The sequence below is a fragment of the Perognathus longimembris genome, chromosome 3, assembly GCF_023159225.1.
Source record: "Perognathus longimembris pacificus isolate PPM17 chromosome 3, ASM2315922v1, whole genome shotgun sequence".
NCBI lineage: Eukaryota > Metazoa > Chordata > Mammalia > Rodentia > Heteromyidae > Perognathus > Perognathus longimembris.
Genome location: NC_063163.1, coordinates 104,281,043 through 104,353,131, shown reverse-complemented (window position 1 = coordinate 104,353,131; position 72,089 = coordinate 104,281,043). Strand labels below are relative to the sequence as shown.

Here is a 72,089-nt window from a genome sequence, read left to right as displayed (position 1 = left end):
GAGAAGGATCTGAGACAGGAAGAAGTAGAATCACCAGGCTGAGTCCCAGCATTGGGTGAGAACGTAGCAGTGTGGAGGATGGCTGTCTAGCAGAAAAGACTGGACCCCAAAAGGAACACTGGGGGAGAGAAGAGGGTGAAGCAGACATGAAGGGAAGGGAGTCAAAGCCAGTAATCCCAGTCTCCCTCTCACCTCTTCTTCCCGAATCTTCCCCTTCTCCCCCCAAGCCACGTATCTGTGGAGGAGAGCAAGCCAGAACACCACAGTATGACTTCGGGCACAATGGGATGTTGCAGGAACCTGAGCTATACAGTCTAAAGTGGGACAGAACTGTAGGCAGCACGTAACTGGTAATGAGTGAATGAATGACTGCAGGGATGAACGAATGAATGAATTCCTCACAATGTAAGCAATGCTGATAGAGAAGTACACAGATGAATCCTTACCCACCTCCTCAAGTGCTTTGAGTCCACATGCCCAGGCTTTGCTGGGGTGGAAATAGAGCCACAAGACTTGCTTGCTGACAACCTTGGAAAGAGACTGTTAAAAGCTGGGCCTGGTGGCTCACACTCTGTAACCCCAATGCTCAGGAGGTAGAGATTAGGAGGATCATGGCTTGAGACCAACCTGGGGAAAAAATGCAAGATTCTACCTCAAAAATAACCAGAAATAAAAAAGAAAGAAATACAGAAAGAGGTGGCTCAAGAGAGCAACAGGCTAGCAAGTATGAGTCTCTGTGTTCAAGCCCTAGAACCAGAGAGAAAGAAAGAGAGAGAGAAAGAAAGAGAGAGGCCTTTAAAGTACCTGAAGTTGATGGACATGACCTTCAAGCCAAGTTGAGATGACTGAGAGATTAATCCCCACATACAGGGCAATCTTCCCCCCTTTTCTTTTCCTTTTTTTTTTCTACAGGCAGTAATTCAATAAATAATTAATGCCTGTTAATCATTTAGCTATTTCTCCCATTGTAAAAAAAAAATTAATTGGCCTTCCATCACCTATCACATTGTAACCCTGCAGGCACCTGGCCCGGGTCCACCGCTCTGCTGTAACACGCCCTCCTGTTCTCTCTGCTCACCAAGTGTCAGACACTGGCAGGCAGGCCCCACCTGCAGGCCCACAGCCGGAGCTGGAGCACAGGCACAGCTGGGAGCTCTGCGCAGCACTTCCGCTTTCTTCCTGAACTCGGGGAAGTGTGCACACCTTCATTTCCACACAACTCCTCCCCAGGTGCTGAGACTGGTTTGGAAGAAAAGATCAGACACGATTTGTGATGGGGTCAGGGAGCAGCAGTCTCTCTCTCTCTCTCTCTCTCTCTCTCTCTCTCTCTCTCTCTCTCTCTCTCTCTCTCTCTCTCTCTCTCCCCCCCCCCCCAGCCTCTGACTCTCCTAGGATCTCTTCGGTGGCCACGGAAGCCTGCCTCAGTTTACCTGAAAAGGATGATCAAATCCATGAGAAATGAAATGGGAGGTTTTTAAAGGGAGGAATGACTCCCTAGATGTCTTGAATCCTCTAGCTTCAACTCTACAGTTTTCTCTCTCTCTCTCTCTCTCTTTTTCCTTCCTTCCTTCCTTCCTTCCTTCCTTCCTTTCTTTCTTTCTTTCTTTTTCTTTCTTTCTTTGTCATGGGGCTTGAACTCGGGGCCTGGGCACAATCACTGAGCTTTTTCACTCAAGGCTAGTGCTCAATCACTTTTAGCCACAGCACCACCTTGGGTTTGCTGGTTGTTAATTAGTGATAAGAGTCTCATGGACTTTCCTACCCAGGCTGGCTTTGAATCTTTTTTTTTTTTTTTTTTTTTTTTTTTTTTTGGCCAGTCCTGGGCCTTGGACTCAGGGCCTGAGCACGGTCCCTGGCTTCTTCCCGCTCAAGGCTAGCACTCTGCCGCCTGAGCCACAGCGCCGCTTCTGGCCGTTTTCTGTATATGTGGTGCTGGGGAATCGAACCTAGGGCCTCGTGTATCCGAGGCAGGCACTCTTGCCACTAGGCTATATCCCCAGCCCCCGGCTTTGAATCTTAATCCTCAGGTCTCAGCCTCCTGAGTAGCTAGGATTATAGGTGTAAGCCACCAGCACCTAGATCAATTTTCCTTGTTTTAAATCACCAACCCATTGTACCTCCCTTTGCAGAATGTTCTCTGGAAGAACTTCCTTCCCAGCACCCTTAAGTGATTAAGCTAATGACAAAAGTCCTGTCAATAGCTAGCTTGTCACTTTAGTTTTCTTATATTAGAGTTGAAGCATTAGTATGGCTGCAGAGTCTTCTAGAAGGATCTGGAGCTGGACTAGCCCTAGAGAAGGTCCATGACAACAGGTGAGTTAGCACCAGGCAGCTCTTGAACATGCCCCCACTTGAAAATTGCAGCCAGCTGGGCACTAGTGGCTCATGCCTGTAATCCTAGCTACTCATGAGGCTGAGATTTAAGGATTGCAGTTTGAAGCCAGCTTGGGCAGGGAAGTCTGTGAGACTCTTATCACCAATTAACCACCAGGAAGCTGGAAATAGAGCTGTGGCTTAAGGAATAGAGAACCAGCTTTGAGTAAGAAAAGCTAAGTGACAGTGTCCAAGCCCTGAGTTCAAGCCCCAGAACTGACAGAAGAAAGGGATGGAAGGAGGGAGGGAAAGAAGAAAAGAGGAGGGAAGGAAGGAAGGGAGGAAGGAAGGAAGGAAGGAAGGAAGGAAGGAAGGAAGGAAGGAAGGAAGGAAGGTTGGTTGCAGCTAGCCTGAGCATGCAAAGGACCAACACCATGGAGCTCACATTTGAATCCACAGCCTGCAGATCTTGTTGCATGTGTGGGGTGTATCAGCCCCCAGGATAAAGTCTGCAGTGGGGATCACATGCAATGATCAAATCATACACCATGATTGCAAACTTGGGAGCACTTAGTAAGTTACGTCATTGACTGCTTCCGGTCTGTGTGGTCCTCTTGCTATAGACCCATCTTCACAGACACCTGGCCCTCTTGCTATAGAACCATCTTCACAGACACCGAGTGCCCGCTTTAGATACAGCCTCCATTCTCATTCCCCTGCAACTGCAACTCTCCAGATCTCTACCTCCTAAGTAACTGGGGTTATAGGTGTGAGCCATTGAACCTGACCTGATATACAGGATGAAATGGTAGTCGTTCAACATTTATGCTTTCCCAGTTGAAGAATAGGAAAATTGGGCCATGAGAAAAAAAACAGAGGCAACAATGAACCTTTTATCAGTTAGTATTTATATAGTAAGTGTCTGTCTTTAAAGACCACGTTTAGCTTACAATATTCCTAGTAAGTACTTTTTATAGGTTTTGAGAAAAACATAAAGTTGTGGCCCTGAGTGGGGTATTGTACAATTTAGGTCTATATACATGTGATTTCTGCCTACTCTCTATAATGTTTAAGTCAAATTAAACTTATGATAGGTATCATAATACCTATCATCTATTTTTCATGAAAACACTCAAAACCCTCTCACCTAACTCTTTGAGGTACGAAGTATTCAACTGTTATCTATTAAGATGACTGACTTAGTACCCCATAGACCTTTCCCCATTTCCTTTTCACTCTGCTTTCTGGAGCCTCTAGAAACCACCCATCTACCAAACTGCCTGAATGTCTCCATCACTCCCGAAGGAAGGACTGCTGTGTACAAGCACGTGGTTCCGAGTGCTGGTGAGAAATGTTGGGAGAGGGAAACTCTCACACACTGTCACTGGGAACACAAATTAGTACAGCCACCATGGAAGAATTTACAGAAGTCCTTCAACAAATTATGTACAGCATTACCATCTGCATAGCCAAAGGAAATGGAGAGATACTGAATCACCATGTTTATTACAAGGCTATTCACAATTGTCTAGCTATGAAATCAACCAAGATGCCCATCAACTGGTGAAAAGATTGTGGCTGGCAGACACTGGTGGCTCATGCCTGTAATCCTAGCTACTCAGGAGGCTGAGATCTGAAGATCATGATTCAAAGCCAGGTTGGACAGATAAATCTGAGAGGCCCTTATTGCCAATTAACAAGCAAAAAAATAAAATAAAAATCCCAAAATGGAGCTGTGGCCCATGTGGCAGAGTGCTAGCTTTGAGTGAAAAAAGCTAAGGGATAGCACGCAGGCCCTGAGTTCAAGCCCAATACCCTCACTAAAAAACAAGTATTACCATGTGCCGCAGCTCATGCAATCCAGTCTCTTCTTGCTCTAATTTGCTTTTTATCAGGAGGATGCTGGTGACAGTGCCTGACCCTGAATGCATGAGGCCACAGCAAAGCAGTAGGTATGCAGAGGACCAGAGAAACAGGCCTGTTAGCCTGGTAGGGTCATGCCAGCACATTCTCCATGCATTTGACAATCCCGCCAGCCTGGGATCCACAGAGCTGAGACCCGGCCCTGGGTCTGGCCTTTATTTGCTATGTGGCTTTGGAAGGCACATCACGTCTCTGAATCTTGAATTGCTCTCCTGTGAACTTGGGGTCATAGTATCCACCCTGCTTACCTCACAAGGTTTCCATACATGAGGCACTGTAGGGAATGCTGTGTCATCTATAAAGTGAATACAAAACAACGAGCTATTATGATTCCTCTAGGTAGGCACAGAACTCCTCTGTCTACTGCCTCATGCCCTCAGCTGACTGATTGCAATCTTTTCTCTGCGCACTTGATCCTCTCTCTCTCTCTCTCTCTCTCTCTCCCTCGCTGTGTGTGCGTGTGTGTGTGTCTGTGTCTCTGTGTCTCTGTCTTCTCTCTTCTCTCGGTATATCATCTCTCTGTCTCTCTTCTCTGTTTCCACATCTCCCTATCTGTCTCACCTCTGTCTCTGTTTCTGTCTCTCTTTATCTCTTTGTCTCTCTCTTCTCTGTCTCTGCATCTCTGTCTCTGTCTCCATCTGTTTCTGCCTCATATCTATGTCTTTGTCTCTCTCTGTCTCTTCTCCCTGTCTGTCTCTTCTCCCTCTGTCTCTCTGTCTCTGTCTCCCCCCATCCTCTCTCTCACCTATGATGTTGGGTTCTTGCCAATCAGTTTGAGTCAACCATCAGGATGATCTAGGCCTCTCCTCTCATCTAAGACTCCTGGTGGGAGCTGGGAATGTGGCTTAGTGGTAAAGTGCTTGCTTAGCATGCACAAAGCCCTGGGTTCGATTCCTCAGAACCATATAAATAGAAAAAGCTGGAAGTGGCACTGTGGCTCAAGAGGTACCATGCTAGCCTTGAGCAAAAGGAAGCCGGGTGGGGAAGAGCAGGAGGTGGGGATGGGGGGATGTTAGAAGCCAGGGACAGTGCTCAGGCCCTGAGTCCAACCCCCAGGACTGGAAAAAAAAATAGACTCCTGGCCCAAAACACCTGAGCCTCAGACCCTTTGGGCCACCACATATTATAGAGGAAACACCTTGGTCGTGTCTTATGTGTTCTCTTCAGACCACAGAGTCAGTCTAGACATTATAGGAGTAAAGTTCTGACCAGTGAAATTCATCTTGCTATTCCTTTGTTAACTGTTAGAACTGCTGTTTGCCCAGCATCTTACGGTTCTGTATTCTGTAACACATTTTTTCTTGTATTCCATCCAGAATGGACTTGCCAGCAGCCCAGGGTTGCTAAAGACAGAAGGGCCAGGACAGAGAGACCTCCTAGGTACACAGAGACTCAATACCTACATGCTGAAAGAGAACAGAATGCATGTTTATCCCTTCTAGGGCCCCATCGCTGAGCTTCCTCCCTCTTTCTCCAAAGAAGTGATCACAGATTGAGAAATACCTTGATGAAAAACAGCCAGAGGGCACTAGCTTCATGGGATTTTGTCCAAAATCATTATGTCATGAAAAGTTTCTTTCCCCAAGTACATACAGGCTGTTTTCCAGTCATTATCCCAAATCACTTTTTATAGGGAGATGGGCTGAGGAGGAGGAGGAGGAGATAGGGGTTTATAGCCAGGGAAATACACAATCCCCCATTCATGCTTCCTGGCTCTAGATCACCTCACATGAATAAAGGGGTTATTCCCCAGCCTTGGGGCTCCAGGCTCTTCCTTGTCTGTCCTCCTCCTCCTCACCCCCTTGTACTCATTAGGCGAGAGTTTTGACATGAGATTTGCTAAGTTGGCATTTATCTTATTTTTCAGAGCCTTGCCTAGAGGAAGCCCTGTAAAGATGGAATGAAAACAAACTATCTCTATATGAGAGAGATAAGCAAAGGACTCAGGCTCATGAGAGTGGGGTATTTTAGCCGAGGGAGGATGGTGTGAGAGGATGAATATGCATCATCAGGAAAGGACACCTCACAGGATCCAGAATGAGCTCCCAAGTCTCATCCAGCAAAGTAATTAATTAAACTTCAAAACCCAGTGGGTTCTGAAAATAATCAAGCAGGTTCTGAAAATAATCAAGCAGGTTCTGAAAAAAAAATGGGTTGGGCCAAGATACATCTGAGTCTGATCAACAGGGTTCAGTTAATCCAACCTAGGCTGTGTTTTAGGAGCCAGAATTTGATTATTAGTCACAGAAGAGAGGTAAGAAGGATAAGAGGGCAGCTTGAGGGCTGGTGGTAGACATGGGGAGAGGCAGGTGTGGAGGATGGGAAATAGCAATTTTATGCAGGTGATTTGAAAGGCCTTGGGATTGGCAATCCAGATTGGGGGCCAGGTCCAGTGATCTGGATTAAACCAATCAGAAACTTGAGGAAACTGATGGAATCTCAAAAATGAGGTCACTGCCTTCCTGCTGGTAACTGGGAAGAACAGCAACAGCAGTGGGTTCTGAGAGAGCTGAGTGGATGGGGGCCAAGACTGCTTATGGTATAGCTATACACACTAGCGTATTATTCCATCATGAAGAAAAGCAAAATTCTGTCCTTCGCAGCAACATGAATGGAACTGGAGAGTATCATGTTAAACAAAATAACCCAGACACATAAAGAAAAGTATGACATGTTTTCTCTCATGTTTGGGACCTAGAAATGAAAGTAAATAAACTTTAGTAGATAATCTAGAAATACATGAGGAATGAAGCTTTGGCAGAGGGCAGGAAAGGAAGAATCAAAGAGAGAACAGGAGCAAATAAACATGGTCAATTCACCACATACACATATATGGAAACATCACAGTACATCTTATTAATTTATGCATTAAAAAGTAAAATTTTAAAAATAGTGGCTGAGCCAGGTGCCTGAGCCTAGCTTCTTGGGAGGCTGAGATCTGAGGATCACAGATTAAAGCCAATCCAGGCAGGCAAGTCCATAAGACTGTTATCTCCAATAAACTACTTAGAAAAGTGTGGAAGTGGTGCTATGGCTCAAGTGGTGGAGCGCTAGCCTTCAAAAAGGCTCAGGACAGTGCCCAGACCCTGAGTTCAAGCCCAAGACCATCAATAAAATAAAATACTAGGGGAATCTGGGCACTGGTGGTTTATGCCTGTAGCGATTGTGGTTTGAAGCCAGCCCAGACAGTAAAGTCCATGAGATACTTATCTCCAATTAATCAGCAAAAATCTGGGAGTGGAGCTCTGATTCAACTGATGGATCATCAGCCTTAACTGAAAAAGCTAAGGGACAGCATCCAGGACCTGAGTTCAAGCCTTAGTATTGACGCACACACACACACACACACACACACGCACGCACGCACGTGTGTGTGTGCGCGCACGCGCAAAGACCCCACATAAGAGAGTTGCATGTGGTCACAGGCAGCAGCAGAGAAGTTCCTTTTTTTTCTGCCTCACCTACATGAAGAATATCAGGTGCCAGCAAATTCCAGCTTATTGTGTCAGATTCAAAATTGATTTTTTTTCATCTTATGAATTAATTGATCAGTACAAACAGATAAGGCTTGTTCTTGCACAGCGTTGTGGGACAAAGACCTGACAGCTGCGTGTTTATCAACCTGGACAGACTATTGCTCCAGTGACCACATCCTTTTGGGGCTTAGCACCTATAGCAGTGGGGAATTCCCCCAGGTCTACTGTGGAAATGCTTGTGCTGATATGATGGAGATATCATTAATAAGTTTCCTGATTTCAACACTCCAGCACACGTAGGGAAAGTCCCAGAGACTGAACAAATTCTGGTGCCTTACTTCCTCTTTTCCTGCTGTTTTCAACTATTCCTTGCCTTTCTCCAAGGACCTTCAAGAACCTTCCATAGAAGATGAAAAGATGGACTCTCTCAATGGCTCCCAGAGGCTGCAAGATTCAGACCAAAGGGAATGGAATCCAATAGTTGGTCAGTTCGATGCTAGATGATGTTTTCCATAAACACAGACATTCCCTGACACCATAACTGTACATCATGTAAATAAAATTGATAGGTGCACATGACTACCATCTAACCCTCATGGCCTTTCAAGTTGTGCTAGCTTTCACAATAACTTCCAAGACTCCATACTGGCTGCTTTAACTGTCAGCCAATGTTTCCTGAGTCCATTGGAATCTGGAATCTTTTCCCCATCTGTCCTTGATTTTTGTGGTTGTGGCACATTTGCAGGTTATACGGCAGTAATTCTGTACAATGTTCCTCATGATTAGATTCAGAAGAAGCTTTGGGAAAGGATGAGACATGATTGGTTGGTCTGGTGTCGGCTGGGGAAGCTTGAATACTTGATTAGAAAGCATTGCCTGCCAGATTCCTGGCTCAAATATTGTTCTTTTTCTCTTCCTAGGGAAACTTTGAGATTAAGAAAGCACACCAATCCTCATCAAACCTTGGCCCTCTGTCCTCACACTGTAATGTTTCTTATCTAGATTGACTGCTGTGGTGCTCGCTGATTTCATTCTTTCTGAGAATATTCATTGATCTTCCATGGTAAGGAAGCACTTTCTCTTTTGCCTATTTTTAAAATCCATTCATACTTATTACATAGAGGCTTGTGGATGCTATTTTATTCAATGGTGCAACACTCGTTACTAACATTATTAATTCTCAGGGGCAAATTATAGCCGATTTGGACTGCTGGAGCCCTTTAGTGCTGGCTCTGATGTTTTTTTGTGCAGATACGGGGTCTTAAACTCAGGGCCTTGCATTCACACTTTTTTTTTCTCAAGGTTGGTGCTCTATCTCTTCTCTTGAGCCATAGTTCCACTTTTGATTTATTTCACTGGTTAAATAGGAGATAAAAGTTTTACCCACTTTCTCAGCCGGCCCAGCTAGCTTTGAACCAAAAACCTCAGGTCTCATCCTCCTGAGTTACTAGGATGACAATGAGCTGTTGATGCCAGGCCTCCTGTGTCCTTTTGCCATGTCACTATCATTCCCGAAGAACTTCCTGACTTTGCAAAACACACACACACACACACACACACACACACACATACACACACAACACAACACACACATTCTAGACTCTCTGGACTTATCCAAACACATCAAACCATGGGATCAAATGTTTTTCCAATAAGTCTCAGATCCTTTTAGTGGAGAATGGAATTTAGAGACAAAGATCTCTGCCCTAAGTATATTTATTACTACTAGGGTATTCCTGCTCTCAGATCCTTTCTATAGAGAGACACACACACACACACACACACACACACACACACACACACACACACGGTTACTTGCAATCTACTGTGACCTTGGCAGCACAGTGATTGGGGGATGGGCACTGGACAGAGCAGGAGGGAGGGAGGAGAATTACGGAGGTGAAGGCTTTAAGAAAAACCTTCGACTAATGGAGATCCCAAGCATACTTATCAAAGTGTACATTCTAGATAAGTACAGCTTATGTATGCAAATTATCCATGAATAAAGCTTTAAAGAAAGAAGAAAATATTAGTTATCGGGTAGGATGAAGAGAGAGTAGGTAATAAGAGTAGGTAATCAGAGATTAATGGGTAACTTTTGCTGTAGTTTCTGTCAATGTTCTCCAACCAAAAGCTACCACTAGGAAGTCACACATGGGCTTTGTTACTTGTTGAGGGCTAGTATGTCATCATGGAGCATCCCACGAAAGAGGAATTAGAAAAATTCATGAAAGCTGTAGGCTTTGAGGTGTGACTCAGAAGAGCATCTGAGGAAGAAGGGTTCACCCAAGATTGGGTGGCACCAGAAAGTGGGGGTAATTCTCTGACAAGGCATCTCAAGAAATCTTAGCTTGGGGCTGAGAATATGGCTTAGTGGCAAGAGTGCTTGTCTCATATATGTGAAGCCCTGGGTTTGATTCCCCAGCACCACATATATAGAAAATGGCCAGAAGTGGTGCTGTGGCTCAAGTGGTAGAGTGCTAGACTTGAGCAAAAAGAAGCCAGGGACAGTGCTTAGGCCCTGAGTGCAAGGGCCAGGACTGGCAAAAAAAAAAAAAGAAAAGAAAAAGAAATGTACTCATTCACTGCCTTACACATGAAATTATAACCCCTCTGTACATCACCTTGACAATAAAGAAATAAATAAAAAAAATTTTAAAAGAAATCTTAACTTGGGGAAGGAGGTGACCAGGACAAAGGCAAACCTAAGGTGGTGAAGAAGTAGCTCCCTTTCTTCCAACCTAGAGGGCGGGGGGATGGATGTTCAGTGGGAATCTCATGACTAGTGTCTGTGATTAGACAATGCTTTAACTCTGCTGACATGATCTCGGGGTGTTCTCTGAGCTGGGTGTGTCCAGTAGGCAAGTAGTCCCATTCAGCTGTGATCACCAGACCAGCTTCAGAATGTTGAGCTTCTCTTTCTTTCTGTTCTCATTTCTGTCGGCTGAGTCCCAGAGTGGTATGGAGGGTGTGGGTAGGAAACAAGGCATCAGAACATCGTAAAGAGACATCGATGGAGAATTTGCTAGGTTTGGCCTAAATACCAACCCACCAGCTCTTAGCCCACCATGCATTGGAGAATGTAGGAGAGACTTGACAACTGGTGGGTGGAGGCTGAAGAGAAGGATTTGCACACACACTGAGCTTCTCAGCATAGTGCTGGATCCATCACTCACAGAAGCAGGAGGTGCCTCTCCCCATTCAACCCACCCATGGCCATGAACACATCCAAAGGTGCAAGCCTTGCCATTCTCTGAAGGTAAAGAAAGGTTGGCCAGCTCCCTGGCTGCATAGACAGAGAACGACAGATAGGCTGCATGTGGTCCACATGTTCGTCCAGAATGGGGAAGTGACCTTGAGCTGGGAGCACCACCTTCAAGGCAGAGGGACCTAGATGTGTGCCATTATAGTACATTGCTGAGACCTAGCAAAAACATCAAAAGCAGACAGATGTTTGGGTGTGGTTATCACCAAGATTCTCTTAGTAACCCATCCATCCAAAAAAGTAAAAAAAAAGGGGGGGGGGTCGTATTTTGGTCATGGGCTCAATGAATGGACACTGAGTGAATGAAAATTTAACATGGTCCAAAATGGCCAAGCAAAGTAGGACCCAAGAGATCCTCTGACTGGAATCTTCAGTGATGCCAAAACATCTCCTCAAACTTACTGTGCTTAGTTCATTTTCCATTAGTTACCTGGTCAGGAGCACAGTATCAGTGACAGGTACCTGGTATAGAGGAATCTGTTAATATGGTCCACACAAACCAAATGATGTACAAAGAACAAAATTACTTTGTGTCATGGATTATAATTTTTCTTGTGTTTTTTTTTAAGTGACCAGACACAGGAAGACTAATCTGGGCCCACGAACATAGCACAGCACAACACAGAGACCTCATTGGAACAGATGCCCTCCCGGGGAGGACCAAAGCAAGATTGTCACGATCTTTCCAGAACTCCTGCTCCAGAAAAGGCCAATGCAGGATTCTGGGTGGAGAAAGAATTCCCAGGAATTCTCTTTCCTTACTGTGGATCTCCCAAACTGATCAGGCCCACCCTGGGGAGAGGATAGGAAGCCTTGACCTAGGTCAGAAATTGACCCTTCAAGAGGTAAACAGAGTCAGGGCACTGTGACTCATGCCTGTAGGCCTAGCTACTCAGGAGGCTGAGATCTGGGGATCACGGTTTGAAGCCAGTTCAGGCATAAAAGTCCATGAAACTCTTATCTCCAATAAACTACTTTTTGCCGATTACTTGGAAATGGATTCTCACCAACGTTTTGGCCCAGGCTGGCTTCATATCATGATCTTCCTGGCCTTAATTTCCTGAGTAGCCAAGACTACAGGCTAGAGCCACTGGTGTCCAGCAATATTTGGACTTTGAGGAAAGGTCTCCATGACTTTGCCTGGGCTGGCATGAAAGTTGTGATCTTCCTGCTTCCACCTCCAAGGCAGCTGGGATTATAGGCATGTCCTACTAGGCTTGACTTAAAGACAATTATCTTTTCTTTTCTTTTAAACAATATTAGGTTTATAGTAAAGATGAATGGAAAATATAGAGTTCCTGTATTCATCCCTCACTATCCATGTCTCTCTCTCTCTCTCTCTCTCTCTCTCTCTCTCTCTCTCTCTCTCTCTCTCTCTCTCTTTCTCTCTCTCTCTCTCTCACCAGTCCTGGGGCTTGAACTCAGGGCCTGAACTGTCCCTGGCTTCTTTTTGCTCAAGGCTAGCATGATATCACTTGAGCCACAGCACCACTTCTTGCTTTTTCTATATGTGTGGTGCTAAGGAATCGAACCCAGGGCTTCACGTATACGAGGCAAGCACTTTACCACTAGGCCATATTCCCAGCCCCCATGGTTTTCCTCCTTATTGTCATCTTATATTAATGCAGCGTTGTTGAAACAATATCATACAGTATTATTAACTAAAACTCAAATGGTTTATATTAGGGCTTGTTGTTTCTATTGTATTGGTGAATGAGATTTTACAAGAGCATAATGTCACGTATCCATCATTACATTAATCAAACAGGATAGTCTCACTGCCTTGAAAAACAAAACAAAACACTAGTCTCTACTTATACATCCTTCCCTACCTCCCCAGCCTTAGAAACCACAGATGTTTATGCTTTCCAAAAGTTCTACTTTTTCCAGACTGTTTTATCATTGCACTGCATAAACTTTTCTCAGTGTATACATGTGTAAGCTTCTTAGCACTGGTTTCTTTCACCTGACAATGAGCCTGTATCTTTTCTCAACTTGATACCACATTTTTTACCACTGAATAATATTCCATCATAGTGGATGGATGATCTACAATTTTCTCAAGCATTCATTTCAACTGAAAGACATTTTGTTTTTGCCAGTTTGGGGGCAACTATGAAAAAAGTGGCAATAAACATTTGCTTTGTGTGGGTGTAAGTTTTCATGTTCTTTGGATAAACACCAAAGAGAGTGACTTTTGAAACCTACAGTATGAATATATTTAGCTCTGTAAGAAGTTACCCAGTGCCTTCCAACATGGTGGTCCCATTTTGCATTCCCAACAGCAATGGATGAGAAATGCAACTGCTAGGTATCCTTGTCAGCATTTAATGCTGCCCATCTTGGGCTTTAGCCATCCTTATAGATATTCAGGGGAATCTTATCTGGTAGTTTGTGGACAAGTGTTTTCATCAGACTCTGCAGCAAAAGGAAAACTCTAATTTATGTATCAGTTTTCACAGTGCAGATACTGCCATTGTGGGAGTGTACATGGGCCAAAGGCATTGTGGAAAATTCAAAAAGTTAGGACTGATATTACCATAGGAGCCAGCAACCCCATTTCTAGATTTATATCCAAATGAAACCAACTCACTATTTCCAAAAAAAAAAATAGTTCTAGTTCCTGATTTACTGAAACTTTATCACCATTAAGCTATGGAAACAACCTAAATTGATAGATGGTACCATAAAAAAATGAACTATCTGCTACTTTTTGTGTTTTTGTGTATGTGCCAGTTATGGTGCTTAAACTCAGGGCCAGGGCACTGTCCCTGAGCTCTTTTGTTAAAGGCTAGCCCTCTATCATCTAATTGATAGCTCCACTTCTGTGTTTTGGTTTTGTTTTGTTGTTGTTGTTTTTTGGGGTTTTTTGTGTGGTTAATTGGAGATGAATTAGAGCCTCACAGACTTTTTGTGCCTGAGCTAGCTTCAAACAGCAATCCTCAGATTTCAGCCTCCTGAATAGCTAGGATTACGGGCATGAGCCACTGGAGCCTGGCTGCTCTGCTGCTTTTAAAATAAGCTTTATAGCAGATGGCCCAGCACGGGGGGCTCACACCTGTAATCCTAGCTACTCATGAGGCTAAGATCTGAGGATCTCAGTTTGAAGCCAACCTGGGCAGACAAATCGAGAGACTCTTATGTCCAATTCATCAATAAAAAGCTGGAAGTGGAAGTGTGGCTCAAATGGTAGAACATCAGCCCGTGAGCAGAAAAAGTCAAGGAAGAGTACAAGGCCGTCAGTGCAAGTCCCAGCACACACACACACACACACACACACACACACACACACACACACAGAATAATGAAAACAGCTTTGTTGTTATGGAGAACCCAGGTTAAGATAGCTGACTCATACCATAATAAAGATGCTCCAGACAGCTGATGGGGACCTGGGGATCATTCAGCTGTTCCTATCAATGCCCCAGGTCCCTACACATCTCCCAAGCCCTAGACATCAATTCCCAGCTCAACTAAAATGGTACAGGGCAGACAAGACAAAGCCCTGAACGCACCTTTTCCCCAATAGTCTTCATTTCATGGGAGCTGGGGGCGGGGGGGGGGGGGGTGGCTTCTCATTCCTCTTTTCTGTCTCACCTTTCTATATTTGTCTTGTCCTACATAGGGAAATTAGTTGGTCACCATTTGACTGTCATGTTTAGGCAGAGAAATACTGCTCCGGAAGTCCCCCTCCCCATCTCCCCCAGGGGGCCTCTTCCTCCAGTCCCCACCCCACTGTGCCCACCCATAGGCATTCTGAAGTCACTCAGTGGGATTCCCACGATATCTGATATAGGAACTGAGATTTCTGAAGAAATAGACAAAGAGGCAATGGGAGATGCTCATAGAAGTATCTGTTAAACCTCCAGGAGGCATTTCTTCTTTTAGTCACCAATAAGTGCAGTTGGTAATGATCGTTCAATGATTTATTAGTGCTCAGTGATGATTTGATCAAAGCTAAAATTAGCCTTTTTATGTGAGATGATGCTTTGAAGTGTGCCCAGATGAAACCAGGCGCCACCAGAATGAGACAGGTGCAGCCCTGAAGTCAAGCAGGAGTGGGCAAGCTGGACTCCTGGGTCCTGTGCCCAGTGCCCTCACCGTAATCCTCAATCCGCTTGAAGGGACTGGACTGCTCAACATCATTAGCAGACAGGATTAGCATTGGTGATCATCCCAAAGCAGTGAGGTAACTGGTCTAAAAGAAAACCGGCTCCCTTCAGCCCCCAAGGCCTGCTAAAGGCCGACTCCCTCGCTGCCATCTCCTGTCCTCCTGAGTAGTGGCTTGCATGAAGCCCAGGTCTGACCTTGGGTGTATTGCACAAGCTCAGTGAGATTTGTTTCCTGGTCTGTTACCTGAGACCACGAGGCTTTCATGATGGACAGGTGGTCTGGCTCTGAAGGAGCAGCCATGAGCTGGAAGTAAGCACCAGGGAATTTAAAACCAATCTTGTCTCCAGTTGGTGCCTGATGACCTTGTCTGAGCAGAGTACTCCATTTAATGTGATTTCTTTTCCACCACTAAGTAGGAATACTGAAGAGCAAGGAGGAAGACAAGATGGCCATTCTAACTCAATAGCCCACAAAAGTGTTCAATGGAAGCCAGGCGACAGTGGCCCAGGCCTGTAATCCTAGCTGCTGAGCAGGCTGAGATCTGAGGATTGAAGATTGAAGCCAACCCGGGCAGGAAAATAGGTGAGACTCTTATCTCCAGTGAACCCACCAAAAACCAGAAGTGGAGGCCAGGTGCTGGTGGTTTGCTCTTGTAATCGTAGCTACTCAAGAGGCTGAGATCAAAGGGTTGTGGTTCAAAGCCAACCTAAGCAAGAAAGGAACAACACACAGACACTGAGTTCCAGCCCCAGTCTCAGCACACACACACACACACACACACACACACACACACACACACACACACACAATCAAATATTAATAAGAACATGGTTATTCACAGGGTTAGACAAGAGAGAAAGGGGATCTTGGGACAAAAACCAATTTAAAGATCTGCCAACCAATTCTTATTAATAGGGGAGAAATAAGGATATCAGATAGCCAAAACTAGGGCTTTGAAAACAGTGTGTCTCCTACAGGACTTCTCTCTGTAGCAAAGCCTTACTTGATCTGGTCACAAGATGCATTGGGGCACAGTCACTACATACTGACAGTGGAGGAAGGTGGCAGATTATGTACGAGGTGGTCCAGGTAAATCAGATTGGCCATCAATCAGATTGACTGCCTTGCCTAAAACAGGGAGGAGAGGCTGATGGGAAAGTCTGGGAGACACAGATCCAAAGTAAGGCTGATGTTTAAATGCTATGTGAGGTCAAGCGCAACTACTATACCACTTCACATTTGCATAACACTTTATGGTACATCCAGGGCATTCCCTTACATGGTTTTATTTAGTCTGCTATATGGTGTACCTGTTAGAATTAAATGGCATCCACTGGAAGCCAGCCACATCGTGTGCTCTTCTGTGACTCTATAGAAAAGGTGTCCCTCTCCCCCCACCCAATGTCATCTCAGGTTCCTCCATCTACCCAGCGAAGATGCTCAAGATATGCATCTCACCGGGTTAACATGAGGACTAAATGAAGCACCCACTCATTCACTCATGTGTGCGTGCATGCATTTATCAGGTCATTCTGAGCATCTACCGTATGTCAGATATGGCTGTAAACACAGTAAAGGAATTATGCCAAAAAGCTTTCATTTTGTGAAATTCTTCATCTACAGAGGGAGACAGAAAACTGAGACCAAAAAAAAAAACCAAACCAAACCCAAAACACCAAGTTTGCTGACTTGCATTGTACGTGGTCACTGTGCCCTGGATACTCCCCTCCCCTAATAAACATTAGCTTACTGCTTCTGCCTCAGAACAGGATGCAAGGGACTCAGCCTGCATTTCATGGGTAAAAGGTGAGTGATTCAGAGAGGTTAACAACCTGCTGACTCCTCTTCAGACTCTTTCCCCAGTGCTCTCTTGCAGTCCCCTTCTGCGGTTTATAGTTTGGGGAGGCAGACAACAGGGGTAAAGGAAGGTGGTAGGTGGAGAGGGCTTGATCCCAGAAAATCAACTCTCTGGTCCCTCTCAGGCAGGAAGCAACTGGCTGCAGGAGCAGTTCAATCCTGCTCCTGGCAATTCCCCATCACCTTTGGGTTCTTTATTAAGGTCCCACAGTGTCCAGGCTGCCAAGGCACCAAGGAGAAATGCACTAGCTTATTTTACTGACTTGCCCCAGAGCTGAGACTGGAGCAAGACCTTGGTTCCTGGCTCAATCCCAGCCTGGGCACATCTCCAGTGCACGCCTGGGCTTGGCTGCCCCAAACAAGGCACAGACCTGGGATACATGTTGTCCAGAAGGGGCTGTCTATACTGTCTACACTGTCTATACTAGAATGGCTTAGAAGTTACCTTCCCCATGTTGGGGCTCTGACCCCTGCTGCATGCTGCAGCTTCTCTGCAGTGGAGGCCATCTGGCTCTGGTTATCCTGCAGGCCCCACTATGCCCCTGGAATCAAGCTTCATGCCTTGCTGCGGACACTGAACTAGCCTGGGCACTGGTGATCACGGATGGCTGGGGTCTGCCACCTTGCTCTTGCGTGTGCCTCTGACAACTGCCTCTTCTCCTCCATGCTCATCCCTTGAGGAAACCACATTTCCCTGGGACAGGCAGCTGCTCTTGCTCTTCCCAGCCCCTTCTCCATCCCTTCTGCAAGGCAGGACGATGGGGATGGGCTCAGAGGTGAGGGGGTAGCACAGGGAGGCCTTGGGTTCCATTCCCAGTGCTACTAAAAAGAAAAAGAAATCTGGCCACATCTGTAATTCTAGCTAATCGTGTAGCTGAGATCTGAGGATTTAGGTTCAAAGTCAGCACAGGCATATTAATTCCCCGGAATCTTACTTCCAATTAGCCAGTAAAAAAAAAAGTAGGACTGTGGCTCAGGGGACAGAGCACCATCCTTGAGCAAATAAAATAAAATAAAATAAAATAAAACCAACTGACAGAGAGCAAGAGGCCCTCAGTTCAAGCCCTAGTAACACACACACACACACACACACACATACACACACACACACACTGAGTGTAGGTACTCATATTAGGGGTCAGTTGTGTCACTAGGATCAAAGATTCTGTGACATCTTGTCAAACATCCAGGTGCTTTTTTAGATATTAGAATGAAACCACCTTGCTGATAGATGCCGGAATTACACAGTGGGTCATCTCAGAGTGACTTCCATGGAGGTCTACACACAGAGCCACATGGGCAAGGCCATGACACTGATAAAATGGAGAAGAATTAGAAGAAAAGAAGGAGAAGGAGGAGGAGGACGACGACGAGGAGGAGCAGGAGGAGAAAGAAAGAAAGAAAGAAAGAAAGAAAGAAAGAAAGAAAGAAAGAAAGAAAGAAAGAAAGAAAGAAAGAAAGAAAGAAAGAAAGAAAGAAAGAAAGAAAGAGAGAGAGAGAGAGAAAGAAAGGGAGAGGAGAAAGGAAGGAAGGAAGGAAGGAAGGAAGGAAGGAAGGAAGGAAGGAAGGAAGGAAGGAAGGAAGGAAAGAGGAGAAGCATGAAGGAAGAAGGAGGAGAAGCATGAAGGAAGAAGGAGGAGGAAGAGAAGGAGGAGGAGAAAGGAGTAAAAGGAGAAAGAGGAGAAGGAAAAGGAAGAGGAGGAGAGGGGAAAGGCAGTGGAGGTGGTCTCTGTAGCTCTAGAGGAAAAGCTGATGCGCTTCTATACTCTGTCCTTAGGATAACCTTCTAGTGCTGGCACTAGATTTTGAACTCAGGGCTGCACACTTGCTAGGCCCACACTTGAACCATGCTCAATTCATGTCCTTGTTACACTCACCATTGCTGTTGACAAATAAGGAACATTAAACTTTAACATCAAGAAACTCAGGGGACTTGAATCAGGAGGAACAGATTTGAGCCTAGGTCTTCTGTTCCCATGTCCAGACAGTTCCATTACACCATGTCGATTATGCAATCGATTGGCCATCTTCCACAGGAGTAATTAAGAAGCAAAACTAATTTGTTTTATGTTTCCATCTCTCTGTTCTAATTCCTTACCTCTAATCTCTTCTTCTTTGTCCACCCAGGATGCTTATCATGGAGAAGGAAGTAGAGGAAAGACAAGAAGACATCTCAGCAGCTGGAGAAAGGCCTATCTTAGAACAGGTACACCTGTAGATGTGGGGAGACAGGATAGAGGTCAAAAGGTCCCTTCATCTCCAGGAAGAAGACACATCCAGCCTTCCTTTCACCACCCAAGCATGTGTTGCCTTGGGTCTTGGTACTTAGAGAACTTAGGTAGGAAAAGAGTAATTCACTAGAACTCAAAGACAAGTTGAAACTGGGCCATGCTAAGATAGGGAGGGGTGTGGGGTGGAGAATTACATGCCTCAGTGAACCAGGAGTGAGCTCACTCGGTGTCATGGCTAAACACAAAGCCCTTCACTACCTATGAGGGACTGAGGCTGCAGCCTCTAGCTTCATGACGAAGGAGCAGACAGCAGTGGATGGACAGGAAAAGTAACAGTGTTGTGCCAAGTCGCAAGACCACCCCCAAGAAGACCACCAAGATTCAGACACTCCGAAATGCAAAAGCAAGGCTGCATCGGAAAAACTGAAGCTCACAGGCAATCTGAACTGCTTAAGAAGGCTGGGTGGGGGTCCCCCTAAAGTTCTTTATTGTGGGCTGTCACCTGTACATCTTTCCAGTGAGCTAAAGTCAAGTCCAGGGGAGTGGAAGGAACGTTCCCCATCATCCGTTTGTCAGTCAGGCATAGTGCAAGAAAGAAACACACAAAAATGAGCTATTTCCTTAACCTCCCTCCAGTGAGTTAGGATCAAGTCTAGGGGGCTACATGGAGGTCCTCAAGATAGAACGTTATCCATAGCTCTGATCAGATGTAATACAAAAGGAGGAAAACACACAGGCCTAAGAAAAGCTACAAGTTGGAGATCTCCCAAGCTGGCCCACAACCTCCTACAAGGGTGCAGAAGGAATGGACCCGAGTTGGCCCACAACCTCCTGCAAGAAGGAGTGGACCCGAGTTGGCCCACAACCTCCTGCAAGGGTGCAGAAGGAGTGGACCCGAGTTGGCCCACAACCTCCTGCCAGATAAGCAGAAGGAGCAGACCCAAGTACAAGGTGGGCGGGTTGACTCTCGTTTAGGAGGACCTCCTGGTCAGTTCCGGCCAAAAACCAAACTGACTCGCGCCCTACAAGTATAAGCAAAAGCAAAACAGACAAACAGACAAATTACAGGACAAGACAAATGAACAGCGCTGTTTTCTTACCTTCTGAGTCTGGGATCTCGGGGGTCTCTGGGGCCATCCCGGACGAAACCCCAAATGTTGTGCCAAGTCGCAAGACCACCCCCAAGAAGACCACCGAGATTCAGACACTCCGAAATGCAAAAGCAAGGCAAGGTTTTATTTAACGAGCTGCCAACTCGGGCCTCGTCCTACCCACCTACACAGCGGAGGTTAGGAGGAAGCCCCGAGCTGTGATTACACAGGGCTTATAAAGGCAAAGAACAAGGTTACAACAATCAGCTGTGCAAGCGAGATTAGAACACAGGTACAAATCTGATTGGCTCAGGGTTCGATTCTAAAATGGGGTTCACGTGGTGGGGCCTGACTTCAAAGTCTGGCACCTCAACAGCCTTGAGTTCTACTGGTGTTTCTGATTTCCATGGCATAAATTCATGCAGGGTCAAGTTCTACTTCCACTGTCATGTCACTGGCAAACTAAGGCAGCTTTGGGACTCTGCAGAAGGAACCTCAGATCAAGGAGGCAAATGGAACACCACAGAAAGAGGGACCTCACATCTTGAGTACCCATTTGGGGGCCACATTTTTCTCCTCTGTCTTCCCTCATCATACTGACAGGACTGAACACATCTGTAGCACTTAAGCAAGATGGCACAGGGGAGGGGGCCAAGGGTTGCTAGCTGAAAATCTTCTCTGGTGTTTGAAAGTCCTTTTTAAAAATGTATTCAGTCATGGGGCTTAAACTTGGGGCCTGGGCACTGTCTCAGAGCTTTTTTGCTCAAGGCTAGAGCTTCACTACTTTGAGCCACAGCGCCACTTCTGGTTTCCTAGTGGTTAATTGAAGATAAGAGTCTCACAGACTTTCCTGGCTAAGCTGGCTTTGAGCCAGGATCCTCAGATCTCAGCCTCCAGAGTAGCTAGGATTCTAGGCATGTGCCACTAGTGCCCAGTTGGAAGTCTTTTCTTAAAGAGAAATAGCCCCTTATCTCCTGCTGTCTTTCCTCTTCCTCTATGCCAAAATCTGACCAAGATGAGCTCGGATGCTGGAGAGGAGTTGATGTGACCCTCACCTCTGAATGCTTGGCTATTCCTACCCTGCCCTTCTGAGGGAGCTACCAGTTACTTCTAGGCTCAGCATAGGAATCCTCCCAGTAGAAAAATCCAATCATCTCACCTTTCTTCCTAAACCTTTCCACTCCTGACTCTTCACTCATTCAATGTCTATCTTCTCTACCAAAATACTAAGGTCCCTGAGGGCATGGGCTGTCTGTCTGGTTCATTGTGAGATTCTCCTGCCTCCGATGGTGCTTGGCACACGGCAGTACTCAATAAATATTTGTTCGATGAATCTCAGCCTGCTCCTTAAGAATGTATTCATGGAATATTTTTAAGTACCTCAACATGCAAAGAGCTGGATGAGGCTCTGGAGATTTAGAAATCAATTGTATCTGCTGACGCTGCAGAAGGCTCCCCATTTCTCCTGGTGCCCCGCCCATTTGGTCAAAACAAGTAGCCACTGGGGGGACTGTCTCCACCACTGGTCCTGGAAAAGCAACCAGGTGCGAAGGAGAAGCCAGAAGAAAACTATGGATTCCAGCTATAAATTATACCAACGCATGGCATTAAAAAATTATTTTAGCACATCAACTATTAAGTCATTCGTACGCACTGCAATTACTTTATCTGTCATCAGCACACTCGAGCTGGTGGTGGTGGTGACAGATGGGAAAGGAGTCCATGCCAATTTCTCCTGCAGGTGTGCATCTGAGCTGGAGGGGAGGGCCTGGTACGTGCAGCAAGGGAGGGGAAGGGAAGGGAAGGGAAGGGAAGGGAAGGGAAGGGAAGGGTTACTGAGGTTATGAAACTGGAGCTGATGTGAAAAGACTTGGCAAAATAATTTAAAAATTACCTATTTGCATCCTGGAAAGCTGCAGGGCATTGCTGGCCCTGGGAACTCAGAGTGAGGATTAAGCAGGCAGCTCAAAGGAGGTAAGCCAGCATGCTGCCTGCATGACAAAATTGAAAAAAAAAAAGAAAAAGGAGAAATCAAGGCCAACAGACTGAGGCCGAGCCTCTGTGGCCAGACCATGGGGGAATCTGGAGCCTCTGATGTGGAGCCCTAGTCCATTGTAAGGGGAGCAACATGAAGGGAAGGTGAAAATGAGGGAGCACAAGGTCGCTGTGGGATGACGGAGTCGCTGAGGCCATCTTGGGAGGGATGTAGGGCAGATCTTAATAAGATTAGGCCCAAAATATATGAGCAGGGCTAAATAATTTTCTAGGGGTCTTTAACTCCCATTTCATGCATGGGAAGCAGGAAATGTGTCTCTTTCTTCCTACTTTAACATTGTTAGAGGAATATAAACCCTTGCTAAAATGTTCCAAAAGGAGAATTTTCTAGCACAAATCCAGTATGGGATCTGAGACCCACTCTAGAAGAGTCTGAATGGGAGCTTCCATCTAGCATGTGGTAAAAAGTCCTTCTGCCCATAGGTTTGGAACATCTGCCCACATCTACTGCTCCCCTCTCCCTCCTTCAGATTCCCAGAATGTGGGGCTCCTTGCTCAGGAGGTGGCATCTTTGAACATCTTCTGACAAACGAGAAGGCCTACATTCACACTGAAGGGCTCAGCCTAGCTCTGCTGAGCTCATCATTGATCCACCCCCAGCTGTTCCACCAATTCACTGGATCAGTTTCAGGCCAGGCTCTCTTAACTCTGTTCATTAAGGTCGGTCTCAGAGCTCACACTTCCCTTCACACCTTCCCCTGCAAAGCTGGACAGTTTAAATGATTGAGCAGGAAGGCTGAACATCCCCTCTTTCCATACCCTAACCCCAACACACACACACACACACACACACACACACACACACACACACACACGCGCAGAGTTGTAACGTGGCCAGTCACAAAAGCAAATTCACTCTGCATTTTCCTTTGCTGAAGCAATAATCTGATGGCTGGGCACAAGATGAGGCTGGTTTTCTTCCATCTTTGCAGGCCAAGAGGAAGGGAATGAGTTAAATTAGCATGAACAAAGGGAAGTCATTAGGAGAAATAAATTCTGGCCCTGAGAGTTGCCTCGTCTGAGCTTAGAGATGTTCTTAATGTGCCTTTTTTGTGTGGCTATGGGGTGGGGTTTTCGGATGAGAAGAAATCTTGCCTGTAGAAGGACGAGTGGATAGTGTGTCCCATCCAGAATGTCCATTGCAGTGAAGAAGGGACGACCTGGCAGATAGCCAATTGCCAAATAACCAAAGAGCCCCCAGCACAAGGAGTTGTAGGCAACGTGGCTTTCAGATAACTGCCCTAGAGCCACACAGCAGAGCCCTAAGCAAGATAATGATTTCCAAGGCAGGGAGACTGCAAGTTAAACTAAATAAACTTACTTAAACCCTGCTGCATTGATTTTGCTTAGTAATAATACAAATAATGTGTGATTTTCTTTGGAAATGTCAATAGCATTAAGGATAGAGAAAAGGGGCACATGTTTAATCTTAGGAGAGGGTGTGAGATTTTAGACATTGAGAAACTTTGTTCTTAGATAACTTTGTTCTTGCATCTTTATTGGAGCAAAGGCTGGATTGAGATGGTTGCTTTATTCGTTTGCTCATTCTTGCAAGAAGTAGTCATCCAGCTCCTTTTGTGGACAAAGCTCTCGGCGAGGCCTGGGATTACAAAGATAAATCAGCCCAGTTTCCAGCCTTGAGAAGGGCATAATCCAACAGCCAGCATGAGAGCGAGTAATACACAGTTCTCACACAGGCTGGTTCTGGCATTTGGGGTACTTATGGGAAGGGGATGGAGAATTAATTGGGCCTGACGTGAGTCAGGAAGGAATGTTAGAGCAGGTTTGCAAGGAGCTCAACAAAAGAGGTTGAGTGTGCAATTTCATCATCCAAAGACCAAAAAATAATATGAACAAAAACAAACCCTGGGGAAGGCCAAAACATCATAATGTGTTCAAAACTCCCCCAGATGGCTCTGGTCCTCAGCAGCAATCATCAGACTGTAGGAGTTGACCCAGAGATGAGGGAAGGCAAGGACAAGATACAGACAGCCTATGTTCATTCCAAGCTACAGAGTTAGAGCCGCTCCAGTCCATTGGAAAATTGGAAGGAAAGGAGTAGCATAATTATATTGGGATCAGGAAAAAGAACCACAGAGAGGCAGGCAGGTGAGAGGGGGTGAAGGAGACAAATTGGGAGGCCAATGCAGCCATCCAGATGAGAGAGGTCAGTATTGGAATCTCCTCCTTGTCCAAACAGAAGCTACCTTCATAATCTGTTACAGTGGATCGGGAGCCCAACAATCTTAAACTTCATCTGGAAAGTAGTGGCTGGGAATAACACTAGGATTTTTTTTTTTAATGCAGAAACGAACTGGACACCCGTATCTCATGCCTGTAATCCTAGCAAAAAGAAGACAAAAGTTCAGAGACAGCACCCAGACCCTAAGTTCAAGCTCCAGGAAAAGCACAAAAAAAAATGCAGAAACTACAAGATAAACACCAATGAGATAAAAATCAGAAAATAAGAAATAAATGTAACTAGGTCCCAGTGACAGGCGCACACACCTGTAGTCCTAGCTTCTCGGGAGGTTGAGATCTGAAGATGGCGGTTCAAAGCCAGCTCCAACAGGAAAATCTGTGAGACTTTTAGCTCCAATTAACCACCAAAAAGCCAGAAGCAGAAGTGTGGCCCAAGTGATAGAGTGTCAGCCTTGAGCAATAAAACTCAAGAGAGAGTGTCCAGGCTGAATTCAAGTTCCAGGACCAGCACGCGTGCGCGCACACACACACACACACACTACAGAAATTATAAGACAAAGTGACACAAATGGATTAAAAAATCAATTTAAAGAAAGAACTCAAGTGAAAAGCACATGAAGAAAAAAAAAAAAAGAAATGTTATGAGGATCCAGTTACTGCCTAATCCTAGCTACTCAGGAGGCTATCTGAGGATTGTGGTTTGAAGCCTGCCTGGGCAGAAATGTGTATGAGACTCTTACTTCCAATGAACCAACAGAAAGCCAACTGTGTGGAAGAAGGTAAGCAAGGACCTGAGTTCAAGCCCAAGTACCCCACATACATATGTAAGAATAAAGAACTATCCCTCCATCCCAGAAAGAGCTATATCCTGGAATAAGACTTCGAATACTCTATGTGTTTCCAGGGTGGCTCTGGTAGAGAACTCTCCAATGTGATGATCACCTATACTGTGCTTCGAGGTCTCCAGCCCCCACGGAGTTCTCTGAACTGGCTGGCTCTTTCCATATGGGTCATGAACAAAACTGACCTCCCTGACTCAGCAAGCAGACAAGATCTCTGCCTCAGGAGGTCAGGCCTCCTGGCCATGCCTGGTGTCAAGAGAGGATGATGCATGGGTCCTGGATGGATGGGGCTGAATCGGGAGACCAAGCCCTCGTCAGTCAAATGCCAACAGGGCAGTTCTGAACCTGCCAAGCTGGCTTAGTCATCACCTTTATAAAACAAAATACCCCAATCATTAATACAGAGCAAATTAATTAAAGGAAGTGGAAGCCTTGCAGGACCCATTATGAACTAGGTGATAATTATTAGCAAACACAGGAAGAGCTTGAGTAAGTGCCCTGGCCTCCCGCTTCATTGGCAGTGAACTAAACCCTGAAATCCCATACATCGAAAGGTCAGGAACAAACAGAAAGTCATAGCAGAGCCCACCCAGTAACTAGGACTTCACCCACATGACCGGAACCCAAGAAGGCTGCCTATGCTAGCTCCATCCTTTATTCAATCATTCTTTATCCACTTGAGAATTTTTGAACAACTCTGACCCTCCGAGAATTACCACTCAAGCCCTCCAGAGGAATAACCATAGGTTTCTGCCTACATTTTCTGATGGAAAAAGCAAAAAATACGGGACTTTAATCCTCTGGTTCTGAGGCATTATCTTAGCTACTGGCTCTTGGCCTGTGTTTTGGTTGTTGTTGTTGTTGTTGTGTTGTTTTGTTTTATTTTGTTTTGGTTTGGTTTTTTGGCCAGTCCTGGGGCTTGACCTCAGGGACCTGGGCTCTGTCCCTGAGCCTCTCTGTGCTCAAGGCTAGAATTCTACCACTTGAGCCACAGTGCCACGTCCAGCTTTTTCTCAGAAGTTTGTTGAAGATAAGAGTCTCATGGACTTTCCTGTCTGAGCTGGTTTCTTACTGTGATCTGCAGATCTCAGCCTCCTGAGTAGCTAGGATAACAGGTGTGAACCACCAGCGCCTGGCTATCTCTTTGCCTTTTCAAATGCACTTCCTAACCTAGGATGACCAACCTTCCCAAATAAACACGAAGCCACATTTTTCTGGACCAAATTTGAAGGACATCTGAAAAAAAAATTATTAAGTGTTGCAAAAAAGAAAAAACCACCACCTTGTAACTGTTTCCTGATGTTTTCTGACTCTACTTTGTTTCACAGGGCACAGAATATTTTATATACTCTTATCTCTATGCTTCCTGTGACTCTTTCTACATTAACATGTCTGCCCTGGAAGGGTAGATTTCTTGACAAGCTCTAGCCCCTGCCATATCTGGCATCAGGAAAGAATGTTGAACCCTGCTGGGCAGATCAGGTGGCACTTGGAATCTAAGACCTCTAGAATCAGGGTGATGCTTTTAAGGCTGACCTGTCATGCTCCATTGGAATGAAATGAAATCTCCACATGAGAAAGGGTGTTATTTTTGTTTGTTTGTTTGTTTGTTTGTTTGTTTGTTTGCCAGTCCTGGGGCGTGTGTGGGACTTGGCCTGTGCACTATCCCTGGTTTCTTGCTCAAGGCTAGCACGCTACCTCTGAGCCACAAGGTCTCCTCTGGCTTTTTCTGTTTATGTGGTGCTGAGGAATCGAACCCAGGGTGTCATGCATGCTAGGCAAGCACTCTACCACTGAGCCACATTCCCAGCCCCTAGGGGTGTTTGTTTTATTGAGAGGTGTGTTCCATGAACTGAACTCAGTACCTGACCACTACTATAGACCCTCAATCAGTATTTTCCTGAAGAAGGTAATGCATAAGGTCATGGAACCCAGTGCTGGTGACTCACATCTGTAATCCCAGCTTCTCAGGAGGCTGAGATCTGAGGGTCACAGTTCCAAGCCAACTGAGGCAGAAAAGTCTGTGAGACTCTTATCCACAATTAACCACTAAAAAAAAAGGCAGAAGCAGAGGTGTGGCTCAAGTGGTAGAGTGCCAACCATGAGTGAAAAAGCCAAGGAATAGTGTGCAGGCCCTGAGTTCAAGTCCCACTATTGGCACAAAGGAAAAGCATGATTATGGTAGTTACCTTTAGGGGTCTGATCTGTAAATCCTGTAGAACACTAAGGAAAAAGTGACACTCAACAATAATCCATCGGTATTGCCATTGTCCCCAAATGCATGGACCCTGCTGCGAAACAGGAAAGGAGCTGTGACACGTGTTCCAATGGCAGGTGACCAGAGCAGGGCCTGTGCATAATCTGAGCCCCTGAGATCCTCTGGGGTTCTTGTGCTCTTGCCAGACCAAGTAAGGAGATAAGAATAGATCGTCAGACCTGGGTGTGTGACTGTACCAAGCTCTGGGCAGTTCTAGAGTTACAGGTCATGCACAACAAGACCCCATCCCTAGCACACTACCCTCCCGTTTGCTTCCCCACATGCTGACCCCAGGCTCTCTGAGCCATGGCCAGGTAATCTTGCATCCCGGAAACACAGTGAACCTTATGTCCCACCCATGATAGTAAACTTGTTGTTGGAGTTGCTCCCTTCCTCTTGGCCCCCTGTCCTCTGAATGCCTCTGCCCACTTCTGGGGCTGCAGCATAACTTGAAGACATGGAGCTAGTTCTTACATACTATTTATTTTTTTTTAAGTATTCTCCCCACCACCACCCAAGTGCAAGGCTCCCAGCCTCAAACTTGTTCTGCTGCTGTCTGGTGGAAAGAGCTGGTCTGCAAAAGATCAACAGATCACAGAAGGAAACAAGTGTTTCTTCAATGGAGTTGACAGCATTTTGCAACCCTTCTCAGTACTAGGTCCTGGGTCTCTGGGACCAGCCAAATGGAGTTTCAGCTCCTTCTTCAATGGGGCTGAAAGAACCAGAGTACTGATGCCGAAGCTGACAGGGTTCCTTAGATACAAGTGCGGGGTCTCTGTAGTTAGGTAGCCACACAGGTACAGCAACCGGATTCAGTAAGGGAGAAAGGATGTGTTTCTCTCTATTATCTGTATTACTTGAGTAAAACACATGATTCATAGGCCTTGTTTGTCAATACAAGCATACATTTGGAAACCAGGGCTCACCATCTCCTAAGGTGTCTCTCCACAACACATTAGTCCATCTTATCTCTGCCCTGGGTGATCACAATCATTCCAACTGCAGTCTCTCCCCACGATCTTGCTACCTTGTGCTTCTCCTCACTCCCACTGGAAATAAATCTCCTTAGACCCTTCCTTAAAGCCTTTCAGCTGGGCACCCGTGGCTCACACCTGTAATCCTAACTACTCAGACTGAGATCTGAGGATCATTGTTTGAAGCCAGCCCAGGCAGAATAATCTAAGAGATTCTGATCTCTAAACAGCAAAAAGCTGGAAATGGAGGCATGGCTCAAGTGGTAACGTGCCAGCCTAGGACAAAAATACTAAGCAAGAGTGTGAGACTCTCAGTTCAAGGCCTAGTACTACAGCAGGGAGAAGAGGCCTCCAGTGTTCTAAAATTTCCTGTGGTTCTCAACATTCAGTTCCACCTCCTCAACCCCCTTCCTTGCATACTTCTTCCTTCTTCCTGCTGTACTCTTCATATGCTAGCTCCTACTTGCCCTTCTAGTCTGCTGCCTTCTGTACAAGAACAACCTTTGTGGTGGCAGCTGGCCAGGTAAAAGAGCCCACTTTCAATTGTGTCATTTGCCTTACCAACTGCCAGGATCTTCTCGAATCAATGTTAGCTGTGTACAGAAGAAAACTCCCCATGGCTCACATTTGTCATCCTAGCTATTCAGGAGGCCAACGGCCCAGGATTGAGGTTCGAAGCCAGCCCAGGCAGAATAGGCCATTAGACTCACATCTCCAATCAACCAGCAAAAAAAGCTTGAATTGGAGCTGTGGATCAAGTAGTAGAGTGCTAGCCTTGAGTAAAAAAGGCTAAGGGACAGTGCCCAGTCCCTGAGTTCCAGTCCCAGTCCTGGCACAAAAAATAAGTCAACTCATTTTCATAGCATCTGTGAATCACAACTTCTCTGCTCCTTTCTCAACTCTTCTCCAACTTTAGGCTTTAGTTCTTCTAGGTTCCTGCCACCTCTGGGAGCCTCCTTTTATGTCTGTCTCTCAAGTCCAGTTCACCTGTTCTCTGGCCTCTTTTCCTCAGGAAACATCCGCTGTCATTTGTTTTTCTTTTTCCTCAGGAGCCCCACCTCAGATTCTTTCCCAAGGTAGTAATTTCTGTGCCACTTAGGAATTCAGATTTTCAAAACTATTGGAAATGCTCACAAAGTGGCACTCCACCTCTTAAAGCTGTAGAGAGGCCTGGCACGCCCCCTAGAGGTGACAGTGGAGAGCTTTGTAAAATTATCTCAGCCTTGTCCCCGGGGGGGCCAGCCATCACCAGCATCTCCTAATTAACGGCCACCTCTGTGGACAGATGGAAACCTGAGACTTGCCAGGCATGGTGGCGCATGTCACCAGGAGAAGAGATAAAGTGTGTTGGTAAGATGGTGGCCTCAAGAACAGAGACTTAGAAAGGTAGGAACTGCTCCTATGAAAATTCAGACTAAAATGATCTTTAGGAAATGAAAACCAGAGGATGTGTTGTTTGGTATTTTTCTTTTTTTAACCTCATTGTTACTTTTGTTTTCTTTCCTTTTCATCTTGTTTGTTCGTTTATCTGTCTTTGGGAGGGTAAAGGTAAGGATAGGCACAGAAATGGAGGGACAACGGGCGGACAAAGGCAGCAGTGGTACTCACAAGACACGATGTTAAAAATGAACTATATAACTTGTGGGTGGGAATGAGAGGGAGAAACTGGGAGAGACTGAGGGAAGGGGTGACATTGCCCAAAAAGAAATGTACTCTTTATCTGGCAGAAAATGTAGTGAGTTCCCATCTCAACCAATAAGTTGGTATGGTGGTATGTGCGTGTGATATTAGCTATGTATGAGGTAAAAGCCAGGCTGGGCAGAAGAGTGAGACCCAAGCCAGGCACTGGTGGCTCACTCCTGTATTCCTAGCTACCCAGGAGGCTGAGATCTGAGGACCAAGGTTCAAAGCCAACCCAGGTAGGAGCTTCTGTGAGATTCTTATTTCCAATTAACCAGCAAGAAAGCCAGAAGTAGATCTGTTGTTCAAGTGGTAGAACACTGCCTTGAGCAAAAGAGCCCAGGGACAGCACCCAGTCCCTAAATTCAAGCCCCAAAATTGGCACCAAACAAGTGTGAAACTCATTTTTCAAAATAACTAATAAAACAAAAACAAGAGCGAGGAACATGGCTCAAGTGGTAGAATATCTGCTTTGCTTAGCAAGTGTGAGGCCCCATGTTCAAACCACAGTACAACCAAAGTAAAAAAAAAAAAAAAGCAATGACTATGCATTTACTGTCTGTACATCTTGTCACTATTTGGGGGAAAAGAGGTTACTAGGGCTTGAGCTCAGGGCCTGGGCACATTCTCTGAGCTTTTCTTGATCAAATCTGGTGCTTTACCATTTGAGTCACAGTTCTGCTTCTGGCTTTTTTTGGAGGGGTGGGTATTTTGGAGGTAAGATCTTATGGACTTTTCTGCCTAGGCTGGCTTTGAACCTTGACCTTCAGATATCATTAGCCTCCTGAGTAGCTAGGGTTACAGGTGGGAACCACCAGCAGCTTCATTCATCTCTTGATTGCAATGAGAGGCCCAGGCTGACCTCTGTGGCGCTCGTGGATGCAGGTTGAGGCCCCAAGTCCCAGGCTGTGAACTGAGTGGAACTGAGTGGAACTGACCTCAGGGCTGCACTGGCACAGGGCACTGGTCATCCCGGGCTTAAGCGGGGCATCCACAGCCTTGAAGAAGTGCTCTCACCTTCCTTCACTCTAACTTGGACACTGGAGCAATGACCTTATCGCTGAATCAAAGGAAAGTTTTCTTTTATGTGAAGTGGTTTTGTTTTGCTTTGGAGTGGTATTACACTGGCTCAGATTTCAATGAAGAAAGCATAGTTACTGCACCTTGATTTTTTTTTCACTGACTATGCCTTGGATATCAGTCTTTGAAGAGCTTTTATTCTATTTCTATTTGTGTGTGTGTGTGTGTGTGCGCGCACGCACGCGTGTGTGCACCTGTACTGGGGCTTGAACTCAGGGTCTGAATTATAGCTCTCATTGGAGAATTGGGTTAACAGTGATGAAGGAGCAACACTGATCAAGATGCATCGTATTCATAAACTGCTTTGTTATATGGCTCCTCCTTTGTACAACTATTTAAAGATAATTTTTTAAATTAAAAAAAATAACCGAGAGAGAATGATGGAAGGGGTGACATTGTCCAAAAAGAAATGTACTCTTTACCTGACTTAGTAACTATAACCCCCCCTGTATACCACCTTTCTAATAACAATCAAAAAGCAAAAAAGCCCACAAAAAATAAAGATAAAATAATAATACTAACCAAAGAATTGCGCAGGACTTCCCTGCCCAGACTAGCTTTCACCTAGGAACCTCAGAGCTCAGCCTCGCGATTAGCAAGGATTACAGGTGTATGTCACCAGGACCCAGTTTTATTCTTTGTTTTTGTTTTTACAGCTAAATAGTATTCCATTGGAGGGCACTCTCATAAGTTATATATTTGTTCTTCCACTTGATGGGTATCTGAAAGTACTCCAATCTTTAGCTAGTAAAAACCAGCATTGATGTATAACTTGTGCACATGGCATTGTGCAAGTGTGAAATCATCTAAGGGAAATCCCCATAGAAGGATGTTTACTGCTGGGTTAAAGGTTATATACCTTGGAAATTTTAACAAGTACTGCCAATTTACTGTCCAGTTTATCTGCCAAGGTGAAGGTGAAAGAATTCTGTTTCCCACAGAGAAGTCAATGAGAGTGTTGTCAAACACTCATGAATATCTCAGGGTAGTTTTCAACTCATTGCCACTATAGTAAGGTGTCATCCCTGATTTCATATAGTTAGGGATCATCCTTTATTTCATATAGTTAGGAGTCATATAGTTAGGGGCCATCTTGATTTCATATAGTTAGACATCATATAGTTAGTGGTCATCCTGATTTCGATCCAGGAACCAAGTTCACATACTTTACTAGTTTCTCTTCTGGGTCTTTTTCCAGTGAGTGTCTGTGAGTTCCTTATCTATGAGGAACTATGTGGATTTTGCAATCCACTCTAACTTATCATATTTAACTGATTTATCAAATTGGCAAGTAGTATTTTGTCAGAATTTTTGTTTCCAAACTCAGGGCCTCATGCTTGCATATGCGGGCTCTCTACAGATGAGCCACTCCAGGCAAATTTTTTTTTAATATTGCTTAATTGTTTTTATATTGATTCATTTACTCATCTTCTCTACCTTGGTGATTCCAGAACAATCAACCATAGTCAGAATCTCATTACTCACCTGATGTTCTAAAGGTTTCAACAAGGAAATTCTTGCAAGTTTTCTAAGTTTTCATCTAGTACTACTTACTTATTTATGGAGCCAGTACTGGAGGCTTGAACTCGGGGCCAGTGTGCTGTCCCTTGGCCTTTTCTTTGCACAAGGCTAGTGCTCTAGCACTTGAACCTAGCTCTACTTCTGACAATTGGAGATAAGGGTCTCATGGATTTGCCTGCCTGGACTGGCTTTGAACTGTGCTCCTCAGATCCTCTGGAGTAGTTAGGATTACAGGCATGAGCCACCAGCACCTGATTCTCAAATAGTCCTTTTTTTTTTTTTTTAATGAACCTTTGGTTTATTTGGAATTGTTTTTAATTTTTAAACTTTTCCTCCCCCAGGAAACAGGATTTCCCTGTATCCCCTTCCTCCCCCCACCTCCCTCCTCACTCCCTTTCTTTCATTCTGACCCTGAACTTGGCCTAGCCTGCCGTAGACACCACAACAGCTGCCCCGGGCAGCGACAGCGACTTAGGGAAAAAGGCCGCAGCCCAGGCCTCCCACTCGGATCAAAACCTCCCATGATTCTGAGCTGTCTGGAATGAAACAGGGTTTAGGGGTAACTGAAGGAGGAAAGAGAATGGAACCCAATGGAGGGCACCCCAACCAAACATGGTTGTCTGAGCCACTTAAAATTCTTGGGAGCGTTTTGGCTGGAAGAGAAAGAGACTTTAGAAAGTGACGTGAGAGTCTCTCCATGTGTTCTTGCTCGGTAGACTCGAGGCAAGGGTGAGGATTTGGAGAGCCCTAGGGGAGTATCCTTTCTCTCCTCTCCTCTAATCCTCTCCAAATCACCGGGGCTCTACAGCTGTTGGTTAGTCAGATAAAATATTTGTTCAATTATTCTTGGCCAGGATGGGGCGGCTGGCCTCAAAGGCTTCGGGCCTTCATAACTCGGGCTACTTCAATCAGCCTGGGCCCTCCCCGGGGCTGCCTGCAGGGGACAGGGCCTGTGTGAAGACAGCCACTCTGGACAAATCTTCCCTCCCATCCTCCTTTTCATCTCTACCCAGACGGCCCGGCGGGGACACCTCCCTGCGGACCCCCAGTCGGCGAGCACAGTCAGCTATGGGAGCCCTGCCAACATGGAAAAATCAAGGCGATAAAATAATTACAAATGAAAGGGAGATTACAGCAAGCAGTCGGGACAAATGCTTCTCGAATGCTTCTGAGCTCTCAAAGGGGACATGGCTGCAGCTGCTGTCTCCATGGCGATGGGGAACAATCTGGGCACATGTCAGAGCCACACACCACCAGCCGGGAGAGGAGATGACAGGCTAGGTCACTTTCCTATCACGGAAATGGACCGGTCATTGAATCCAACTGTATTTTCTCCATTTGTCTGATCCCCCTCCTGCCTGCATTGGCTGCAGGAGTGCCCTCCTAATAAATGGCTGGCAACTGCTGAGAGATGGCTGCCGACTGGCAGTGGCTGTGAGAAATAGTCTCTTCAGGGTCTGAGGATCCATGGGGCTGGAAGGCCTGTGTGATCTTTGCGAAGCCAGCTTCTCCTCTCTCTTCCTCAGATCCCACCACACCAGTCTGCTAACTGTTCCTTACAATGTGATTTCAGTTTCTTGTGGATCCCAAGGGTAATGGTGACATCGCTTGGGAGGACCCCAGGGTTCCTAGCTTTGTCCGAAGCCCCTCTTCCAACAAGTCAAACCCGAGCCCCACCAAGGACACCACATGCCTGCTCCCTGTTCCAAAGACATACTTGCTATTCCTAAGCATTTCCAGAGCTCAGAATAGCAGCTCTCTGCCTAACTTGATCCAAAATCTGAAGTCCTCTCTTTGCAGTTCATACCAGATTGGTATATCCTTCCTTCCTTCCTTCTTTCTTTGCTTCCTTCCTTCTTTCCTTCCTTCCTTCTTCCCTCTTTCCCTGCCTTCCTCCGTCCCTCCTTTTCTTTCTTTCTTTCTTTCTTTCCTTCCTTCCTTCCTTCCTTCCTTCCTTCCTCCCTCCCTCCCTTCTTCCCTCCCTCCCTCCCTCCCTCCCTTTCTATTTTTTTTGCGTACCCATATGATCAGATTTATTTACAAAGTAAACATTACATAACTTCTTTATTCTCAAGCCTTAATGTTATGTTCATTATATTTGAGATTGTTCAGCTTTCTCATGGAGAAAAAGAAACCAAGACATAAGTTTTTCTATTATCCACCTGCAAGACCTATGACACGGATTTAATAAAATTGTTGTACTAATTATTTGGGTGGTTTCTATGTAGTAGTGAGAGAGATATCAACATGAGTGACTAATATGGCTTGCTAACAGTAGTTAAGAGTTATTATCTTTTATCCATTGCTGAATCCATTTCAAAATCTTATTTATATTATCCTCAAGCTCTTCTGGGTTATTGCTGGGCAGCTGATGCACAATTTCTTCTTTGTAGGATGCTGTGGCTTCTTCATAAAGAACTTGAAAAATCTCACACTGACTATTGTCTGTCAGTTTCTTCTCATTATAACCCCTTATTTCAAGTCTTTTGTATAAAATGCTGTTATCTGTTCTCAACACAAAAACTATATGAAACCAGTGTTCAGGGAAGAAATCACAGCCATGGTAATCAACAATAACACCACTATCTCTCATATCATTTTCTAACTCATCCACTACTCTATCTTCATCTAAAATGGGACAATCATTCTCTTCATCATAGCCATCGTATAACTCCCTTTCTCGAGGTAAAAATCACCCACACTAATGTACTTTAGTCCTGATCTTGAGGCAAGTTCTTTGCCTAGTGTGGTTTTTCCAAACCCTGGTGTACCATCTCCTCTTTCCTATGTCCTTCCATTGAAGCCATCTTCTTAAACATGTTTCCTAAAGAAGCCGGTGAGCAGGATGATGCCTCCCTCCCTTTCTTTCTTTCTATCAGCCATGGAGCTTGAACTCAGGGCTTGGTCACTGTCCCTGATCTTTTTCACACAAGGCTAGGGTTCCTGCTTTGAGCCACAACTCCACTTCTGGTTTTCTGGTGGTTAATTGGAGTTAAGGGTCTCATGGACTTTCCTGCCCAGGTTGGCTTCGAACCACAATCCTCCTGAGTAGCTAGGATGACAGGTGTGAGCCACTAGTGTCCAGCTCAGACTGGTATATTCTTGAGCTGTCTTTACCAGATACAGCAACTAGGGTATGAAGAGGGACTTCCTGTCTGGAAGAATTCGTTCATCATGCAGCTAAGGCCTGAGCATTCCCTAATCCAGAAATCCAGAATCTGAAGCTCCTTGAGTAATCTGCTGCCCTAAATGGAAATTCCACCCCTGACCTCATGTGACAGGTCACAGTCAAAACAAAAATAGTGTGTGATGCTATCTTCAGTCTACATATATGAGGTGTACACGAAACAGAAGTCTCAGGTTTAAACTTAGGTCCTCTCCCAAAGAGATCTCATCATGTTCATGAAATTATTCCAATGTTTTACAAATTTTTTTGAGTTCCATAGCACTTCTAGTCACAAGTATTTTGTATAAAGGATGTACAACCTGGACTGACTCACTCAAATAAAGCAGACTTAAGTCTCAGCACCTCTGTTCAAATAAACATCTACAACATGCAAACTTAAACAGCAAACTCTCTGAGAGGAGAAGAAAGCAAGAGAGGAAAGAGAAGAGGAGGAGGAAGAGAGAAAAAGAGGATGAGAAGACAGAGGAGGGAAGGGTTAGGGTTAGGGAGGAGGAGAAAAAGGGAGATAAAGAAGGAGGAAAGGAAGAAACGATGGAAGGAATGAAGGAGGGAAAGAAGGAAGGAAGGGGGAGAAATCAGTTGATCATACAGTTAATGACTGATCATCCCTAATCAAAACATTCATTATCTGGAACTCTTTGAGCACTGACCTGATGCTCCAAGTGGAAAATTCCACACCTGACCTCAGGTAACAGGTCACAGTCAAAACACATTGACTGCATTGAAAATAATGTGTAATATCACATGCTTTGGCTGCCATCTTAAGCTATTTTGCTTCTTTCACTGCCTTGTGACACCCCTCCAACTGCTCTTCACCAAGATACACACACTAGAATCACCTGCTTGCTTGTTTGGGTTTGGGTTTGTGTGTTTGTTTGTGTAACTTGAACCCAAAGTCCCTGGCTCTCAGTTAGCTCTTTCATGCAAGGTTGGTGCTCTACCACCTCCATTCCTAGTTTGTGATGGTTACTTGGAGAGTCCCATGGACTTTTCTATCCAACACTCAGATCTCAGCCTCCTGAGGAGCTAGATTACAGACATGAGCTGCTAGCAGACAGCGCCTGCTTGCTCACTGAGATCCCTGCCTGGGCTTCAATCCCTCTTCCCTCAGAACCATGGAGCATGAAGACCCACACAGCTTCAGCAAGCTTCCAGGAACTCCTGAGCCCTGAAGTGTGGGATCCACAGGGGACTCTGACATGAAGTTTCAATCTTAGTATCACCAAAATCCACCCTCCTACCCGGGTGCTGATGGCTCATGCCTGTCATCCTATGGCTCAGGAGGCCGAGACATGAGGATCGTGCTTCAAAGCCAGCTGGGGCAGGAAAGCCTGTGAGATGCTGATCTCCAATAAACTACTGAAAACTGTAATCATCATCATCATCATCATCATCATCATCATCATCATCATTATCCAGAAGTGGAGCTGTGGCTCAAATGGTACAGCTAGACTTGAGCAATAGAAACTCAGGGACAATGCCCAGGCCCTCAGTTCAAGCTCCAGGACTGGCACGCGCGCATGTGTGTGCATGCACACACACACACACACTCCTACCCCAGAGCTAAAGATAGTGCTAGAAAGACATGGAAGCACGGGGCTGTGTGTCTGTGGCTTGTGGCTCCGGGGTGGACAGTGGATGGGTGACTTCTCAGGTGACATCCTCCCTCTCCAGTCTGGATGTGCGGGTGGTGGGCATTTCTCGTTTAGGCAGGGGTTAATGCTTTGCAGACCTGGGGAGGGGAGGGGACAGAGGCAGCCCGGAGGAATGGAATTTACTGACCTGAAAGTCTGTTCTCCAACACTGTGCAAGTGACATCACAGACCCAGAAAGACAGGTTAAGCCCCATCTGCTTAGGGCATTTATCCAGGGGTCTAGGCCGGCCCTGAACTCTGGCTGCTTCCCTGCAGCTAGAAAGATAGCCGTGCTCTATCTAAGCTAGTGCACCATCTGCGAGCTTTCCCCTGAGCCAAATGGGGAAATGTGTTTTTGCCTTTATTGACTCCCATCTGTGGTCTATCCACTGCTTCTCAAGAAAGAGCTTGGGCGCCAGTGCCTCACGCGTGTAATCCCAGCTGCTCAGCAGGCTGAGATTTGAAGATTGCGGTTCAAAGCCAGCCTGGGCAGAAATGTCCATGAGACTCATCTCAATAAACTACTCAGGGAAACCCAGAAGTGGCACTGTGGCTCAAGTAGTAGAGTGCTAGCCTTGAGCACAAAGAGGCTCAAGGATGGCACCCAGGCCCTGAGTTCAAGCTCAAGGACCAGCAGAGAGAGAGAGGGGGGAGGGAGGGGAAGAAAACAAAAGAGGTTTGCTGCCAGGGAGATGGTACACTTCTGTAATCCCAGCACCTGAAAAGTGAAGGCTGGAAGATCTCAAACTCAAAACCAAGAGTTTGTCTATGTAGACCAGGTCTCTGGAGGAGGAGGAAGAGGAGGAGGAGGAGGAGGAGGAGGAGGAGGAGGAGGAGGAGGAGGAGGAGGAGGAGGAGGAGGAGGAGGAGGAGGAGGAGGAGGAGGAGGATCTTGTAACATTCCTAGAAAAGTTTCCAATGGGAAAGGGGAGAATGTCTTTCTATGAAAGCTGGGGGCCAGTTGAGGGCTCTCATATAATAACATTTCTGCCAACATGTTCACAGGCTTATATGCCAACAGGAGCTTGCGCAGCCCCCTCCCCCCAATTGCTTAACGCTAATAAACGTCAGTATAGTCAATGAGACATGGGGATGCTTTCATTTTTACAGGAATCTCTGCACTGTGTTAAGTTCTAAATGCAAATACAGCCTACTTTTGCCTTCTTTGCACCCACTCAACAAACACTTGTGGAGTGTCCACGGTGGACCAGGCTCCGGTCCTCAGCTGCCATGCTGGTGACACAAAGGTGAATAAACCCTCAAGGAAGACAGGGTTGAGAAGACGAGACAGATTAAGTCTTTGGTTTGGCGGGACAGACATCTATAAAGGGAATCAGAGCCAGGCAACAGTGTGGCTCATGCCTGTAATCCTAGCTCCTCAAGAGGCTGAGATCTGAAGGTCATGGTTCAAAACCAACTCAGGCAGATAAATCCAAGAGCCTCTTATTGCCAATCAATCAGGAAAAAGCCACAAAGTGGAGCTGTGTCTCAAGTGGTGAAGTGTCAGCCTTCACTGAAAAAGCTAAAACAATACTCAACTCCTAAATTCAACTCCAGGACCAGGACACACACACACACACACACACACACACACACACTCACACTCTCTCTCTCTCAAATGATATTGTTCACTGAAAACTTTATTACAAAGATGAATCTCATGTTAAATAGTTACAACACAAATAAACAAATACACACATGCACACATGAACACTTTGTACAACATCAGATGTGTCCATTACCTTGATTTGGGGGTAATGGTTCCCTAAATATGTATAGTAGTTTGTATAGCAATTATACCTCGATAGACCAGCAAAAACAAAACCAAGATAATATTTTGTTAAGTGTTCTTCTCTCCCAAATCTCATTCACCCCTCCCATTCCCACCCCTACCCCACCCCCACCTCTTTGTCAGCCATGGGGCTTGAACTCAGGGCCTGGGTGCTATCCCTGAGTTTTTCTACTCAAGGCTAGCTCTCTACCACTATGAGCCACAGCATGACTTCAAGTTTCCTGGTGGTTAATTGGAGAGAAGAGTCTCATGAACGTTTTTTCCCTCAAGCTGGCTTTGAACTGTGATCCTCAGATCTCAGCACCCTGAGTAGTTAGGATTACAGGTGTGAACCACCAGTGCCTGGCTCACTCCTCTTCTTGCATTCAAATGGGCAACACTCACACACACACACACACACACACACACACACACACACAGAGCAGATTCACATCTATTTATGTTCTATATTGGATTTTTGCTTTGTCCCTGTTGCCCCTACCTAAGAAAGGTGAGCCTCCTACTCAAAATCCTATGGAGATCCACCACACACCTTTCTCTGCTCCCTGAAGCTACTGGCAGCTGGAAGGACTTGAGCAGGGAGGAAACTGCGAAACTGCTCTCCCTTACACCATCTTCTCCTCTGCATGGGATCCACTGGAGAAGACAGTTGTAGGGAGACGGTTCGGGAATTGGCGTCACACCTTCTAGCAGCCTTCTGCCTCCTGTGAGTGGAATTTTCTTTTTCCTTCTATAGCTGGCTCTTTTGCTCAGCACAGTACTTCTCAGGTTCGTCCAGCCAGAAGAAGACTGGTTTGCCAAAGAAGTTCATGCTTGCGCTGGGGTGGCACGTTCATAGATCCCAGTTGTGTGTCTCAACAGCAGTTTTCTGCTGACAGACAAATGCCAGGGTGGAGCAGGGCCACCATTATCGATTGTGGTGTCTGACTTGCCTCAGCTTTTCCCAAACCTGCCATCCTCTCTCCCTGCAGAGTGGCAAGAGCCCAGGGAGCCTGGTACAACACTGGTTGTGAAATGATCTTGAACCTGGGGTGAAGGATCAAAGAAATATCTCAGAAGACAAGGGGCAGGAAGGGAGAAGAAGGGTTTCCCTGGTAACTACAGTAGGGGATCTAAGTATAAGCTCATAGACTAAAATTAGTCAAGAAACTGTAAAGGTAGGATCCCCAGCTGTTTGGAGGCACAAGGAAATGGCACTCATGTCTGGTGTCAAGAAAATGAATAGTTGGGGCTGGGGATATAGCCTAGTGGCAAGAGTGCCTGCCTCGGATACACGAGGCCCTAGGTTCGATTCCCCAGCACCACATATACAGAAAACGGCCAGAAGCGGCGCTGTGGCTCAAGTGGCAGAGTGCTAGCCTTGAGCGGGAAGAAGCCAGGGACAGTGCTCAGGCCCTGAGTCCAAGGCCCAGGACTGGCAAAAAAAAAAAAAAAAAGAAAATGAATAGAGAAATTCATTCTCTGATGGTGGTACTGAGTTAGGAAGTGATGAGCTCTCTCTGTACTATTTCTCCAGTAGAACACAGCGCCCCCTGTTGGCCGCACGGATGTGCGTGTCATTGCAATACCATGGAAAGGGTGCCTTCTGCAGGTCACTCTGTTTTATGCTGCTTTGCCAGCTTCTGCAAGTACTGAAGCGTACTTGTGAAACCAAAGGAAAAAGTAAAACTACAACGTGGATAGTAACTACTTCCATCGTGTCTCTCTGTATTACAAACCTAAGACAGAGTTCCTCAGTGAGCAAAGCATGAGATCAAATTCCACCTTGCTATGTGAGCTCTTTTCTTAGTTTCTTAGTGCCTTTTCCACCAGAAAGGTTAGATCACGAATAGGTGGGCCTTTTCTTTTATGTTATCACAAGCACTTTCACAGTTACTCAGAAAAGACCAGCACTGGAAAGAACACCAATGCCCATTAGCAGAACCACCAATCCCAATGCATCCATACAAGAAATACAAGTGAGTAAATCAAAAGAACAGAGTCAGATATAGTGACTCAGGCCTGTAATCCCAGCTATGCCAGAGTTGTGGGTAGAAGTATCCTAGTCCAGGCTGACCCTGGGGTGAAAACAAACAAACAGTTATGAATCTTTATCTGAAAAATAACTAAAACAAAGAAAAAGGCTGGAGGCATGACTCAAGTGCTAGAGTCCCTAACTAGGGAGCATGAAGCCTTGAGTTTAAACCCTAGTACCACCAAATGAAAAAGGAAGGAAGGAAGAGAAGGAAGGAAGGAAGGAAGGAAGGAAGGAAGGAAGGAAGGAAGGAAGGAAAGAAAGAAAGAAAGAAGGAAGGAAGAAAGGAAGGAAAACAGGACAGACAGTAAAATATGGATGAGTCTGGAATCTAAGGGGGAAGCTAGGCACTGGTGGCTCACACCTGTCATGTAGCTACTAAGGAGGCTGAGATGTAAGGACTGAGGTTCAAAGTCATCTTGGGGGAAAAATGTCTGTGAGATACTTTAGCTAACCACCAAAAATGCCAGAAATGGACCTGTGGCTCAAGTGGTACAGCACCATCCCCTAGCAAAAAGAGCAATGACTGAAATCAAAATGGGCTGGCGACATAGCTCAAAGAGAAGAGCACCTGCCTAGCAAGCACAAGGTTCTAAGTTCAAATCTTAAGTATCAACAAGAGAAACAAAGAGTCTCTGGACATCAGCATCCTTTTGTGTGAACCCATCTCTTAAGCTACAGTTGCAGGGAGAAGAAAGAATCTCCCCCACCTAGACCAGAACCCTAGGGCACAGGTGCCCCGCAGAGCAACGTAGAGTCACTAGGTAGAAGCGAGATCTCCCATGAGCACCTGGTGCAGACATGGACGAGACAAGAGACCCTATGAGAGGGTGCTGGTGAAAACTACCTTTCTAAACTCATGCTATGCTTTTACTCCAGGATTACCAAGAGCAAAGTGAAGGAAAGGGGGCCATGAAAGTCCCATTTGTCCCTTTTGAACACGCCCATGTGTCCCTGCTGGGGTAACAGCAGGGAAGCTGTGATGCCACTGACCTGCTATAAAGTTGCCAAGGGTAACCGGATGTCACCTGACTGGACCTTGCTCTGGCCTGTTGCTCATCGCACCCCCTCTTGCCCACTGGCTTCTTTTCCATCCTGTGGAAGGCTCCTGGCAGCTGTCCTCAAGCCCTCACTGGCTGGAGAAATTGCTTTTGTCCAACACTATTAATACCGCTCAGCTCACACTCTCCCCTCCCTACCTGTCCTGCACCCCCTTCTTTGCAATTTTTTCTCCCTTCCCTTCCCAATTCCCCACAGCAGTATCGAACACTCGCCAAGCTGTGATGACCCTAGCCCCTCCAAGCCTCCTATAGCTCAATTCCTCTGAAGTTCCCACCCACCCCCAGCTCTCTGAAGGTCTTGGGACACCCTTCTGACAGCTGGGTCCCTCACCAAGCTAAGCCAGTGTTCCAAAATAGTCCTCTGAAGGACTAGGACAACTGCACACTTATTTTGGAAGGTGCTGTGTGGCGAGAGTCCCAGAACGATGCAGAAATGACAATGGGGTGGCAGGCGAAGGCTGCTGCCTGTCCAGGCCTTGTTTGTGTGGATGAATTCTCCTGAAGGGTGACTGGGGGGTGGATGAGACCTTTAGGACAATACTGACACAAGATCCCTAATGATCCTCATCTCTTAAGGACCTCAGAGGCAGAGACTAGCTCCTCCTAAAATTGACTTTCCAAGCTGGACATTGGTGGCTCACATTGATAATCCTAGCTAGTCAGGAGGCTGAGATCTGAGGATCATGGTTCAAAGTCAGCCCAGGCCCCCCAAAAAAGTCTATGAGACTCTTACCTTCTATTAACCATCAAAGATCCAGAAGTGGAACTGTGGCTCAAGTGGTAGAGCACCAGCCTTGAGCAAAATAGCTTAGGGTCGGTGCCCAGGCCCTGAGTTCAAGCCCCAGGATTATCACAAAATGAAACACAACACTAACACCAACAAAAACAAAACCCATAAAACTGACTTTACAATTCTCACACAGAGAACTGGGACCCAGGGCTTGGATTGCAACAGGTCGGGCATATGCTAAGTACCAGCTCTGTTCAAACTCCAGTTCCCAAAATAGGTCTAAGTAGAGTCCAAATCGTTCTGTAAGTTTAGTATTTTCTGTTAGTCTCATAAAACATACATTCAGACGTGAGTGTAAGTTTACAGTCCCATGGATTTTCACATGGTATCTGCACTTAATCTTCCAGATAAAGAAAGAAAACATCCCCAGAGCCCAAAGCCATCCTGCTTCCAGTCACGGCTGCCACATTCCAACACACCAGCCTAGCATAGACTTTCTGCATTGAAAGCACAGGAAATGTCCACTCTGTAATGTTTGTGAGACGCATCTTCACATGGCATGCTGTTATTCATTACTGCATGGTACTTTATTCAAGAAGTGTGGCTGGCCTCTCTCGGCTCATGTCTATAATCTTAGCTATTCCTGAACCTGAAATCTAGAGGTTCAAAGGCAACTCAAGGAAAAAATCCTTGAAACTCTATTTCCAATTAAGTAGTAAAAAGCCAGATTGGCAGTGTGGTTCAAGTGTTAGAGCACCAGCCAAGTAAGAACAAGGCCCTTCAAAGAAATGGGAGGACAAAGGGTGAATAAATGCCACAGTTGTTCTCTCTAGACACTATGTTGAAAATGAACTAAGCAACTTGTGGGGGAAAGAAGGTCAGGAGGGAAAACTGGGAGAGAGGCAAGGAATAGGCGACGTTGTCCAAAAAGAAATGTACTCATCACTGACTTATGTAACTGTAACCCCTCTGCACATCATCTTCATAATAACAATTAAGAAAGAGTTTTTAGCTGAGTGCCAGTGTCTTGGGCCTGTAATCCTAGCTACTCAAGAGGCTGAGATCTGAGGACCCCAGTTCAAAGCCAACTCCAGCCAGGAAAGTCCATGAGACTATTATCGCCAATTAACCACCAGAAAACCAGAAGTGGCACTGTGGCTCAAGTGGTAGAGTGTTAGCCTTGAGCTGAAGAGCTCAGGGATAGTGCCAAGGTCCATAATTCAAGCCCATGACTGACAAAAAAGAAAGAAAGAAAGAACTACAATTTTTTTTAAAAAAGAATAAAGCCCTAAGTTCAAACCCTAGTATAGGAAAGAACAAAAATATATCAGAGTTAATTCATCTACTCTCTTCTGGCATTTTGTGGTTTCCAATTTAGGGCCTGAATAATAGCGCATGAATATTTGAGAATATGTTTTTCAGTGAACATATGTAAACTTCTGTTGGGTATGTATCTTGCAATAGGAATGTAGTGCTGGTCAATATATTTCAAAGGAAAGAAAAATTCCAGTTTGATATGGACCTAGCTTTGTGAGACGTGGGTTCTATGCTTGGTGAGCCCAGGCTGGCTGCGAACAGCAGAAGGAGACTCGAGCAGAGAGATTGTCCCTAGAAGTGTCAGATTCAGAGAAAAAAGCTCTGAAGAAAATCATAGATCATTCACATCAACAGACTGATGGTGGCCTCATAGCTGTCTTCAGAGACTGTGACGAAGACCAGGATTATTCTTCATTCTTCCATGCAGAACTTCCTAACAAAGAGAGCAGGAAACGCTGGAGGAGACCAACAGGAGGTGAGGACAGTGTGTTTTGTGTGTTCGAGGTCTATGAAAGTCAACTTTGGGAGTTTTCCATAGTCCTGAGGGAAGGTGCGGGGGAGATGTGAATCTGTGATCTCAGGGAAAGCAGACTCAGTATTACTATTCTGTGTCCTAGCTCTCACACTAGTTGATACCTGAAATAAACTTACTAATGCTATCACAAAGCTTCTTGAGACTCCCCAAAATATTTATGTACAATCAAACAATGGAATCTGTATGTTCTGGCTATAAGCAACCATTCTGGAAGCCCTATCTATCTTAATAACTCAATCACCAACAGTGAACTGGATGGATGGATGAATGGATGGATGGCGCCCTCTTGTGTTCCCTATAGGGTATAACTGTATTTCTCCACAAGTGCATTTTTTTTTCAGTTGAGTACTTATTAAGTGCAGAGCATTCAGTCGTTAATAAAATAGTTTTAAAATTCAGCTCTTTTTAAAGATGTTTTTAAATTTGTATTTATTTTTTCACTGGTACATAAAAACAAAATTTGTAAGAATTAATGGGGCAATGTGATGTTTGATAACATGTACATATATTGTATAATGTTTAAATCTAATTAAATATATGTATCCCATCAAACTTTTATAAGTTATCTATGGTTTAAAAAAATCTGTGGCCAGGATGGAAATGTAGCTTAGCAGTAGAGTGCTTGTCTAGCATGCTTGAAGCCCTGGGTTCGATTCCTCAGTACCACATAAACAGAAAAAGGTCGGAAGTGGTGCTGTGGCTCAAGTGGTAGGGTGCTAGCCTTGAGCAAAAGAAGCTTAGGGACAGTGCCCAGGCCCTGAGTTCAAGCCCTGGACTGGCAAAACAACAACAACAAAACCAGATCGCCAATGGGCCCAAGGAAAAAATGCTTCATATCACCAATCACCAAAGATATGCAAATGACAATGAGCTGTCATGGCAAAGATATGACGTTTCCATAGAAAATTAAACATGGTTGGGCACTGGTGGCTCACACCTACAATCCTAGCTACTCAGGAGGCTGAGATCTGATTATTGTGTTTCAAAGCCAACCCAGACAGTAAAGTCCATGAGACTCGTATCTCCAATAAACCACTCAGAAAAACAGAAGTGGTGCTGTAGACTCAAGTGATAGAGCACTAGCCTTGAGCAGAAGGGTTCAGGGACAGGACCCAGGCCCAGAGTTCAAGGCCCATGACCAAAATCAAAGAAAGACAGAGAGAGAAAGAGAGAGAGAAGAGAGAGAGAGAGAGAGAGAGAGAGAGAGAGAGAGAGAGAGAGAGAGAGAGAATATTAAACATGGCACTTCAGTAAGATTCAGCTATCGGTCATCCTAAGCACATATCACAGAAAATGAAATCCATACATCAAAGAACAATCTGTGTTCCCATGTTTACTGCAGCTCTGTTCACTACAGAACTCAAATCCTTTCTTGTTTTTGTGTTTTGTTGAGATGAAGACCTTACTATTTTTCGCAGTCTCATCTTGATCTCAGGGTTGAAACAATGCTCTTGCTTCTGCCTCTCCAGCACCTGAAAATACAGATACATGCCATAGAGCCCAATTTAGAATTCAAATCTCAGTTGCTGTGTAACTTTGGGAGGGAATTTTTTGGTAGTACTGGGATTTTAACTCAAGACTTGGTAGGCAAGTGCGCTACCACATAAAGCCCTTAATTTGGGGGGAAATTTATTTGGTGCTGCTGTGTCTCCGTTTCCTTAACCTAGAAATGGAGATAATATGAAATTCAGTTTCTCAGAAGACTACATAAAATAAACAACACCGGGCATTTTTATCTAATAAGCATTAAAAATAGAACAAGTACAACGTCTGAGTTGTTAGAGGAGTCAGATGCGTGTGAACACAGCAAACAGGTGATAACTTTAGGTAAAGTTCAATGCTTCCGGATATCTTTCACACAGGTAAAGAACCAAGCTAACATTACGATTGCATGCAACCTCCAGTCATGATACAGTAAGAAATCTTTCATCTCAGCCAAAAGAAAAAGAAAAAAATAAACTATCAACAAAAGATTGTGCATGTGTGCAAAAGACCTTCATAGGTATGGGAACTAAACTATCATACAATGTTATACTCTCAAGTTATATTTCTCAGGCCATCTGATTTCCTTCACATGTGTACTAACATTTCATGTGTATTGAATCTCTAAGTATTTCGTGTGTGTTTAATCTCTAAGCATTACTCTAAGATCAGTAGCATGCAAAGGTTAATGCTAAAGAATGTGATATCATCAACAGTGACACATACAAGCCTGCCTGGTACTGTAATCCTAAATAGTCAGTATGCTGAGATCTGGGGATTGTAGTTCAAATAGACCCCAAGCAAGAAACTCTTATTTCCAGCCAGCAAAAGAAAAAAGCAAAACAAACAAAATAAACACCTTAGCCAGCAAAAGAGAAAGCCAGAAATGGAGCTGTCACTCAGGTGGCAGAGTACTATCTTTGAGCAAAACACTACAACAACAAAAGTGCCCAGGTCTGGAGTTCAAGCCTCAGGACACACACACACACACACACACACACACACACACACACACACACACACACACTTCCTCCTTTTTTTCCCCCCCAGTAATGTGGCTTGAACACAGGGCCACAAACTGTGTGAGCCACATCTCTACTTCCGGTGTTTTGCTAACTAATTGCTGGTAAGAGTTTCTCCGTTGGTTTACCTCAGCTGCCCTCGAACCTTGATCCTCCGGCTCTCAACCTCCTGAGTAGCTAGAGTTACAGGCGTCAGCCACTACTGCCCGGCCTTTTTCTTTCGGATGGCTGTTTTACTGACCTGAAAAGCAGCCCTCCCCTCCATAAGTTCCATGGCCTGAAAACCAGGGCCACAGCTCTCCCATGATCCATCACAGAGGCGGGGAGGAGCCAGCCATCTCAGCGAGGATGGGGACGGAAGCTGCGGCTCGAGGTGATTCCTCCTGCGTCCACAAGAGGGCGCCTTGCACCGTGTCCTCCAGCCAGAGCGTGGCACTAAGCCACTTCCTCCTCCACAGGCTTCTGGGTGTGGCACCCTGCAATTCACCGTGTTTCACGCTCAAATAAAAATGATAAGCAAAACATGCAGAAATGACTCATGGTGGGGTGAAAACAAACATGAAAAGCAACCTGGAAATGATACACATGCAATCAGTGGACAGGGTCATTAAAAGTCATTATAACATCTTACAAACTCAGGAAGCCAGAGAGAAGACTATATGTTGTTACATATGTTCGATCTGTTGTTAGATATGTGGAAATTGTTTTTAAAAGTCACTAAACAACAACAAAGAAGCAAGCTGATCGTCTGTGGCTACGCCTCTAATCTTAGCTACTCAGGAGGCTGAGAGTCCAAGGATTGTGGTTTGAAGCCAGACCAGACAGAAAAGTCCACAGGAGATTCTTGTCTCCTATTAACCACTCAAAAACCAGAAGAGGAGAGTGCTAGCCTTGAACACAAGAGTTCAGGGACAGTCCACAAGGCCTGAGTTCAAGTCCTACAACTGACAAAAAAAAGAATCACTAAACTACATGTCAAAATGACACACCCCCCCTCCCACACAAGTAATTGGTGCTAATGAAGTTTACTAGGGAGGCTGATGCACGAAGATCACAAGGCCAAGACCAAGTTGGGCTACAAAGCCACACTCTGTGTCTAAATTAACAAGCAAGAGGTGCTGCTCCAGTGGCAGAATACCAGCAAAAGAGAAAACACCAGACACTGAGTTTGAGTCCTGGTCTCAGAAAAAAAAAATCAAAATAAGTAAATAAAGCCAAATTGAACTGGTGAGATTAAAGTTAACTGTGTCTGATATGAAAATACACTGGATGAGAGTAACATCAGATGAGACCCTGAAGGAGAAAAGATTAGTGAACTTGAAGTTGTCCAGATGGAAACAGATTTTTTTTTAAGTATTGAAAAGAAGGAAATCAGGAGCTCAGTGCTTGCGGGACAACTTCATCAGTCTAGCTTTAGAAGAACTAAACATGTTTCCAAATCTAAAAAAAGAGAGAGAGAAGTCATCCTCTAAATTGTCAGTGAGCCCATCAGAATTTTTAATATTATTACTGAAGAAAAAGCTCTCATTGCTTCCTAAGGCTCTGTAGATAAATCATTATGGGAAATCCTCAAGGGTCATCAGTCCCCACAGGTGACACCGTGCCAATGACAGCTTCATGACCTCACTCCTATGTTCACTATACAGCCCAGGCTAGCCTTGAACTTGAAATCTTCCTGCCACAGCTTCCTGAATGCTGAGATCACAAATGTGTGTGTGTGTGTGTGTGTGTGTGTGTGTGTGTATTGTAAGGTTCACAGAAAAGGAAACCCACCATATGGTTCATGCAGAGAAGAGTTTATTGTGGGGAGAGCAAGCAAACTGCCAGCCCACACAACATGGAGGTTCAGGGAGACAGAGGGGGAGAAAAGAAGAGAAAAGGAAAGAGAGCAGGGACCATGTAGAGCTGGATTATATAGGGAAAGGCTGGAGGTATGGCCAGGTGGATTGGATTTGACCTCAAAGAAGGAGGCAATAACTGCCTCCAGGTATGCTAATTACCTAGGTAATGCAGGTACTGGGCACAGACTTAAACAGGTAGGGCTTCTGCATGGAGCCCTCCCAGGGGTGGACCTTACATTTATATGTATGTATGTGTGTGTATAGATGTGTGTGTGTGTGTGTGTGTGTGTGTGTGTGTGGAGAGAGAGAGAGAGAGAGAGAGAGAGAGAGAGAGAGAGAGAGAGTCAGTTGTGGGGCTTGAGCACAGGGCCTGGGCGCTGTCCCTGAATCTCTTGGTGCTCAAGACTAGCACTCTACCACTTGAGCCACAGTGTTACTTCCAGTTTCTGGGTTAATTGGAGATAAGAGTCTCATGGGGACTTTTCTGCCTGAGCCGACTTCAAACTGCAATCCTCAGATCTCAGCCTCCAGAGTAGCTAGGATTACAGGTGTGAGCCACTGGTGCCCAGTTCAACAACATTTTTAATAATATAAAATAATACTTGATCAAGAAGGGTTCTATCGGGGCCGGGGATATAGCCTAGTGGCAAGAGTGCCTGCCTCGGATACACGAGGCCCTAGGTTCGATTCCCCAGCACCACATATACAGAAAACGGCCAGAAGAGGCGCTGTGGCTCAAGTGGCGGAGTGCTAGCCTTGAGCGGGAAGAAGCCAGGGACAGTGCTCAGGCCCTGAGTCCAAGGCCCAGGACTGGCCAAAAAAAAAAAACAAAAAAAAAAAGAAGGGTTCTATCCAGAAAGGCAAACGTTATTCCACAGTAGGCTCCTATCTTCACAAATCACTACATTTATACTTACTTTATGAATCAATGCAAAATATTTTCCCATTGTACTTAATAGCAAAATAATTTAAAAAATTAGTTAAAATAGGAATAGGAAGAACCTAGCTCAAGGGCAGAGTAATGATTCACACTGGTAATACTGGTTATTTGGGGAGCAGGGAATAAGAGAATCCTGGATGAAGGCTAGCATGAGAAAATATTCATCTCAATAAACAAGTTAGTCATGATTCAAGCGCTTCTAATCCCAGCAATAGGAAGAGTCATCTGTAAGACCAACACAGTTGGAAGCTGGCCCCACACAACACACACACACACACACACACACACACACACACACACACACACACACACAACTGTCCAAAATAATAATAAAAGAGGACTGAAGTTGTGGCTCAAGTGGTAGACTGCTAAATCTAAATCCCAACACTGCCAAATGAAACGGAAGGGGTAAAAAACTACTTAATGGAGGTAAAACCTTTTTTTCTTTTACTTTTCTTTTTTTTAAATGTTTATATCAGAGCTTGAACTTGGGGTCTTATACTTTACTTTTCTTTCTTTCTTTTTCTCTCTCTTTCTTTCATTTCTTTTGCTCAAGGATTACATCCTGCCTCTTGATTCCTCACCTGCACTTTCAGCTTTTTGATAGTTGGTTGGAGATGAGTCACGTGGTCCTTTCTGCCCGGGGTTGGCTCAAGTTTCTCATCCTCAGATCTCAGCCTCCTGGGCAGCTAGACTTTACGAGCGTGAGTGTGCATCAATGTCTAACAAAAACTTCAAAAAACAAAAAACAAAAGCAGAAAACAGAGTTCTGTTTCCAACAATGATGGAATAAGAGATTGGGATATTTCCCTTCTCTTTTCTCAACTAAAAGCTGGAGAGACGATCTGAAACACAGTGGTCCCTGAGACAGACAGACAGACACACACACACACACACACACACACACACACACACGAGAAAGAGAGAAAAGGTGCAATTACCTCAGGCCTAGAGAACTTTTGAGACTGACCACACAAGAGATACACAAACAGAACCAACAATGATGGAGGCAAAGCCCAGGGCTTCAGCTGGGAAGATGGTGTTGTGACACCAAGTGTGAAGAGGAGGCACTGCAGAGAATGGGGACTCCTGAGATTTGCATAGCACCCCTTGTGGTAAGAACTAAGAAATACAACAAAGAGACACCACCACCACCCCCCCCCCCCCACACACACACACACGCACACCACCACCACAAAGACTGGGGCCAGGACTCTGAGTCCATGTAAGGTCCAAAGACCAGAAAAGTCCCCTTGTGTGTGTCAGGTGCTGGCACAAAGCAAGTTGCTTTTGTGAGACTAAAGCAGGCCTTGAGGAAAAGGTGTCTTACTCCTGATATCTATCATGGCAAACATTGAATGAGTGAAACCAATCGCATCCCGTGTCACTTCATTACATTCTAAGTGAAACTCAAAAGAGTCTAAAGGAATTCAACCCACCCAGCAGCCACAAACACAAGACGTAAAACTGTTGTGCCAAGTGGCAAGACCACCACCAAAAAGACCACCGAGACTCAGACATTTCCGAAATGCAAAAGCAAGGCAAGGCTTTATTTAAGCGAGCTGCAACTCGGGCCTCGTCCTACCCACCGACACAGCGGAGGTTAGGAGGGAGCCCCAAGCTGTGATTACATAGGCCTTATAAAGGCAAATAACAAGGTTACAACAATCAGCTGTGCAAGCAAGATTAGAACACAGGTACAAATCTGATTGGCTCAGGGTTCGATTCTAAAATGGGGTTCACGTGGTGGGGCCTGACTTCAAAGTCTGGCACCTCAAAATGTTTGAAATGCAATCAACATAACCAAAGCGAGAAGAACAAAAGCAGACCATAGACACAGACACAGCCATGGTACAGTGGCTCAAGCCTGTAATCCTAACTTCCTGGGATGTAGAGATTGAGGGAATCTTGACTTGAAGTCAGCTGGGCAAAAAAAAAAAGTTTCCAAGAGGAGTGTGCCATTATCCCAGGCACCGGGAAACACAATAGCTAGGCACAGAACCACCCACTTATCCCCAGCATCACAGGGGAGCACAAGTAATAAGCTCACAGACTAGAGCTGGCACGAGGTAAGACTCTGTCTAGAAGAAAATAAACAATGCAAAAAAAGAGCTGGAGGCATGGCTCAAGTAGTAGAGCACCTACCTAGCAAGTAGAAGGCCCTGAATTCAAACCCATTACTACCACCACCACCACCAAAAAAGAATTTGTAAATAAGAATATCAAAGTCGTGATTATAAATGTTCTCCTTATATTCAAAAAGATATAGGAAAGCCTAAGTGTGCTCAGGAGAGAAATGAAATTTGTAAACATCTAGAAGCTAACATTTCAGAAATTAAAAATGTATAATACCTGAGCTGTAAAAATACATTGTTAGGATTAGAGACAGGTTAAATGCTATAGTGAAGTTGAAGACAGAACAACAGAAACTACCCAAAATGAACAAGGACTAAGAATAATGTGGGATAATGCTGAGTATCCTGGGACATCTGGAAATGTAATCATCAGGTTCTTCTGAGAAGCAGAGATAATGGGATATGTCATAGGTATATAGCCAGTATGCTTACATTGTCAATCAAAGTATATTTATAAGCTGCTCAACCTTGGCTTATGTCTAAAACCCTAGCTACTCAGGAGGCTGAGATCGGAGAATTGTAGTTAAAAGCCAGCCCAAGGAGAAAAGCCTATTAGATTCTTATCTCTAATTAACCAGAAAACAAATAGAGGTGTGGCTCGAGTGGTGGAGTAAAGCCTTGAGTGAAAAAGCTAATGGACACAACGTAGACCTTGAGCTCAAACCCCAGTACCAGCACACACACACACACCCACACAGAGTGAGCGAGAGAGAGAGAGAGAGAGAGCGAGAGCGCAAGAGAGAGAGAGAGTTTATACTATAAATATATTGTGCTGTGGAGAGAATGCTGGAGGTTGATTCATTGAGGAATTGGCTTGTACAATTGTGGAGAGGGAGCTATGCCAAGATCTGCCTCTCCAAGCTAGAAACAGACCTAAGAAAGCCACGATGTAACTCAACAAGAGGCTGTGAGTCTGAGACCCAGCCACAAGCTCTGATCTCATGTAGGAGGCAATAAGATGTGTTACTCACTCAGTGAGACTGATAAAAAAAGGGAGCAAATGCCCCCCTTCTATTGCCCTTTGTTGTTTTCAAGCACTCAGCAAGTTGCATCAAACCAATGTTCCAGAGGCCAAATTCTTTTTACCGAGTCCACCAGTTCCATTGCTTATCTCACCCAGAAACTTACCTTCAGGCCAAGTATAATAGGTTTAATGTTTAACCAGGAATCCCATGACCCAGTAAAATTTTAAATTAATGACCGTGAGTCCACACCTTATCAACTTGGCACTGGATACATGTCTTATAATTATACCCATTGAGTCACCATGTGAGGATGAGGCAGTAATAACCCCCTCTCATGGAACACAAGGAATCGTACTCACCCCCTTTCTAGACAAGAAAAGTCTTTGAGTAGTGATAACCCTTCTCAGTGACATCCCATAATGTCAAGCCATGATGTAAAGTTAACAGTATGTATGGTATTGAATGAAGGCATCTGGTGTTGTGTAATAAGAGAACAGGGGAGAGAAAACAAAGATACCGACATGCAAATGTCCATAGAGTCAAATAAGAAAGAAATACTGGTCATCATTACCTTCCTCTTCTTTGCCACTGGTCACATGGTCATGGCTGGCATTTATTATTGCCTTCCTGCACCATGCATTCTGTATTCGCTATGGATTCAACAGGCACATCAGGGGGTCATGATCCTGATGATGGTACCTAAATCCTCATTCCTGAAGGATGAGAGCCATTAGCTGTTCTTCACAGATGAATGCTGTACCTATCTAATGACTTTAATCAGGGGTCGCAGTAATTTGCCCTCCTAGTCCAGAGGGCAGCCCAGCCATGACAGTATCTCTCTAACTTTCCTCTTGATTCAGAAGCACAAAGAGCTAAATAGGCCTAACTAGGCCTCATAGCAGCTACCACTTCCAGTTAATAGACTTACCACCCTCTCTCTGTCGAAGTTTCTTTCTTTTAGAATTAAGATGTCTAGCTCAGCAGAGCAAAAAGTCACAGGAACAAAAAGCAGAGGTCTGGCTAGTGGGTCACAAAGGATAATAATGATTGATAATGTAAGGGTCCAACATTTCCTGGACTCATGGATCCTGCCTGTGAGAGAAACGACACCACAGATTGGTGTTCAGAAGCCATGCAGTCTCTGGAGTCTGAAGCCATGGAGGCATTGCCACCTAGTGAGCACTCACTGTAGCAGAGTCACTAAAAGGCTTAGCTACTGTTCTATCAAACCCACTGCTTCAGGAGAGTGAGGAACATGGTAAGATCGGGGAAGAAAAAGAAAGAGTGATGAAGGAAGGGAGGGAAGGAGGGAAAAGAGGAAGGGAGACAGAGAGGGAAAAAGAAGAGGTTCAAGGAGAAAAGAAAGGAAAATTAGCCTGCTGATATTTGGAGTGGGTAGACCCTCTCCATGCTCCTATATGGCCAGTGGTGTTCAGGAGCAAAGTCCTCCAAGGTCATCTGGGCACTGTTTTCCTCGTCCTCCAGCTCCTGCCCCCTCCAGTGGGGGCACTGGCTTGCTCAGAGTGATCCATGGGTTCCAAAGCCTCGTCCAGGTTGTTTTTCATGTCCAGTGCTGTCTCTGCTTTTGTGAATGTGGATGTGGCTTGTGGCAGCCCTAATTCCTCTCTATACAGTGTCCTCAATTGCCTCTCCAGGTAGAGTGCTTTTGCCAGGTTCTTCGACATTCCTCCTATGCCCTTGGCTGCTGCTTCTCTCCCTCTTGGCTGGCCTCACGCGGTGCTTTCTGTTCATCAAGCTGGTCTTCAGTCTTACTGTGCCCAAGGTAGCTCTGGCTGGGCCCTGCCACCACAGCTTGTGGGAGCATGCATGCAACAGAGGAACACACACACACACACACACACACACACACACACATACACACACACACACAGCACCAATATTCAAGGTAGTTGGTCTATATTTTGTTGTGAATCAGTTTTGAAATGTAATACTTGTTTCATAGAAAGAGTTCAGCAGCATTATTTCATGGATGAGTTTGGGAGAGTTATCAGTGTTCTTTTTTTCTTTTTCTTGGTAGAATTCATCATGAATTCATCCTGGGATTCTTCTCTTGGAGAGATTCCTTATTACTGCTTCAATGTCATTGCCTGTTATATAGATATATTTAAGTTGTTGATGTCCTCTTGATTCAATTTCAGTAAGGCAATTTTAGCTTGATCTTCTTGATTTTACACTTTGAGTATAGATTTTTAAAGCATTCTCTCATGATCCTTTTGGTTTCTTTGGTATTCTCTAATCTTAGTAATTTGGGCCTCTTCTTTCCTTCTTTTGGTCAAATTAGCAAGGGGCTTATAACTCTTGTTTTCCACATAACTCTTGTTCCACCAGATTTTTATTCCATTGATTCTTTGTGTTGATTTTCTTGTCTCCATTTTATTAATTTCTATCCTCATCTTCACTATTTCTTTCCATCTGCTAGTTTTGGGCTTGGCTTGTTCCTGTTTTTCTAGAAGCTTGAGGTCTATCATTAAGCTATTTATTTGTGAACTCTGCTTTACTTATTTGTTTTTATGTAGCACTTACAAATGTTCCTTTTAGCACTGCTTTTGCTGGATCTCAAAGTTTCTGGAAGGTTTTGTTTTCATCTTCATTAAATTGTAAGACTTTTATTTTTCTCTATTTCTTCAGCGACTTACTGAAATGTGGGTCAAAATGTGCTGTTTTAGTCTTTATTTGTAATCTGTAGGATCTTATTGCTGTTGACCTCTAATTTAATTCAATCACGGTCTGACAGAGTACAAGGAATTATTTCAATTTTCTTTATTTGCTTAAGGCTTGCTTTATGTCTTAAGATAGGACTTATTTTAGAGAAAGTTCTATAGGCTGCCATAAGAATGTATATTGGGAAGCTGGTGGGTGACATACTCTTTAAGTCTGTTACACCATTTGGTCTATGGTGTCATTTAGTTAGGAGGTTTCTTCTTTGATTGTTGATTTCCTTGTTGATTTGTTGATTTACTGGTGACAGTGGCATATTGAAGTCTGCCACTATTACTGCCTTGGAGTCTACCAGTATCTGTAAATCTAGGAGTGTTTGTTTAATGGCCTGGGGTACAGTATACCATTTTTTGGTGGTATGTTAACTGTAGATTTCCTCTTTCTGGGCCATTCCCTTTAGTAATACAAAGTGACCTCCTTTTTCTCTTCTGAATGATTTTAGCCTATTTTGTCTATTTATGAAGTCTATTTTGATCAAATACAAATATTTCTACTCTGTTTTCTTTCATGCTCTATTTGCTTGGAAGATCTTTTTCCAGCCTTTTACCCTAAGCCTATATTGTGTTTGGCAAAGTGATGTGGTTCTTGTAGACAACAAATGGTTGGGTCTTGTTTTTTAATCCAAGTTGCTCTTCTAAGTGCTTTGATTAAAAGGTTGAAATCATGAATATTCAATGTTAATATTAAATTTTATGTAGTATTTCCTGTCACTTTTGTTGCCTTTATGATACTTGCTTCTCTTCTACTCCGATTTTGCTAATTTACTAGTAAAGTTATTCTTTCCTGTATTTTCCTGTTCTTTATTTTCTTCTTCAGATAAGATTCTTTAACATATCTATTAAGTGATGCTTTAGTAGTCATTAATTCCTTTAGCTTTTGTTGATAATAGAACCTTTTTCATTTCTTCTTCAATTATGAAAGACAGCTTTGCTGGGTACATTAATCTAGGTTGGCAATTGTTATCTTGAAGGGTTTGAGTTGTGTCCTCTACATCCTCCTTGTATTTGCAATTTATGTTGAGAAATATGTATTATTCTAATGGTTTGTCATTGTACCTAATCTGTTATTCTTTGCAGCTTTCAATAACTTTATTTATTCTGCATATGTAGTATTTTAACTATGATGAGTATAGTTAAACCTTAGTAGAAAGTATAGACTTTGTTTGATGCTCTGTAAATCTATTCCACCTGGATGACCTCTCTTTCTGGAGGCTGGAAATGTTTTCTGCTATCATTTTATTGAATATGTTTTCAATACCTTTAGTTTATATCCCTTCTTCTTTTCTCGTGACTCAAAAGCTTGTTCTTTTGATGGGGAGTTGAGAAGTCTTGTAAATTCCATTCCTATTCTCTAAGTGATTTTTCAATGCCTTTTATCTAATCCTCTGCTTTATCTTCAGCACCTGATACTCTCTTTTCAATTGTTTTATTTGCTTGGCTTTTAATTGAGTTTTTATTTCTGCTATTGAGCCATTCATATACAAGATATCAACTTTTTCAGGATTTCTATATATTTATTAAATTCCTCTTCTATACTTTACATTATCTTTTCTTTTTGTAATCTAAGACTGAGATTCAAACTCAGTACGTGGTGCTTTTGATCACTGACAGATGCTCTAGCACCCAAGCCACGCATCCAAGCCCTACATTATCTTCTTTCATTTATTCAGCTATTTGTGTTTCTGATTGTTTGTATCCTCTTTGAATTTATTGTGTGTATCTGTCATTGGTTTGATAGATTTCTTGTCTGAACTTTTTTTCTCTTTAATATCACTTAAGTGTTTGATTATAGGATTTGGGCTTTTGAAAGAGACAAAGCAACATTAGTTTAGTGGGTTTTTTTTTTAATTGGGATTTATGCATCTGGGGCCACATTTTGGTGAAGATTTCAATCTCTTGTGTCCATTTAGTTGGTTATTTCTCACAGATTACTCAAAACTGAGTAAAGTTCGGATTGTAGTGTATTTTTCTTGTTACTAGATTAGAGTGGTGCAGCTCAGTTAAAAAATACTCCATTTCAGTGCTGGAAAAACCATGTGCAGAAATCTTCATTCATAGTGAATAAGTGACTACAAAGCCATTGCAGTTGACAGATCACAGGGTCCATGCCCAGAGTTCAAGCCCCAAGAATAACAGAGTGCAGAAACAAAGACATATCTTCATGGTCTAGAGACTTACTTGGTATTCCAGCTATCAAGTGCAAGGCCCTGAGCCTGAGTTCCAATTCTAGTACAGAAAAAAAAAAAAGAAGTAAAAGGAGAGGCTGAGACCAGAGACCTCTGAGAGAAAATTTTCTTTTAATATTCATTGTTATCTGACCACAGTGGAATTAAATTAAAAATATAATAGAAACTGTACCCTTGTTGCACAACACCTTGTCAAAAAAATTTGTGTTCAATTAATAAATAAATTAAATTAAAAAATATATATATAATAGAGTAGGTATATCTGGAAAGCCTGAGCTATCTGGAAATTAAAACTACTAGTATTGTTCTGGTGGGTCTAACTAATGCACTAGGGCAAGAAAAATACATAAAAATACAGATATTAGGGGCTGGGAATATGGCCTAGTGGCAAGAGTGCTTGCCTCCTACACATGAAGCTCTCGGTTCAATACCCCAGCACCACATATATGGAAAACGGCCAGAAGGGGCGCTGTGGCTCAGGTGGCAGAGTGCTATCCTTGAGCAGGAAGAAGCCAGGGATGGTGCTCAGGCCTTGAGTCCAAGGCCCACCAGGACTGGCCAAAAAACAAAACAAAACAAAAAAAACAGTTATTAGAAAAGAGGAGATTTCTTTTCTATTGATATCATCATAAAATTTTACATCTTTACTCTGTACATTATTCCACTGACATGGCCACCTCTTCAATAACAGAACTGACACTAGGACTTTAAATCCCTTTGGCTAAAATATATTCAAGAAAGTTACTGTAGTGGTGGCTGGCTTAGCATTACGTAGCATACATTTATCATCTGTCTGGTCTAATTTTACTTTTTCATTCCTTATAATGCACAGTTTACTAGCTTTCTGAGAAATTTGCTTTGATTGTAATTGAAGTTGGAAAGTTGTCTCATCTTTCTTGAGGGAGGTAACTTGAATGGTTTTAATTGCTATTTTTCACATAGCTTTTCAATGTGTATAAGGAAGAAAGTGATTTGATTTTGTGGAAGCTAGTTTTGAGGTTCAGTAAGACGGTTGATGAGAAATTCTGTATCCTGTTCTATGACTAGAATCCCTTCCACTGTCCATTCCTGGGGAGAAAAGACAAGGGAAGACAAGGCATATATATACACTGACTATATTATAACCAGAATTCACAACTTTTGCCTCATTAAAGTATTGTGGGTTTTTTTGTTTTGTTTTGTTTTGTTTTGTTGCCAGTCCTGGGCCTTGGACTCAGGGCCTGAGCACTGTCCCTGGCTTCTCTTTGCTCAAGGCTAGCACTCTGCCACTTGAATCACAGCGCCACTTCTGGCCATTTTCTGTATATGTGGTGCTGGGGAATCGAACCCAGGGCTTCAAGTATACGAGGCAAGCGCTCTTGCCACTAGGCCATATCCCCAGCCCCTCATTAAAGTTTTTAACAGTAGAAAATTACTCAAAAATTATAGAACAGTCAGATTTCCTCTTCTCAATTCGTGTGTGTGTGTGTGTGTGTGTGTGTGTCTGTCTGTCTGTCTGTCTGTCTGTCTGTCATGGGACTTGAACTCAGGGACTAGGCACGGTCCATGAGCTATTCTGCTCCAGTGCTCTACCACTTGAGCCACAGCTCCTCCTATGGCTATTTTGATAGTTAGAAATAAGAGTTTCATTGACTTTCCTGCCTGGGCTAGCTCCAAATCTCAATCCTCAGATCTCAGCCTCCTGAGTCTCTAGGATTACAAGGCCAACAACACCTGGTTCTTCCTGATTCTTGGTAGTTATATATCAGAAAGGTTTTAAGAAGAAATATAAGGCTGGGAATATGGCCTAATGGTAGAGTGCTTGCCTTGTATCCATGAAGCCCTGGGTTTGATTCTTCAGCACCACATATATAGAAAAAGCCAGATGGGGCACTGTGGGTTCAAGTGGTAGAGTGCTAGCCTTGAGCAAAAAGAAGCCAGGGACAGTGCTCAGGCTCTGAGTTCAAGGAGGAGGAGGAGGAGGGGGTGGAGGGGGTGGGGGGAGGAGGAAATGAGGGGGGAGGAGGAAATGAGGGGGGAGGAGGAGGGGGAGGAAGAGGAGGAGGAGATGAAAGCCCCAATTGAAATTACTTCAGAATCTCAAACTCTGCTTCCTTCTTGACTTCTTATTCTTGCTACATCCAATTGCTTATCTCTTCCTTCTCTCAATAATTTTATTCCCTTCTTCCTTTATAATTAAAATCTTCAAAGGGTGGAGGATGGAGGAGGTCACAGAACTCAAGAGAAAAGGATGAAAATGTGCACAATGGAGCTCACTCGGCACTGATGACAGTTAACTATATAGCTTGTGGGTGGAGACAGAAGGGAGGGACTGCAAGAGAATGAGGAAACAAAACACACAGTGTGAAAGGAAATGTACTGATTCCCCGATGCATGTAATTGTAATTCCTCTGTACGTGGCCTCTATCATAACAATAAAGTAAATTAATTTTTTAAAAAAACTTTTCAAACACAAAATTTCAAAAAGGAGTTGAATATATACTAATGTATATCTATTTACAACTAAGCAGATGTACCATTTTGTCATTTTTTGACTCTGTATCTCTCTAACAGAAACATTTGGAATATCGTTGCTACATACCATGTATAGTCGTCGCCACATGATTATGTAAGTCCTTAGATAAAAATATGTGTGTTGATAATTACATCAATCACATAATAGATATTATCAGCATTTCCATTTCATGCTCAGAGAAGTTGAGGCGTGCAGAAACTTGTACCATAATAGGGCTATTAATGGGCAGATCTGAAATTTGAACCCTGGTTAATTCATCTGTCAAAGCTCATGATTTGATCTCTGTATTATATTCTGCCTCTCACTAACACTGAGGCTACAGGAAAGTTGGTCTTTAAAAAAGAAATCAAACTTTAGTGCTGTAGCTAGTGTACTTGCCTTTCATTCTTTGTCCTCTCCATTACTGCCCCTCCCTCCCCCGAAATGTCCCACTATTCTGAAGGTGTGGGTAGTTCTGATGCACAACAGGTCCTAATCTGTCTACTTTTGGGTCAGAGAGGAAAAAGACTGGTTCTATCCAACTCCCCAACATCTTTCTAGATCCATCTTGGGTCCATCTAGATACCTTTCATGGTTTTTGTAAATGAATTTATGGATCCCTTTTGATCCCTGCTTTTAAACTCATTTCTATCCTAGTTTCCCATCCTTCACTTTCATATTTAGCTAGTCTAAGCTGGACTAAGACCTATTCCAAGACTAGGTGAAAATTTCCTTGGAATATATTAATGCTTAAAATTTTTCTTTTTCTGTACTAAGGATCTATCTATCTATCTTTTCTTGTGAAGTTTTTTTTTTTTTTTTTTTTTTTTTTTGGCCAGTCCTGGGCCTTGGATTCAGGGCCTGAGCACTGTCCCTGGCTTCTTCCCGCTCAAGGCTAGCACTCTGCCACTTGAGCCACAGCGCCGCTTCTGGCCGTTTTCTGTATATGTGGTGCTGGGGAATTGAACCTAGGGCCTCATGTATCCGAGGCAGGCACTCTTGCCACTAGGCTATATCCCCAGCCCCTCTTGTGAAGTTTTTAACTAGTGACAAAATAAAACAATGTAGATTTATTGTCTTAAAGCTCTGCAGGTCAGAAATACAAAAGTCAGAGTCTGGCATTAGTGGATCAGACCTGAAATCTTAACTACTAGGGCATCTGAGATGCAGAGAATGGCACAGTTTGAGCTATCCCAGAGAGAAAAGTTCTTACAACTTCATCTCTAAAATCACCAAAAGAAGAAGAAGAAGAAGAAGAAGAAGAAGAAGAAGAAGAAGAAGAAGAAGAAGAAGAAGAAGAAGAAGAAGAAGAAGAAGAAGAAGAGGAAGAGGAAGAGGAAGAGAAGAAGAAGAAGAAGAAGAAGAAGAAGAAGAAGAAGAAGAAAGAAGAAGAAGAAGAAGAAGAAGAAGAAGAAGAAGAAGAAGAAGAAGAAGGGGGGAGGGGGAGGAGGAGGGGAAGAAGAAGGGGAAGAAGAAGGAGAAGAAGAAGAAGAAGAAGAAGAAGAAGAAGAAGAAGAAGAAGAAGAAGAAGAAGAAGAAGAAGAAGAAGAAGAAGAAGAAGAAGAAGAAGACAAAGAAGAAAAGAAGTAGGGCTGGGAATGTGGCTCAAGTAGCAAGGTACAAACGCATCAAACAAGCCAAGTAAGCAGGGGTCCCTGAGTTTGAGCCCTGTTATGCCTCACCTCCCCCAAAAAGAAGAAAAGTTACAAATCAGTGTCACTGGGTTGAACTTACAAAGTTGTCAGAACTCTCTCCTGTAGGATCTTGGGAGGGGATTTACTTCCTTTTCTTTTAAGCTTTTAGAAGCTCCCTGTAGCCATCACCACTGTGGTAGCTCCTTCACTACACCTGACCTTACTGCCCCCCACCCACATGTCAAGACCCTTGTGGTTACCCTAGAGTCCCAACGGGACACCCAGATGATCTCCTTACCTTTTATTCTTAATTTTCATTAATACAAATACTTGTATAAAGATATTCCATTGTGACATTTACTCTAGTGCATGTAATTTCAATTAATCAAATTCGATTGCACTATTCAGTTCTATACTATTTGTTCTTCATACTCTTCCCTTCTCCCAAGTTTCATGTTCTTTATAAAATGAATAATGGGAGTGGATAAGTGTTGATACATGGACATTTTAGATTTTTAGAAAATACTGTCTTACTATGCTAGAGACCTTGTTAACACAAGGTCTTTCTTATTATTTTTATGCAGCACTGTTTCCACCCCAAATCTAGGTTGTATGCATTTCATTATGCTTCTTTTTTTTGTGGTACTGCCTTGGTACTGACAGTCTTTACTTGCTAGGCAGGTACAGTACTGCTGAGCCATGCCTCTATTGCTGACTATTGCTTCAAATGTTGCATACTATTATCCCACAGTAGACTTCAACCACATTTGTCTTTCCCCCTGCTCACTAAGTTACAAACAAAATTGAAATCACCATTTGTATACATGTCCCACTTATGAGACTAGGTGAAAATTATCTTGGAATATATTAATGCTTAATATTTTTGCAATCTACTATGGGGCTATACCCCAGCAATGAATAATTTAAATTTAACTACTCTTAAGAAAGCAGCCCAGGGGCTGGGAATATGGCCTAGTGGCAAGAGTGCTTGCCTCCTATACATGAGGCCCTGGGTTCAATTCCCCAGCACCACATATACAGAAAATGGCCAGAAGTGGCGCTGTGGCTCAAATGGCAGAGTGCTAGCCTTGAGCAAAGAGAAGCCAGGGACAGTGCTCAGGCCCTGAGTCCAAGGCCCAGGACTGGCAAAAAAAAAAAAAAAAAAAAAGCAGCCCATAATTCATCAGGGTTCCTATTTTCTCCATAATCCCTCCATTTGGAATAATCTAATTTCTATTTTTGAAAATCTGACTTCTAGTCTTTAAAAACCTTGTACTTGGGGCTGGGGATATAGCCTAGTGGCAAGAGTGCCTGCCTCGGATACACGAGGCCCTAGGTTCGATTCCCCAGCACCACATATACAGAAAATGGCCAGAAGCTGCGCTGTGGCTCAAGTGGCAGAATGCTAGCCTTGAGCAAAAAGAAGCCAGGGACAGTGCTCAGGCCCTGAGTCCAAGCCCCAGGACTGGCCAAAAAAAAAAAAAAAAGTCCTAACCAACAATGATAAGCAGGGGAAAGAACAGGAAAGGTTGAATGATCTATATGCTTTCTTCTACTTTCGGCCACATTATGAACTCTTTATTAGCCAGGCACTAGTGGCTCATGCCTGCAATCCTATCTACTCAGGAGGCTGAGATTTGAGGATCTCAGTTCAGAGCCAACCCAGGCAGAAAATTCCCTGTGAAATTCTTTTTTTTTTATTATAAAACTGATGTACAGAGAGGTTACAGTTTCATACGTTAGGCATTGGATACATTTCTTGTACTGTTTGTTACCTTGTCCCTCATACCCCCCTCCCCCTTCACCCTTATCCTTTCCCCCCCTGAGGTGTTCAGTTCACTTACACCAAACAGTTTTGCAAGTATTGCTTTTGTACTTGTTTCTCTTTTTTTACCCTGTGTCTCTCAATTTTGGTATTCCCTTTCAATTTCCTAGTTCTAATACCAGTATGCACGGTTTCCAATATACTCAGATAAGATTACAGAGATAGTGTAGATACAATCACAAGAAGGTGATACAAGAACATCATCTATAGTAGAAGCTACAGATACACATGCGATGTTGAAAGTAGTTACAACTGTGATATAACAATCATTTCCATAAAATGGAGTTCATTTCACTTAGCATCATCTTATGTGATCATAAGGGTATAGCTATTGGGCTCTTGTGATCCTCTGCTTTGACTTGCCTAAACCTGTGCTAATTATTCCCAATAAGGGAGACCATAAAGTCCATGTTTCTTTGGGTCTGGCTCACTTCACTTAGTATAATTTTTTCCAAGTCCTTCCATTTCCTTACATATGGGGCAATGTCATTCTTTCTGATAGAGGCATAAAATTCCATATGTACCACATTTTCCTGATCCATTCGTCTACTGAGGGGCATCTGGGTTGGTTCCAAATTCTCGCTATGACAAATTGCGCTGCAATGAACATTGTTGTGCTGGTGGCTTTACTGTGATTTTGTTTGTGGTTTTTTGGATAGATACCCAAAAGTGGGGTTGCTGGGTCATAGAGTTCTATATTTAGCCTTCTGAGGAATCTCCATACTGCTTGCCAGAGTGGCTGAACCAGTTTACATTCCCACCAACAATGAAGTAGGGTTCCCTTTTGGCCACATCCCCTCCAACAACTGTTATTGTTAGTTTTCTTGATACAGGACATTCTTACTGGGGTGAGATGGAATCTCAATGTTGTTTTGATTTGCATTTCTTTTATGGCCAGTGATGTAGAGCACTTTTTCATATGTCTCTTGGCCATTCTCATTTCCTCATCAGAGAAGTCTCTTTGTAAGTCTTTAGCCCACTTGATGAGCAGGCTATTGGTTCTTTGCGGTTTTGTTTTGGGGGAAGGTAATTTTTTTAGTTCTGCATATATTTTAGATATGAGGCCTTTGTCCGTTGAATGGCCGGTAAAGATCTTCTCCCAGTCTGTGGGCTTTCTGTTTATCTTGCGAGCTATGTCCTTTGCCGTGCAGAAGCTCTGCAGTTTGATGCAGTCCCATTTGTCCAACCTTTCTTTGATTTGTAGCCTTTCTGGGTCTTTGTTAAGGAAGTTCCGTCCTGCGCCAAGGAGCCCAAGTGTTTCTCCTACTCCTTCCTTTAGTGTTTTCAGGGTGTCTGTTTTGATTTTGAGGTCTAAAGAATCCCATAGACTCTACCCCCAAGCTACTAGAGCTGATCCAAAACTTTGGCAAAGTTGCAGGATATAAAATAATCCTTCAAAAATCAATGGCCTTTCTCTATGCTAACAACCGGAAACCGAGGCTGATATCAGGAAAGCAACAACCTTTGCAAGAGCCCCCCAAAACATAAAATACCTAGGAATAACCTTAACCAAAGAAGTGAAAGACCTCTTTGAGGAGAACTTTAAAACCTTGAAAAACGAAATTAAGTCAGAACTAAGGAAATGGAAAAACCTCCCATGCTCCTGGATTGGGAGGATTAATATAATCAAAATGGCAATATTGCCAAAGGCTATCTACAAATTCAATTCAATACCCATTTATATCCCAACACCATTTTTTGATGAAATAGAGGAAGCAATCCAGAAATTCATATGGAATAATAAAAGACCTATAATAGCAAAAACAATCCTAAGCAGAAAGAACAGTGCTGGAGGAATTACAATACCCAACTTCAAGTTGTATTATAAAGCTATAGTAATAAAAACAGCTTGGTATTGGCACCGGAAGAGGCCTGAAGACCAATGGAACAGAATTGAAGACCCAGGAATGAACCCACAGAACTACGCCTACTTAATCTTTGATAAAGGGGCTAAAACAATAGTATGGAAGAAAGATAGCCTCTTTAACAAATTGTGCTGGAAAAACTGGTTCAACACATGCAACTAACTAAAACTAGATCCTTATATATCACCCTGCACCAAAATCAATTCCAAATGGGTTAAAGACCTCGAAATCAAAACAGACACCCTGAAAACACTAAAGGAAGGAGTAGGAGAAACACTTGGGCCCCTGTGAAATTCTTATTTCCAATTAATCACCAGAAAATTGGAAGTGAAGCTGTGGCACAAAGTGGTGGAGTACTAGCCTTGAGTGAAAGAGCTCAGGGACAGTGCCCAGGCCCTAAGTTCAAGCATTATTACTGACAAAACAACAACAACAACAACAAAAACTTTTTATTATAAAATAGTTTTTAAAAGATGAAAGCCAGCTCTATTACAGCTAAAGCAAAGTTTCGAGATACTCACCACCCGATTTGAAGTTTAGTATGCTAATAGAGGCCTTTGCTGCTGGGACTTAAATGTCTCTTAGCTCTTTTGCTCAAGGCTGGTGCTTGAGCCATAGCTCCACTTGTGATCTTTGTTAGTTATTGGAGATAAGGATATCATGAACTTTCTTGCCCTTCCTGACTTCAAACTGTGATTGTCAGATCTCAGCATCCTGAGTAGCTAGGATTACAGACATGAATCTGAATGTGTATATGTATATATACATATATACACATGTGCTTAGGTATTAGAAATATATGCATATATTCCTAGTATATATTATATTATATATTCCTAATTATATATATTCCTAATATATGTATGTGTATGTATATATAGACATATGCATGTCTAAGAATATATGGCATATGTATATTCATATATATGAATATGTATAGACATGCATATATGTCTATACATGTATGTGTGTATATGTGCATAATATATATGTCAAGTAGTAGTAATACATACATATATAGTTGTTCTTTAGATTTAGTGATACCCTCTCTGTACCTGTACAAAGCCTATTACGCTTTCATGAACTACCCGCCACAGCCAGGACCAAGGAAGAGTTGGAGCTGAGGGGATGTTGCAGCACAGAATGTGTTCAGTTCCGTGTCCAGTCACTTTCAGCTACTCCTGCCCCACTTCACTTCAAGCCATCACAGAGCTTCTCCAGTGCAGAGGCTGGGTGTGTAATGTCTGCAAGAGCTCCCTGGGCAGATGAACAGGACCAATTAATTTCTCTCCCCACTGGGCAGGTCTTTGGGACATCATTGGTGTAGTCATCAAGTGCCACCCCACCTACATTGCCTCACTCCACCCTTACTTCAGAAGTAACATGCTCTGAAAAGAGGGGGCTTTCTCCCCTGGTCCCCTTTCTCTAATGCTATTCCTAGAGAGTAACCAGGGTAGCTTCCCATAGCTTCCTTTTCTGCTCCATGTAGCACACACTTGAAAGTAATGAAACACACATGTATGTGATGTTTCATTTCTATGAACCAAGCAGACAAAGAAAAAGAAAAACACATCAGTAGCTCTAACAGGCTTATACAGAGCGTGCTACTCAGCCACAGAACCCCCTTCTCCTGGAATGTTCTCCTGGAACATTCTCCAGGATAGACAATGTGAGGCCACAAACCAAATCTCTGTAGGTTGTTTTGTTTTGTCAGTCATGGAGCTTGAACTCTGTACCTGGGTGCTGTCTCTGAGCTCTTCAGCTCAAGGCTAGCGCTCTACCACTTGAGCCACAGTGCCACTTATAGTTTTCTGCTGGTTAATTGGAGATAAGAGACTCCTGGACTTTCTTGTAGGGATGGGCTTTGAACCATGATCCTCAAATCTCAGCCTCTTGAGTGGCTAGGATTACAGGCATAGCCACAGGTGCCTGGCTTCTCTGTAGGTTTTAAAATATAGATAGCATACAAGGTTTCTTCGGTGACCATGATGGCTTAGAAATAAAAGCTAATCACAGAAGGAAAATACAAATACAAACCACAAATTTGTAGCAATTTTTACTGTTTGAACTCAAGGCCTTTGCAATTGCTAGGCCAGTAATCTCCCAGTTTAGCCACATCTCCAATCTTTTTTTTTCTTTTTTTTTTTTTTTCAGATTAAGTCTCATGTTTTGCTTGCTGGCCTTGATCCTCCTTCCTAAGCCCTCTCATGTAGCTAGAACTAAAAGCTTACATGTACACCCCGTTTAATGATTTAAGTGAAGTCTCACTAATGTTTTGCCCAGATGTTCTTGCTTCTCAACCCTCCCAATCACCACCTCTAAACTATGTGAGAGTATAGTGAATCTAAACACACCTTTATACAATCAAAGAGTCATAGAAACAAATGCCAGGAAACTCCTGTTCCCTTCTCATTTCCTTGTCCTGGAAGAAGAATAAGATGGCAGATGACATTACTAAACCACAAGCTTACTGAAGGAAGAAAAATAATATAGCTTAGGAAACAAGAAAATCAAGAACAGTAAAGAAAACAAATAAAACAGTAGAGGAATCAGCAAAACTGAAAGTTCTTTCTTTGAAAACCAAACCAACCCCTACCTCCATCTCCATCTTCCCAGCCAGTCAGCAATAACTTCTAGTTCTTTCTAAATCAGCCAGTTTTAGGTGTCTTGTTATAGCGCCACAAATGGATCAAGACTATCACTTAGATGAAATGGGCAAATAAAACAAAAGAAAATGATCAATCTTTTGAATGATTAAGAGCCAAGGAAAGAACACTTGAAAAGCAAAAATCAGAGTAGGGATATTGGTGTGTCTATAAAACTAAAACCAATTATAAGAAAGCGTGGCGAATACCTTTTTACTCCAATAAACTGGATGGTTAATATGGTTACCCAACTCACATGAAAACTTAATGCCCAATATGTAACTGTATTATGAGCTGTGGCCCTTGGGAGGTGATTGAGTCATGATGACTCTACCCTTGTTAAAGGATTTTACAAAGGCTGTCAAGCCTTCTTCTCTTTTAACCCTTCTGCTACATGAGAACTCAGTGTCCCCATCCTATGAAGGCCACAGCAACATCATCTTAGGAGACCTATTGCATCACAAGATCTGAAACCTACTATAATTTTTCCAGCCTCTGAAGCTTTCTGTTCTTTACCAATTTCCAAGATTCAGGTATTTTGTTATAAATGCACAAACAGACTAAGACAATAATCTAGATGAAATGGGAAAACTGAAGACACATCACCTATCAAAACTAAATGATGAAGAAAGTAAAGGTTTAAAGGCTTAAAACTAGTAAGATTAAATCAGCAGTTCAAAAACTTCCTGAACAGGGGTGTGGCTCAAAAGATCAAAGGCCAACCCAGAAATCTCATGACCCTGAGTTCAGTTTTTAGTTTATGGTGGTTCTTGTCATGCAAGTATGTTGGATTTTGTCAAATTTTCTTTTTGTGCCAATTGAGATAGTCATGCAGTCTTTCCCCCGACCCCATGCTATTAGTGTGATATGTGATATATTGTATTAGCTTTTTTTTCTATGTGGGGACTGGGACTGGGACTTGAACTCAGGGCTTGGGCACTGTCCCTTAGCTTTTTTACTCAAGACTGGTACGCTACCACTTGAGCTATAGCTTCACTTTTGGCTTTTGAGTAGCTAGTTAGAAATAAGATTTACATGAACTTTTCTGCCCTGGGTGGTTTCAAACCACCATTCTTAGATCTCAGCCTCATGAGGAGCTAGGATTACAGGCATAAGCCACTGACACCAGGTCATTTTTTTTTAAGAGTTCAAATCTTGGAGTCTTTATTAAAAGGCCATGACTGCATGGTGGACTGCTGTCTCAAAGAACAGCAGCCAGCAAATACACTGTTAGGAAACTGAGCTGTGAAGGCCAGAACAATACCAACAAACCAATTCAACTTCAATGGAGAGCAGGACTGGGACACCATGGTGATTGGAGAAGAGCCAGGGGACAGGAGAGAGGACAGGAACATGGCACCTGAGCTGATCTGCACATTTAGGGTCATGTCAGGGGGTAGGGTCACAGGAAACTCCCAGTCCTAGGCACTGGACTGACTGGTTTAGTAACCTATCAGCCAAGTGCCTGCCCCTGTCTCTGGGGATTCAGGCACACCCATCACCTGGGAGGCAGGGGATCTACCTTCTCCCACCATGAAGACAAGATAGCAGACCCTACTATCCACCATGTAGCCAAGATGGCGCTGGCAGACCTGATCACCTAATTTCATCTTTTTTTTAAAAAAAATATGTATTTATTTATTGTCAAAGTGATGTATAGAGGGGTTACAGTTTCATACATAAGGCAGTGAACACATTTCTTATCAAACTTGTTACCTCATCCCTCATTTTTCTCCCACCTTCCCCCCCCCAACTCCCTCCCCTCCCCCCAGTTGTACAGCTGGTTTACAGCATATGGTCGTGTAAGTATTGCTGTTGCATTGGTTCACCTTTTAGCATTTGTCTCACCACTTTGATATTCCCCCTCCCTACTTCTGATAAATGTATATATAATACCCAGGGTACCAACATCAGTTACAGTGACATCAGAGGTGAAATCATCACCCAGCTAATTTTTATGTATTGAAACATCCTTGCAGTCTGGAAATAAACTCTACTTCAACATGATAAAGGGCATATTTGACAAAATTCAACATCTTACGTGAGATGACTTCTCATCCACTTGCTCAAGCCTTGGTCCATGATAGCTCACCACCTTAGTCATCATGTCTGAATTCCAATCCACATGAGCTGGGAAGGGAAGCCAGTTGATGCATCCCTCCTTTTCACCACACCCACCAGAAGTTTCCTGTTACACTCTACTCTCAGCTCACTGCCCTGAACTTAGTCATATCACAATAAGCTCCTAAGGCAACTAAGTTACCAAGCTAGTAGACTAGCTACAAGAGAGGCTGGGAAGACTAATACTACTGTGTGAAAATGTGCCCAGCTAACACCATGATGGACTGAGGAGACTAGAAGTGAGCAACTACATCCCAAGATCTTCCAAAAGAATAATCATTCTATTATAATAACATTTATAATGTACATCATTTCACATTATAATGCCACCCTCAATTGGGCACTGATGTTTCATGCCTGTAATCCTAGCTACACAAGATATTGAGACCTGGAAGACCTCAGTTCATAGCCAGCTGAGGTGCAAAAGTCTATGAAACTCTATTTCTAAAACAACCAGCAAAATGGTGGAATGGGGACATGATTTAAGAGGTAAAGCACCATCCAAGCAAGCAAGCTGAACAAAGGCATAAGGCCCTGAGTTTAAGCCCTGGTGCTGGAAAATAGAAATAAATTAATAGACAACCAAATAAATAAATGCCATTCTGAGCTGGGCACTGGTAGGTCATTCTTTTAATCCTAGCTATTCAAGGGGCTAAGGGCTAAGTCTTGAAGATTCTTGGTTCAATGCCCATCCTAGAAGAAAAGTCCATGAAATTTTATTTCTTAAATAGCCAGCAAAATTCTAGGATGGGAGGCATATCTCATGTGGTAGAGAACCAGTTGAGCAAGCAAGACAAATGAGAACGTGGAGTCTTGATTTCAAGCTCTAGTACCAGAAAAAATAAAATTAAAAAGCCACCCTTAGTTTACTAAGGAGCACATGAAAACTTATTTCTACACATTAATGTGTTCCACTTCTATATTAAAGTAGCTGGATAATATTAAGTTAGCTGGTATTATTGTATCATTGTATTACTGATTTCCTAATTGTCTTCCTGTTGTTAACTACTTCCTTGAAGCTTTTTTGATTTAGGTTCTTTTAAATT

General features: G+C 43.8%; 1 pseudogene; it reads right to left on the bottom strand.

Annotated features, from left to right (window-relative positions):
* Positions 1 to 34,957: 34,957 nt before the first annotated feature.
* On the bottom strand, positions 34,958 to 57,615 carry LOC125347786 (annotated as a pseudogene).
* Between the last annotated feature and the right edge of the window lie 14,474 nt (positions 57,616 to 72,089).